The sequence below is a fragment of the Convolutriloba macropyga genome, chromosome 15 (genome assembly GCF_964194025.1).
Source record: "Convolutriloba macropyga chromosome 15, txConMacr16.3, whole genome shotgun sequence".
NCBI classification, from domain to species: Eukaryota; Metazoa; Xenacoelomorpha; order Acoela; family Convolutidae; genus Convolutriloba; species Convolutriloba macropyga.
In genome coordinates, this window is record NC_134482.1 from 15739089 (window position 1) to 15797224 (window position 58136).

General features: G+C 33.0%; 1 protein-coding gene across 1 annotated transcript; it reads left to right on the plus strand.

The window, feature by feature from the left end:
• Positions 1-2876: 2876 nt before the first annotated feature.
• Positions 2877-26570, plus strand: LOC142354265 (uncharacterized). The gene is made up of 2 exons (XM_075406524.1): positions 2877-3097; positions 26272-26570. Exons 1-2 carry the CDS (start codon positions 3025-3027, stop codon positions 26478-26480), a joined length of 282 nt encoding a protein of 93 aa, XP_075262639.1. The 5' UTR covers positions 2877-3024; the 3' UTR covers positions 26481-26570.
• Positions 26571-58136: the final 31566 nt, after the last annotated feature.

Consider the following 58136-nt stretch of genomic DNA (forward strand, 5'->3'; position numbering starts at 1 on the left):
GATAGATAGATAGATAGATAGATAGATAGATAGATAGATAGATAGATAGATAGATAGATAGATAGATAGATAGATAGATAGATAGATAGATAGATAGATAGATAGATAGATAGATAGATAGATAGATAGATAGATAGATAGATAGATAGATAGATAGATAGATAGATAGATAGATAGATAGATAGATAGATAGATAGATAGATAGATAGATAGATAGATAGATAGATAGATAGATAGATAGATAGATAGATAGATAGATAGATAGATAGATAGATAGATAGATAGATAGATAGATAGATAGATAGATAGATAGATAGATAGATAGATAGATAGATAGATAGATAGATAGATAGATAGATAGATAGATAGATAGATAGATAGATAGATAGATAGATAGATAGATAGATAGATAGATAGATAGATAGATAGATAGATAGATAGATAGATAGATAGATAGATAGATAGATAGATAGATAGATAGATAGATAGATAGATAGATAGATAGATAGATAGATAGATAGATAGATAGATAGATAGATAGATAGATAGATAGATAGATAGATAGATAGATAGATAGATAGATAGATAGATAGATAGATAGATAGATAGATAGATAGATAGATAGATAGATAGATAGATAGATAGATAGATAGATAGATAGATAGATAGATAGATAGATAGATAGATAGATAGATAGATAGATAGATAGATAGATAGATAGATAGATAGATAGATAGATAGATAGATAGATAGATAGATAGATAGATAGATAGATAGATAGATAGATAGATAGATAGATAGATAGATAGATAGATAGATAGATAGATAGATAGATAGATAGATAGATAGATAGATAGATAGATAGATAGATAGATAGATAGATAGATAGATAGATAGATAGATAGATAGATAGATAGATAGATAGATAGATAGATAGATAGATAGATAGATAGATAGATAGATAGATAGATAGATAGATAGATAGATAGATAGATAGATAGATAGATAGATAGATAGATAGATAGATAGATAGATAGATAGATAGATAGATAGATAGATAGATAGATAGATAGATAGATAGATAGATAGATAGATAGATAGATAGATAGATAGATAGATAGATAGATAGATAGATAGATAGATAGATAGATAGATAGATAGATAGATAGATAGATAGATAGATAGATAGATAGATAGATAGATAGATAGATAGATAGATAGATAGATAGATAGATAGATAGATAGATAGATAGATAGATAGATAGATAGATAGATAGATAGATAGATAGATAGATAGATAGATAGATAGATAGATAGATAGATAGATAGATAGATAGATAGATAGATAGATAGATAGATAGATAGATAGATAGATAGATAGATAGATAGATAGATAGATAGATAGATAGATAGATAGATAGATAGATAGATAGATAGATAGATAGATAGATAGATAGATAGATAGATAGATAGATAGATAGATAGATAGATAGATAGATAGATAGATAGATAGATAGATAGATAGATAGATAGATAGATAGATAGATAGATAGATAGATAGATAGATAGATAGATAGATAGATAGATAGATAGATAGATAGATAGATAGATAGATAGATAGATAGATAGATAGATAGATAGATAGATAGATAGATAGATAGATAGATAGATAGATAGATAGATAGATAGATAGATAGATAGATAGATAGATAGATAGATAGATAGATAGATAGATAGATAGATAGATAGATAGATAGATAGATAGATAGATAGATAGATAGAGAGGTATATAGATAGATAGATAGATAGATAGATAGATAGATAGATAGATAGATAGATAGATAGATAGATAGATAGATAGATAGATAGATAGATAGATAGATAGATAGATAGATAGATAGATAGATAGATAGATAGATAGATAGATAGATAGATAGATAGATAGATAGATAGATAGATAGATAGATAGATAGATAGATAGATAGATAGATAGATAGATAGATAGAAAGATAGATAGGTAGATAGCTTGGTAAAAAAAAGCACTTCATCAAAAAATTAAAAAAAACATCTCTATCTTTTTTATTAAAAAATGCCTTAACACTATAGTTTCTTAATAAATGTTATTCTCCAGGAAGAAAATCAAACGTTTTGCAGTAGTAAACATACGAAATTGCAACAGTTTCTGCAAGATGTTACAAGGAGAGGGAAAAAATAATTGTTATTAAGTGTAAAGGGCGTTAACATTCTTTTCATTTAGCAATTTTTTTAACCAAGAACCTGATATGTCACGCAAAACCTATCAATATCAGAAACTCTCAAATTGTTCTTCCAGAACATATTGTCATTTCTTGGTGCTTCGACCTCATGCCATATCCCTATAATGTAAATGGAAGATTCCTAATTTCCAATCAACCTTAATTTGTTTTTTTTTGTAGTTTTGGGTTCGCAGTTATGAACGTATCTGACAAGATAGCAATTTGAAATGCTTGTTTTTGTAAGTTAAACGCTCTTGTCCCGGATTGAAACTCAGATTGTTTTAATTGTTCCGAATAATAGAAAATGATACCAGAGGTTGACATTAAGGTTTGGACTGCTATCTCAAATTTTGACGGAACGAAAAAAATAAAGCTAAAGTTTTGAAGTGAACTCTCACCGGCAGCTGATCGTTTAAATTTAGGATCTTTTCCGTTTGTGCCCCCAGCTTAGTGGGTGCATATTATTTGCACCCCAAGACGCACGTGCAATATTTTTACTTAATGATTTACCATATAATGACACGTGCTCTGTAATTGGGAAAACATAACGTACTGGGGGCGGGAGGGCACAAGCGGAAAAGATCCTAAGATTAAAATACACTTGAGCTCTTTCTTTTTTTCAAAACCTTTGCCTTTTTAGATTATCACCGGCCCAGTGAAGCATGGAGCAATCTTTTTTCTCCTTATATGGAGTGTGAATGCAGAGTGGAGCCAGAGAGAGAAAGAAAACCAGGAAAAGAATCCCGACAACTGCTATAAGCCTCTCTTCATGTTGGGAGGGGCTGCCGTAGCTGTACTCGGGGCTCCGGTATTGCTGGGAGCAGCCGGCTTTACGACAGCAGGTTATAGTTTTAAGAATTTGTAGGATGTTTTCACTCGGACGGAGACCCATTGCAAGCATATGGCAGTAGTGCATATAACAAGGCTACCAGCCACCAGCCAACTTGGTCCATTTTCCCTCGTAAAAACTAGGGAAACGGACCAAGCCGTCTGCTAACTGGAATCCCCGTTTTATCCACTACTATATTCACCACTATATACACACAAACTCGCTCAATTTTGTGTACAAAAAAGGCATATAGCCTGTATAAAAATTTTGGTAATTATGCTTTTTGTTCTTCTCAATGAAAGTCTCTTTTAACTCTACGATTGCGTTGCGCCATTAAAAAAAATTTGTATGATCCTTGTATGACTACTAGGAGATCAAACAAATCATATATGACCTAGTATGGTTACAAGGAAAAAATTTTATTTTGTTCTTATAGAATGGCTGCAATGATCCAGTTTTTTTTGGTATCAGTTGTTTAGGACGTATTAAATTAAGCTTATTAGTGTAAAGTTTGATATTTTGTATGATCCTTGTATGACTACTAGGAAATCATACAAATCATATATGACCTAGTATGATTACTAGGAATCATATATGACCTAGAATGACTACTAGGAATTTTGTATGATGAGCAACCCGGGTTATGAATTTCATACACAAATATCCAAAAGTTTTCAAAGTTAATTTAAAGCCCAATTTCATATCTAATATACCAAACTATACTGAAACAAATCAGGCTAACCGACCGACCCCGCAAAGTTTTTTTCAATAGAAACGGATGAAATGAGAATCACTCAAAATTGCTTAGAATTGGATAATAAGAAACAAGTTTCTTTAAAAATTTGACTTTACCCTTGGAGACGATTGATCTATGATGTTTAACTGAGTGATTGTATGTACCAGGGTAATTTTTTTGAGCCGAGTCTTGATAGGTCTTGTAAAAAGGTTGACTCGCCTTTACCACGCAACTTCAGTACTGCTCGATCTTTCTTAATGGCTAACTGTGGGGGAGGGTGCAACTACAGAATGCTCGAACACTTCTAATTTTAACTATTAAGCTGACTGAACTCTTAATAAATATCTTTAACAAAAATAGCCGACACTACGAGCACATTACGTGTTCACTTTGCTCTGTCTCTAAACAGTTCAATAAATGATGAAAAGGAAAAGTGCGCGTCATGCTAAAAGGGCCACCTCCATTAACCGACCATCGCCATTAGCAGAATGATATCAAACGAGTGAAAATTTTGAAAATAAGACATCTTTAAATATTAGCTTGCAAGTTGAGTCTTTATTAGAATTTTTATTTAATTTTAAAGAAGATATACAGAGTAATTAATTTAATAGAAGGATTTAATTATTATTTTACTTTTAAAAAGGTAATTACTTTGAAAAGGATAACTAATTTTAAGTCAAAACTCATGTCCGAATGTTCTAGAAAATGATTGTTCTAGAATAATTCTCCGTGAGTGGACCTCCGTGAGTTTCACTTCCCTACAAAAACTAGCAAAAAATTTTAAACAATTTTCGTCGTTCGACGTGATTTTAATATTTTGAGCTTTATCAAGTACTTCTTTATCAGCAGAAAATCTAAACGAGTTGACTAATTTAACAACTCAAATGATAACATTTTGTAAGGAGAACAAATGCATACCCGACAACACCACTGAACATGAAAGTGAGACTGGAAAACGAACAAAAACAGAACTCTTCCAGTTATTCATCTCCAAGTTCAAGTAGGACCTACTGAAATACGAGCATCAGGAAACACTGGACAAGTTTGAAGTGAATATGCCAGAAAATTTAACTATTCGTGATAAACACAGGAATTCATTTAATGTTGGTGAATTTGACCACAGTCAATAACATGGAGGGAAAGTCTTATCTCACCACATTCAATAACATGGAGGGAAAGCTGAATCGTTTATATCTACTGAGAATTTCTGACAGAGGATACATATGGGGGAAAGTGAAACAAGATCATCAAGAGAACAATAAGGATATTCCCTGGAAACGACTGCTGAACGATAAAGTATATTCCTACTCTACTAACCAGAGTTACATAAACTTCTCTCAGGCATGTCAAAACTATCCAAGGATCCTAGTCTCAACATACTACTATTCGGAATGGAAAAAAAATTCGGACAATATTCTTCGCAGAAGTTCAGAAGGATAGCCAGCTACAGTCAAGGTGCATGACAGAATTACAATTTTCTTAAATGATAAACAAATGAGTGGTTTTTGAGAATTATTTTTATTATTAATATTGATAGCCTTACTTCTGATACATTAATATTGATCTCCTTACCACTGATACATTATTATTGGTATCCTTACTACTGATACATTAATATTAATATCCCCTATTATTATTGTTATCCGTCTACTGAATAAAATGTTTAGGCTCAAATTTTGTTAGTAACTCAATTTATAGGGAAGTTCTATTTCCAATAAATTGTAGCCCTATAATATGGCCAAGTTGCTGTAAAGTTTTAATCCCCTATGGTTAGCACTTGTTAAATGAGTGGTTTTGCAAGATTGAAAAATTAATAGCAATAATAAAATTTTTTCTAAATGTAAAATCGAAATTAAGCCTTATAACCCGCTCACTCCCGCAAAAATACAATAGATCTAAATCAAAGGGAACCTGCTTTGCCAATTGTGAAACATGGTGGAAGACCTATCAGGTTGAACCTGCTTCGCAGATATTATACTTATAAACATGCTCTCTAAACTAGTTTCTAGTATGGCCAAATCTATATCTGTTAAGATAGATGCACAATCTGAATCTTCCATTTCTAAAACTAAAGAAAGAAATATGCTTATAAATTTTACCCATATTGCACTCTAGATATTGATTTGGATTGGCATAATGGTCACCCAAATGTTTAATATAGTCTTTTACTTCAATTATATCTTTGCATATATAACAACAATATTCTACCTCTTTGCAATCATTACAACACTCTTTCCAATACTTATTTTTACACTTATCACATTTCTTTTTCACTTTCGAAAAATTATTTTTTCCAAAATTTTTCCCTAATAAAATGCACCATGTCTCACTCAACTAACAGTAATGAAAACTTGTGCGACGTCTGTGATTTATCCTTTGGAACAAGGAAAGGTTGATACAGACATCAATTATATGATTATAAACATAAAGAATTGTTAGAGAAAATGTTTGGCTCTGATGATGAAGCCCCAATTAATGCTAAGCCTAAAGCTGAAAAAATTATACCCCCATCACCCCAACCCATACCAGAAAATATGGAGAGAGTGTATGAACCAGAAGAAAAATTTTACTTCCTCCGACCTAAGCCCCAAACTGAGAGTATATCTAAAATTGTTAGTAAGCCTAAATCTGAGAGTAAGCCTAAAGATAACATCAAAATTATTATTGAAACTAAACCCACTACTAAAGCTAATCCTCCAACTAAACCAAAAAATAATATCTACAGCAGAATTAAGTATGAATGTAAAGAAGGTCATGCAGAACTTAAAAATAAAATAGCCCTAGCTACTCACTCATATAGTCATAATCGTAAGTATCTAGAAAACACAGGACATTTTGATATAAACTCCAGCCAGAACATGAAAGAATTTTAAATTACTGATAAAGCAGGAAATTACATTGAAGATATAGATGAAGCTATTTATAATTCTTTAGAAGAGAAAAGTTCAGAAAAGTTAAGAGTTATAAATATAAGATCACAGCCGAGTGTGAGTACAAGAAGAGAACCAAAGAAGAAGCTAAGATCACAAAAAAATTCTTCAACACTGACTCTATTATTAATAACGCAATATATGAAAATGAAGACTTCAAACAATGGCTAAACTTTGAAAAAGAAATATACGAAGGCTATGGCTATGACTTTGAGTTTCTCGGATTAAAGTATTCAGATCAATATTGAACCAACTAAAGCATCAATTGGTAGTTATATAGATTTACGCCGATCTCAAAACTCTAAATCAATATTAAATATACGAAATTCCTAATACAATTGGTTGCAACTAACTAATACTGCCATGGACAATGCAACACGTGAAAGCAAATACCAGAATAAACTAATTGCACCAAGACAACAACATGAAGATGACTTTGGCTATATACTAAGAATACAAAAATTATATAATATTAATATTTGGATATACACACCCTGTGGTGATGGTAAAGTAGAATTACTTAAACCAGTGGATGACTTTGAAAAAGATAGAAAATATGTTAGAATATTAGTTTGGGAAAAAGCCGGAGTGGAACACTGTGCTCTAATTAGAAACATAGAAACCCTGTTAGATCGTCCAAATTAAAATAACATTAAATATTATTATTGTGATGGATGTACATATTGGTTTAACTCTCAAATTAAATATGTCAATCATATATGTAGCCACTCTTTCAACCGAGAGATCGTTTGTCCCAAGAAAAAACATTACTTTTACAAATGAACATAAGCGCCAGAATACAAAAAAATATTATTACTGCTGATATAGAATGTTGCATTGTTGAAGTCACATCTAATGATTATAAGTATGTAATAGCTGAACACACACCAATAAGCATTGGCTACATCTGGCAAAGTAATTTCAAATACTACTTTGGTCTAGACTGCATCAAAAGATTTTCTAGAGATATATCAGAAATAGAAACAGGGAATAATTTCAAGTTGAACAAACCAATGATATTTAATAAAGAGGATGAATTATATCATGAAACCATTAACACTTGTCATAAATGCAGCAAAACATGCATTAATAAAGTAAGAGATCACTGTCATGAAACTGGTAAATATAGAGGACCAGCATGTAGAGTGTGTAATCTAAGACACAAACAACAAAACTTCATTCCCGTAATATTCCATAATGGCTCTAGTTATAATATCAATCTACTATATAGTGAACTCTTTAAACAGAATAATGATAAAAGAAAAGCAGATAACATTCCACTAGCTGCTGGTAAGTCTAAGATGTTTAGCATCGGTTGTCTTAAATTGTGTAAAACTAAAACATTATATTCATATGACTACTTTGGTTTGGTCTTATACCAAGAAGTTATAGTTAATCTAAATACAGAAGACTTCAAATGATCTCTATCTAATAAATTACCAACACAGGAAGAAGTCGATAACTTTAATAAAGACAACAGTCATAAAACTGGCAAAGATCTAACTATAGAGTATTTAGAGAATGATGTGGAAGTATTAGACTACTGCATGAATGAATATGTTAATTTAAGTATGAAAAATTTCGGGCTCAACCCTCTACACTATGTAAGTCTCCCGGGTTATTGTTTTGATTGTTGGCTAATGTCAAGTGGTGTTACGTAAGATTTATTACAAGATAAGCAAATGCTAGATGATTTTGTTGAAGCAAAGAGAGGTGGTATATGTGGACTAATGGGTGATAGATATATTAATAAAGCAAATGCTAATGCTAATGCTAATGCTAATGCTAATGCTAATGCTATTAGTAAAAACAAGTCTATATGGTACACAGACGCAAACAACCTATACGGCTATGCAATGATGCAGAAGCTACCTTATACGGACTTCAAGTACTCTGACACATCTATAGATGTTGTAATAAATACTCCAGATGATAGTGATCATGGTTACTATACAGTTTGTGATATTAATTAAACTAATAGTTGTAAAGAGAGGAAAGAACAGCTTGCACTAATGCCCAATAGAAGAAAAGATAAATGATAATAAGTTAGGCTATAGAGAAAGAGATGGAGGCAAGGAAAGATCAGAGATATTAATCTTAGATAAAAACAACAAAACAGAATATATGGTTCATTATAGGATGTTAAAGTTCTATGTTAAGATGGGTGTAAAAGTAACTAAAACTCATAGAGTAATTCAATTTAAACAAGATTACATATGTAGAGACTATATTCAAAACAATACTAATAAAAGAGCAACAGCTAAAACTGAAGCGGAAAAGGATGTAAGTAAACTAATGAACAACTCACTATATGGAAGAATGCGCATGAATCCTCTACACTTCCTTCAAATTAAGTTCTTACACGATGAAGAAAAGATAATGAAAAGTATAAGTAAACCAACATTTTAAGAATATAAGTAGATATAAGGATTATAGCCAAATTGAATATATGAAGAAAAAAATAGAATATGATTCTCCAGTATATGTAGGTGTTACTAAATTAGAATTAAGTAAATTACACATGTATGATGTATTCTATAATATTCTTCAACCATCTCTCAAAGATCTAAAACTCCATTATATGGATACTGATAGTTTTGTATTAAGCTTTAGCGAGGGTAATGTTGACAATGAACATATGGATCTGTCCATTCTAGATCCATCAATCAAAACTAACAATAAAGTTCCAGGTAAATTCAAACATGAATTGGGAAGTAGAATAATAGAAGAGTTTATAGCCCTGTCACCAAAGACATATAGCTTTAGAGATTACCCAAATAAAACTAAAGAGAAAGGAATAGGGAATTGTAACAATACTAAACATAAAGAGTATTATAATGCATTAATGTATAACACGCAGAGAACTGTAGATGAATGTAGACTAAAAAAAGTTGATGATAGAACAATAAAACGTATACTATTGGGAAAAGATGGTGTAACTGGTAGGGGTTTAAATAGCACTGACATTGGCCTTGGCATTGAACGAAATAATTTAGTAGAAATATTAGAATTACTTATACTAGAAACAAAAGCTGGTCATGCTGGATTAAAGAATGAAATGTTAAATATATCTAAACAACTATTATCTATGAATATTATTAAACAAGAACAACTAGATAATTTTGTGTTTAATTATGGTAAACAAATAATGGTGGAAAAACAACAAGACACAATTTAAACTAAACAACAACTACTAGCTAAAGAAGTATTTAGCTCCCAAATAACAAAGTTTAGAAGGGAAAGAATAATACCATTATATAAAGATGAAACATGGTCACAAATCATCTCTAAGTAATTACAATTATACTTATAAGTATATATTAACAGTTAGAGAAAAGTTCACAAAATATGCATGGGCTATTCCACTGAAGAATAGATCTGGTTTATCTATAACTAATGGATTTAAAATAGAATTAGGTGAACATAGAGAACCAGAAAAGTTATGGATAGATAGAGATAGTGAGTTTTACAATAAAACATTTAAATATTTACTTAAAGAATATGAGACGGAACTATATTCTACTTATAGTGATTTAAAGGCTGTATTTATAGAGAGATTTAATAGATTATTATTACACACAATTAATAAACCAATGTTCATCATTGGTGATGGTAATTGGGTAAATATATTAATTGATGCTGTTGTAGGATATAACAAAAACATTCTTTCAACGATCAAAAATATACACGTTGATGCTTCTAATAATCCCGATAAGGTTAAATACACTCTTAGTTTTAAAATACATCTAAAGTTAAAGTTGGTGATTATGTTAGAAATGCTGACAAACGTAACATTTTCTCTAAACGATACACTTCTAACTGGAATAGAGAATAGAAGATATTAATGGTGAGATCATAGAAGGTAAATACTATGAACAGGAACTATTAAAATCGGAGTTTGATTTTGAATCTAATAATAAGGTTTTGGAATCATTAGGTATATTTCTTACTGTAAACAAAAACAAAGATGACAAGAAATAGATTCAATCAGGCTAAACATCAATCAACATCAACATCAATGAACAACTTAACACTAAGTAAGGCTCATGGTCGATCCCTGCAAGATAATCATAATTTTGACATGAAAGATACTTATAAAATTGCAAATGTACACCCCCCCCATAGATCAAATAGATGTTGTTAATAAAGGGTATTGTTTCTCGGATTAAAGTATTCAGATCAATATTGAACCAACTAAAGCATCAATTGGTAGTTATATAGATTTACGCCGATCTCAAAACTCTAAATCAATATTAAATATACGAAATTCCTAATACAATTGGTTGCAACTAACTAATACTGCCATGGACAATGCAACACGTGAAAGCAAATACCAGAATAAACTAATTGCACCAAGACAACAACATGAAGATGACTTTGGCTATATACTAAGAATACAAAAATTATATAATATTAATATTTGGATATACACACCCTGTGGTGATGGTAAAGTAGAATTACTTAAACCAGTGGATGACTTTGAAAAAGATAGAAAATATGTTAGAATATTAGTTTGGGAAAAAGCCGGAGTGGAACACTGTGCTCTAATTAGAAACATAGAAACCCTGTTAGATCGTCCAAATTAAAATAACATTAAATATTATTATTGTGATGGATGTACATATTGGTTTAACTCTCAAATTAAATATGTCAATCATATATGTAGCCACTCTTTCAACCGAGAGATCGTTTGTCCCAAGAAAAAACATTACTTTTACAAATGAACATAAGCGCCAGAATACAAAAAAATATTATTACTGCTGATATAGAATGTTGCATTGTTGAAGTCACATCTAATGACTATAAGTATGTAATAGCTGAACACACACCAATAAGTATTGGCTACATCTGGCAAAGTAATTTCAAATACTACTTTGGTCTAGACTGCATCAAAAGATTTTCTAGAGATATATCAGAAATAGAAACAGGGAATAATTTCAAGTTGAACAAACCAATGATATTTAATAAAGAGGATGAATTATATCATGAAACCATTAACACTTGTCATAAATGCAGCAAAACATGCATTAATAAAGTAAGAGATCACTGTCATGAAACTGGTAAATATAGAGGACCAGCATGTAGAGTGTGTAATCTAAGACTCAAACAACAAAACTTCATTCCCGTAATATTCCATAATGGCTCTAGTTATAATATCAATCTACTATATAGTGAACTCTTTAAACAGAATAATGATAAAAGAAAAGCAGATAACATTCCACTAGCTGCTGGTAAGTCTAAGATGTTTAGCATCGGTTGTCTTAAATTGTGTAAAACTAAAACATTATATTCATATGACTACTTTGGTTTGGTCTTATACCAAGAAGTTATAGTTAATCTAAATATAGAAGACTTCAAATGATCTCTATCTAATAAATTACCAACACAGGAAGAAGTCGATAACTTTAATAAAGACAACAGTCATAAAACTGGCAAAGATCTAACTATAGAGTATTTAGAGAATGATGTGGAAGTATTAGACTACTGCATGAATGAATATGTTAATTTAAGTATGAAAAATTTCGGGCTCAACCCTCTACACTATGTAAGTCTCCCGGGTTATTGTTTTGATTGTTGGCTAATGTCAAGTGGTGTTACGTAAGATTTATTACAAGATAAGCAAATGCTAGATGATTTTGTTGAAGCAAAGAGAGGTGGTATATGTGGACTAATGGGTGATAGATATATTAATAAAGCAAATGCTAATGCTAATGCTAATGCTAATGCTAATGCTAATGCTATTAGTAAAAACAAGTCTATATGGTACACAGACGCAAACAACCTATACGGCTATGCAATGATGCAGAAGCTACCTTATACGGACTTCAAGTACTCTGACACATCTATAGATGTTGTAATAAATACTCCAGATGATAGTGATCATGGTTACTATACAGTTTGTGATATTAATTAAACTAATAGTTGTAAAGAGAGGAAAGAACAGCTTGCACTAATGCCCAATAGAAGAAAAGATAAATGATAATAAGTTAGGCTATAGAGAAAGAGATGGAGGCAAGGAAAGATCAGAGATATTAATCTTAGATAAAAACAACAAAACAGAATATATGGTTCATTATAGGATGTTAAAGTTCTATGTTAAGATGGGTGTAAAAGTAACTAAAACTCATAGAGTAATTCAATTTAAACAAGATTACATATGTAGAGACTATATTCAAAACAATACTAATAAAAGAGCAACAGCTAAAACTGAAGCGGAAAAGGATGTAAGTAAACTAATGAACAACTCACTATATGGAAGAATGCGCATGAATCCTCTACACTTCCTTCAAATTAAGTTCTTACACGATGAAGAAAAGATAATGAAAAGTATAAGTAAACCAACATTTTAAGAATATAAGTAGATATAAGGATTATAGCCAAATTGAATATATGAAGAAAAAAATAGAATATGATTCTCCAGTATATGTAGGTGTTACTAAATTAGAATTAAGTAAATTACACATGTATGATGTATTCTATAATATTCTTCAACCATCTCTCAAAGATCTAAAACTCCATTATATGGATACTGATAGTTTTGTATTAAGCTTTAGCGAGGGTAATGTTGACAATGAACATATGGATCTGTCCATTCTAGATCCATCAATCAAAACTAACAATAAAGTTCCAGGTAAATTCAAACATGAATTGGGAAGTAGAATAATAGAAGAGTTTATAGCCCTGTCACCAAAGACATATAGCTTTAGAGATTACCCAAATAAAACTAAAGAGAAAGGAATAGGGAATTGTAACAATACTAAACATAAAGAGTATTATAATGCATTAATGTATAACACGCAGAGAACTGTAGATGAATGTAGACTAAAAAAAGTTGATGATAGAACAATAAAACGTATACTATTGGGAAAAGATGGTGTAACTGGTAGGGGTTTAAATAGCACTGACATTGGCCTTGGCATTGAACGAAATAATTTAGTAGAAATATTAGAATTACTTATACTAGAAACAAAAGCTGGTCATGCTGGATTAAAGAATGAAATGTTAAATATATCTAAACAACTATTATCTATGAATATTATTAAACAAGAACAACTAGATAATTTTGTGTTTAATTATGGTAAACAAATAATGGTGGAAAAACAACAAGACACAATTTAAACTAAACAACAACTACTAGCTAAAGAAGTATTTAGCTCCCAAATAACAAAGTTTAGAAGGGAAAGAATAATACCATTATATAAAGATGAAACATGGTCACAAATCATCTCTAAGTAATTACAATTATACTTATAAGTATATATTAACAGTTAGAGAAAAGTTCACAAAATATGCATGGGCTATTCCACTGAAGAATAGATCTGGTTTATCTATAACTAATGGATTTAAAATAGAATTAGGTGAACATAGAGAACCAGAAAAGTTATGGATAGATAGAGATAGTGAGTTTTACAATAAAACATTTAAATATTTACTTAAAGAATATGAGACGGAACTATATTCTACTTATAGTGATTTAAAGGCTGTATTTATAGAGAGATTTAATAGATTATTATTACACACAATTAATAAACCAATGTTCATCATTGGTGATGGTAATTGGGTAAATATATTAATTGATGCTGTTGTAGGATATAACAAAAACATTCTTTCAACGATCAAAAATATACACGTTGATGCTTCTAATAATCCCGATAAGGTTAAATACACTCTTAGTTTTAAAATACATCTAAAGTTAAAGTTGGTGATTATGTTAGAAATGCTGACAAACGTAACATTTTCTCTAAACGATACACTTCTAACTGGAATAGAGAATAGAAGATATTAATGGTGAGGTCATAGAAGGTAAATACTATGAACAGGAACTATTAAAATCGGAGTTTGATTTTGAATCTAATAATAAGGTTTTGGAATCATTAGGTATATTTCTTACTGTAAACAAAAACAAAGATGACAAGAAATAGATTCAATCAGGCTAAACATCAATCAACATCAACATCAATGAACAACTTAACACTAAGTAAGGCTCATGGTCGATCCCTGCAAGATAATCATAATTTTGACATGAAAGATACTTATAAAATTGCAAATGTACACCCCCCCATAGATCAAATAGATGTTGTTAATAAAGGGTATTGTGACAATAACCTATCATCTAGTAATAAAATAGATATTTTAAGTAAAAAAATAACTGAACTAAGAAAAGATAAATTTGAAGAAGTTAGAATTGACCAACTAAATGCAAACATTATTGGTTTGCCATCATCTGCAACCAATGGAGACACTGTATAGATTGATGGTGATACAGTTTAACTAGTTGCCCTTAACTCATCTAATATATCCACATTAGCCAATAAGTTGAAACTAATATTGTTCATTTTGGCAACAAAGTTTCCGCAGATACCATTTCTAAATACAATGAATTAAAAGTGGAGTTTAATAACAATAAGTTTAGTCAGTCAATTACTAATATTCAATTAGGTGATGAATTTGTTGATAGATAGAGAGGTTTAAGTGAAAACCATATATTAATGATGAAGATAGTTATAAAATATATAAAGCTATATTAGTAGAAAATAAGCTAGTAGACAACAAAGAACAAGCAAGATTAGAGATGCATTATGATTTTAAACAAGAAGATATAATGAAGCATATTGAGAGTTATTTTACTACTGGAAATGAGTCAACCAACAGCACCGAGTGAAAGATTATTATATCCAGATCTCTCATCTGTATCAGAAAAATTGATAAATGAAAACATTCAAGCTAATAATAATTTAATAACAATATTAACATTATAAAAGATATTAGAAGTTATTATCAAACTGAAACTAATAACAATAATAAGAAGTTAAGTAGATTTAGGAATTACATTAACATTGCTGAGATAACAGAAATACTATTATCATCTATAGCAACAACTGTAACATAAACATATGTTGCAATAACAGGTATAGGATAACCTTATTATATACCCACAGCTTTTGCTGCAGCAACTGTTTGTGGTTCATTATCAAAAACAATTAATACTAAAATAAGAAATAAAATTATAAAGTATTCACAAATGCATATTTTAAGTAAACAGTTTAGTGGTTAGTTTAATAAACCATATACTAAATTAATAATGATAATAAGATAGATAATGACGAGTATAGTGGATTAGTCAAGGTATATGAAGAATATAAGAAGAATAAGAAAAAAAATGATTGTTTTTTAAACTAAAGTTCATAGTGTTTAGTTATAATAATGTATTTAGTAATAATAATATTAATATTATTATTATTTACCGTTAGATGTAGGTATAGCCATAGTCCTAGTAATAGTTAAAATCATAGTCGTAGACTTACACTTATGGTCATAGTCATAGTGATAGCCATAGACTTACACTTATAGTCATAGCTAAAGTTATAGTCATAGTCATAGTCATAGTCATTTGAGAAGCAGTTCCTGGTAGACAAAATTATTATTTAAACTCTAATATAATTAAACTATCTCTTCTTTGTACCTAAATATAACCCTCTACCTTTCTACTACTCTTATACCTTCACCAGTAGTTGCAAATTTAATTAAATCAGGTGTGGCTGCTAGAGCTGCTTTAGGGCTTCTAGTTGCAGCTGTACTTCCTATTTTACTTGCTATTTCTAATGCTCTTACTGGGTTATTACCAACGTTCTTTCCAAAGTTAACTGTTGCTTTACCTACACTCTTAAAGGAACCTTTCAATCCTTCTGCTTCTATTGTTTCATCAGATACTGTCATTGGTTCATTCCTTTTACATTTAGTACAATTACCCTTTAACATCTTAGTTCCTTTGGCTGAGAAAACCCCTCTTATATCATTAGTACCGCTATAATGCCTACCATCAACACAATAAGAATTAGTTTTAAACTTATTAAAGCTACACATATTTCTATATAAAAAATAATGGAAGTTAAAAAGTATAATCCCTTTGTTGTTAAGCCTAAGACTAAGACTAAGCCCAAGCCACTACCTAAGGTTAGCACTAAGCCAAAGCCCAAGACCAAACTTGAAGCTAGAGGTCTAACTCTAGAGAATAAAAAGAAACTAGATACTATTTACGCTAAAGGTTTTGTTAAGACTAGTAGGATATAGTTTGATTAAGATAACGACTAGAATAAAGACTAGAGCAATTACTAGAGATAACTCGCTATAAGTATAAGTATAAGTATATGGGTACGACAATGTATGAGTACAAGTATATAACTATAACTAAGTAACTATTACTATGCTATTATTATTAACTATAACTACAACTATAATATTATTATTAAATATAACATTGACTATAAATATAACTACGAGTTTATAGATCTTCGGTCATCTGCGAAGCAATTTCACTGATCCACGAAGTGGCTTTGCCAATCAGTTTCCTTAGGAAACTATATCAACCATCTTATTACCATCACCATTAACACTAATAACCTTTCTGGTCAATACCAATGCATGACATATAACATCATGACATAGCCCATTATAACCTTTATTAAAGCTAACAATCTCTTTAAAAGCCTCATTATAATTATTGGTTCCATAATTAATATTCATTCTATCCTCGGGATAAAACTCACTACCAATCTTACAATAACTTTCAGTAACATTCATTATATCAAATGTACTTGCATCATGAGTTTGTTCATTAACATTATTATTTTCAAAACCGACTTTATATATTGTGGTCTTTCCATACCACTTTCCATACCTATATAAAACAAGAAGTTAGTACCATTGGGTACATTCTTGTAAAATGTCTTTCTTTCATAATAAGTAAAATCAATATTGTTCTTTTTATTTAATCCTTTCTGTACAATAATTCTATTATCATTACTGGGATCAACACTAGGTATACACCATGATATATCTCTAATTTTTATATTCCATCTTTAGCCACCCGGCCAGGATCAGCATCAACTCTAAATAGAGCTTTATCATTATTATTTCTTTTTAAAATTAGTTTAAATCCTAATCCGTATATAATCTTTTCTGAGTCATTCACAAAACCAAATAGATCACTCATCTTAACCATCATATACATATGTCCTCTTTCTGCAGCAGCATGATCACCTTTGAGTTGACTATCTCTATAACCTTTATTTCTAACAAAACCACTCTCATATTCATCTCCAGTTCTAGTTAATAACTTATACATTAATAGATTAGGATGACAATGATCTATATATTCAATTGTCCTACCACCACTAGTTTCAAGCTTAATTGAACTATATAATGCCATCATACCATAAATAACTAATATGATATTAGCATTATTAGCAAATACACCACCAGCCTTATCTGATACATCAAACTATATCTCTAGATTTGAATCGTGTATATTTAAATGGTTCTCTTCTCTATTGAGTATGATATTCATATTGGTATTAACCGAATTCATTGCTTCTAGATTATTTGGTTTATAATTGATAACCTTACATTTGTGTATGTCATTATTAAATTCATAAGTTGTATTCAAATCAAAGTCCATTTTTATAAGTCAAAAAATGATGGACAATTAAATCTTATGGGAACTACAAAAGATACATAAAGCTTTACCTAAAACTAAAGAAGAACACACACTTAAATTTAGAAGGATAAAGCCAACAGAAAAGCTTAATTTTAGTGAACCTGTACTTAATACAAGAAAATTAGGTTTAATTAGATTATCTGTTTATAATTCGGTGTTTAATGCGAATAGAGGGAATACTCAATTTTTGTATAATGGTAACATTTTAGCTGTTACACCAGGTGCATATGATTAACTGAAAAACTGAAATAGCACAATTAAAAGAAAGAAACTATATGGTAACGTTATAATAGAACCCGATAAGAATACAATGAACTGTTTAATGGAAATAAAACAAGGTGCAATTAACCTTGATGTAGAAAACTCAGTAGCCTCATTACTAGGTATTAGAAAAGAAGTATACGATCAAGGTAAATATGCATCTCAAAAGATTATTGATATTATTGGTTCTAGTACTATTATTATTCATTGTAATCTTATATCTGGTGTTTAAGATAATGGCAAAAGCACAGTCATACTCTATACTTTTAGCCTAACAGAACCACCAGGTTACTTGATAAATATTACACGAATTAATGTCTTATATCGAAATGTAACAAAGGATAGAATAGAATATTTTGAATTTCATATTGATGACGAACATGGAAGACCAAACGATTTCAATGGTGATGTGTTGAGTTTTACTTTACATCTGATTTAGTTGTAAGCTTATACTTACACTTGGGCTTATACTTAGACTTATACTTAGACTCAGATTTATACTTAGACTTAGACTTAGACATAGATATAGTCTTATTCATGGTCATAGTCATAGCCATAGACTAAGACTTATACTTATACTTATACTTAATTATAAATATTATTAAACTATAAAACTCTCCAATCCCAATTAATTCTTAGTTTACCACAATCATATCTATTTTTGGATTTATCAATGACAATGTAATTATAAGGCCTGGACCACACCTTTTCACATATATTACTAAAATCACTATAACTAAGTTGAGATCCAGTAAAAAGATCATAATATATAGCAGTGATGGTTTTGCCCGTTTGTTCAAAGAAAATAAATTGATTACAGTTTTATCTAACATTCTGCCTATCTGCTGAGAATATATTTTGTTTAAGATATATCATATCACAATTCTCATGTCTAGCTCTACAAAAGTATTCATTAATAATTGGTTCCTTTGCTATAATATCATCAAGTATCATGAGTTTCTTTATTTCTTTTGGTAGTTATTTGGGGTGGGGTAATTCTTTTATATCCTTAATAAACACGATATCATTATAGTCTAAACCAATATTGATCACCAGTAGGACCAATGATATAAAATCTATCAAAATGTATGCCGGGTATAAATAGATTCTTTAATAAGACTGTCTTACCACACTCACTAGGACCTGCTATTATACATCTGAGGTTTTCTGGGAAGGGGGCATAGACCGTTATATAACTATCAGTTATCCATGATTGTAGACTTCCATTAACAGTGATAAATAAATTTCCTTTACTATTTACTGGTGCCGCAAGCCTTGATGCCTTTAGGGGAGGGGCCCCTCCACATCAACATTGTGAACAAGGCTTATCTCTTTGTTTGGAGGGGGAATCACGAGCCTTCGACCATACTATGTCATCTTCTTCTGATAAGGAGGATTCTTGTTTGTCATCTGCAAAGCATGTTCCCTGATTGTCATTGCCATTATCATTATCATTACCATTATCATTAACAATATCATCTGAGAAGCAGGTTCCCTGATTGTCATTAACTTCAATTTTACCTTTAACTTTACAACTAAAGCAAAAACACTTATCTTTCATCTTCGGACATTTAACTTGATTAACTAGAATATACAAAGCACCCTCTATTGTAAATCTTCTATCAATAAGATAGATCATATATAAACAATATGCACCACAATAAGATTCATCATATTCATGTATTCTTTCATGAGAGCCTAGATCAGCATAATCTTTTAAGAATAATGGTGGAGTCTCAACACCGAAACTGTCAAAGTAATAACTTTTCCGCCTCCCCTTCTTATAACTAAAACCCAGTGAGTGCCAACAGTTGGATTTAAATTAACAATAATGTTGAAGTTGGTTTCATAATTCATTTCTGGTTTCTCATCTCTCATTATTAATTCTATTGCGGTTAGACTTACATCTTTACCTATATCTTTTATTCTGAAATTACCCATTGGTTCATTTTCAATACCAAATTTATTATTGAATTCTTCAAAACTTAGGATAAGCATTTTTTATATAATTAATATTAATGTTTAATTAAAAGTCTAAGTCTAAGTCTAAGTCTAATTATAAATCTAAGTCTAATTATAAGACTATATTCAACATATAAAAATGGAGAACGGTCCCTTAATTTTTATTCTCGTGTTAGTAGCATTTGTTTGTTTTATAATGTATTATGACCTGCCAAGTAAATATACAAAACTAGAAGAAAACTTTGGTGGGTTTATGAATAGAAGATCAGTTAAATTTGAATTTGAAAAGTTACCATTACATATTATTGTTTATGGTGCTACTGGTACGGGAAAGACTTATTTTGTTAAACAATATTTAAAGTTATACTTAGATCAGAATCAAGATCGTAATCAAAATCAAGATCAGAATCAAAATCAAGATCAGAATCAAAATCAAGATCAGAATCAAAATCAAGTTCAGAATCAAAATCTAAATCAGAACCCAAATGAAGATCAAAAGTCTATGATGGGACAAGAGCCAAAGCAAATAATCATAGTATGTAAAGATGAAAAGGATTGGAATGATCCCAAGACTGGCGTTCCCTATGCTGGATTTGAAATGGGTGATATACATATGATCACAATGAAAAATATACACAAATTCCAAAATAGTGTAATTGTTCTCGATGATATGGGTGATAAGTTTAAAAAGGATATAATCAATTATTTTACAGAAGGAAGAAATAGAAATATTCAAATGATTGTAATGTGTCATAAACCAGCTCAGATAGATATTATGGCTAGAACGAATTGTGATACTATTTATATAACAACTTATAATGGAGCTGAGCTATTTAAGAATTCTAATAAAACATATAAATGTGGTCATGATTTCCATGGTATAATTCAAGAGTTAAATAAAAGTTATTATAATTGTACAAATGGAATAGATGATGCACTTCGTTATGGTATGATTAAATATAATTAGAAGGAGGGAACTTTTATTATTATTGATACAAATAGAACTATGATATATGACTCAAGAGTTGGTTTCCTAGACTTGAAAGCTCTTAGTTTAAAAGATAAATTAGAGAGCGATGAGATAGATAAACTTATAGCATATATGAAACCACTATTGATTAATGCTACAGATACCGCTGTCGTTAATACAGATAACTATCAGTTCTATTTTAATAAACTTCTTACTTTAAACAATATTAAAATTCAGAATGATGTTCTAACAAAAGAAAAGATTGCTGGTAATCGGACAAAGTACATGGGGGGTATATCGGGGGGTTTGAGTGCAAAATTTACGATATATAACTATTAAACCCGATACAACATTAAGAACTGCGGCACACGTGGCAGCACATGCAAGTCATGTGATAAGTAGAACAGGTGCATTATTGAGCTATGCTTGGGGCGAGGATGGGTTACCACCTTCATATCAAGAGTATGATCGAGAAAGAGCTTTTCTTTGTATAGTAATACCAATCAACAAGTAGAGCATATTGATGAAGAGATTGAAGTTCTAAACGAAAAAGTTAGAGATGATTTAAAAGATCTATATAAAAATAATCAAAAATTGAAGAGATGAGGTTATAAATTTCGTTGGAGATAAAACTGGGTTGGGTAATGAAAAAATTTTAGATAAAAGATATAAAAATAATACTCTTAATAAACTAGGCATGGAAGTTTTAGGTATGTTTGCCTTCTCTAAAGATAAATCTAGAAGTTTAATTGAATTTATAGCTGGTTATAAATAATTATAAAATAAAAAAATATAAAACTGTAAGGATAAAGTCTGATTAGTTTTAAGAGTTAATAAATAAATAAATATAAATGTAAATTTGTAAATATAATAAAAAATAATTAAATCAATAAATAATTATAAATAAATAATTACAAATATAAATATAAGCATAAATATAAATATAAATATAAGTATAATTATAACTATAAATAAATAAATAAAAAATTGAAACTATAAATAATATGAATTTTTTGATTACTTACAAATAATGGATATGAAATGTTTAGATTGTAATTATAGATGTGGAACCCCACACAATTTGCTTTTTCATTATAAAATAGAACATAAAGATAAATTTAGTAAGTGTGCATGTGGAAATCAAACAATAAGTGGTAATTGTGTCGAAGAAATTTCTTTTATGTTAAGGGGTACTACTTCAAAATGTTCCAGCTCTAGCTCTAGCTCTTGTTCTATCTTTAGCTCTAGCTCTAGCTCTAGCTCTAATCCTAATTCTAATTCTAATTCTGATTCTAATCTGCGAAGCCATGCCACTTACGGAGCCCGTTCACTAATAGTCATATAGAAACAAAATTTGATACAACAAATAAAATTTGTGTTATAACTTTTATAAGTTATTGTTCAATTGATATAGAGCAAATCAATTGAACAATGCAACCAATACACAAACAAAAGCATCTCAAAAAAACGAGAAACTGAAACAAACAAATTAAACAAAAATATGCTTATTGCTAAAACTCTTGAAGCTTTTACATCTAAGGCAAAAACTAATCCCATTAAATATACCTATTTCAAAAATGTGTTAAAATCCAATTTCTGTTTCTCAAATCGGTCCAGTATTAAATCGGTCCAGTACTATTTCAGCAAAACCTGAAAAAATCATTGGCCCTTAAAGATTGATTATCTCAAAATGAAATCAATTGCCAATTTTGAAATGTTGCTGAAAATCGTGATAGCAATATCTTCGGAATCATTTCTATGTCTCTAGAGGCTATCCAGTAACCCAATTCCAAGCCTTAAAAAATGCATTGGGCAAAGATCGATAGGCAATAATTTTTAGAAAAAATTTCAAATTTCAAAAAAAAAGAAATTCGTTCTATTAAAAAGTTGAAAACCATTCAATCACCCATAGCAACTATAAAAAGCGTTCTATCAAACCCTGGATGAGACTACCTGACTACTGAGGCAACAAAACTGAGTAAAACACAAATGTTTTGAAAAAAAATTGACGAAGATTGCAAATTTTATTTTAAAAAATTCTTAAAATTCGAAGGCTTAAATTGTTGCAAACAAATCAAATGAAACTAACAACCATGCAGTTACTTATTATCAGACCGAATAGATTTTCGGGCGCTTGAGAATGGTCAAATATCAAAAATTGACAAAAACTTTTGGAAACCTTCTAGAATTCGAGACAATGAAATGTTGAAAACCGATCCATTGTTACTAGAAACCACCGAGTGCCTATTATCAAACCTTAAAGAAGATTCCCTGACACCTGAAGCTGGAAAAACACAAAAAAGACAAAAATTTTCAAAAAAAAATTGAAAAAAATTGCGAAACATAGTATCATTTTGCGTGTTTGTGTTTGTAGTACCAAAACATATAGCTCTTAAAATAGCCATAACAAGTATTTTTGTCTCGCAAAAGACCTTCATCAACTTTTAAAAACTTCAACCTAAAAATAATCGAACAAAAAAACTCAACAAAATCACCAAAAAGCATAAAAAATTGCACCATTTTGAGCGCCGAAACTCCTAAAAATTACGTTTTAACCTTAAATTAAAGCCATCCCAGCAGCTGCACCACTCTAAACGTTTGAAGTACTACTACGGCCCAATTTCGGCCTCTAATGAAACCTAATGCCCGCTGGTCTTTACCTGTTTATCCCGTTTTGAAAGATCAAAGTCATTGAAAAATGAGTGAACACATCTTAAAAACATAGCCAGAAGAATTCCGGAAGCGACTCGAAGCGTAAAAACATCAGAAAAAAACCGTAACTGCAACTGAAGCCATTATTTTGTATCAAAACCATTAACACATTGCCTCCCCAGAACTGAAAAATTGGTCATATTTAAACCACTGTCACCAAGAGAAACAAAATGCAGCAAAATTTTATATTATTGAAAACGATTTCTAACGTTAAAAAAGTCCGAAATAATTAGGATGGTCAAAAAACTGATAGACTGAAAATGCTGACAGTGCTATCAATTGGCCTCAAATAATTCATGATTCTAATCTCAAATAAATATAAAAGTACAATAATAAAAGTGCAATAAATAGTAATAACTGGAAATTGTTGAAAAGGTTTTCTAGCAAACTCTCAGTACTGCCTTATAATGAATGAAATCAATTGCAAACCAACGAAATGACGAAAATCTAAAATCATTCAAATTTTTAACATCTGAAAAAATCAATATAACCTAAATAAATGTAGGTGCCAAGACAAAACTAGAATGATACAAACTAGAACGTGAAAAACACGGACATAATGTAAGGAACACCTTAACAAAGACTAATTTTTGATTTTTGAAATTTTAAAATTAAAATTAAAATCAAGAAAAACAAATACATTTCATTGTTCAGCATTCGGGACATAAAAAATACGACAAGTCATCTGAGGCGAAGATCCATCCTCCTGAAAAGAACACAAAAAGCAGAATTCAAAAATGCGCAAGATTGAAACATTTCGCAAAAAATTGTCAAAAACTGTATTTTTAAGACTGTATTTATGAAAAAATTTTAAGTGCTTTTCGAAAATCTAACGCTAGAAAATGATTGAATTTTTATTGAAACGAAAATAAAGTCCTCCCATTTTGCACGAATTTCTAGGAATTAAAACCAAAATACAAACAAAAAATTGAAAAAAATGGAAAAATCTACCAAAACCGGATTAGCATATGAACAATGCGAAATTGAAACACATTTTCAGGCTGTGGAAAACACAGTTATATCAGTTTCCGAGGTTCACATTTCAATATAGCATTGAATAAAAATTATTTCTACAAAAAATCAAATCACAAGCAGAAAAACTGCTAAACGGTTAAAAACTGCAACGGCTAAAAACGTTTATCTATATGTACCATTCAGTCAAAAACTGCTTTTCAAAGTCAAAAAATCATTCACTAAACGCAGCGCATGATCAAAAAAACTTCTCTCGCTCAGAAAGAATTAGTTCACAAGGCAGTTTTTCTCAATTTCGCTTTCTGGTCAAAGCAGCGTCTGAACGATTAATACTTCCGGTAAAAAAACCTTAAGCAAACCAATACTCCTCTTTGAGTCGTAAAAAAACTCAGGGCCCCAATACAATTCAAATTCTTTGAATTGTAAAAAAAATTAAGAGCGCAACAACAGCCGCCTGGAATTGCTCACGCGGCTATTAATAAATTTTAATGACCGATCGACACTGGAAAACACTTGAGCATTAGACTACGAGTTTATAACACTCTTTTATCGCCACTGTTACTAAGTAAAGAGTGGCGATAAAACAGTGGTGATAAACTCGTAGTCTAAATATGGAAACAGTTTGATTAACTTGTAGTCTAAAAAACAAACACGATTGCAACAGGTGTTGATTTAAAAATTTACCACACGGTTGTTATCGCCCTCGAAGTCATCATAACACCTCGGCTTCGCCTCGGAGTTTGGTAACTTCTCGGCGGCGATAACAACTGTGTGGTAATAATCATTCGAGAACACTTTCCTATCTCAAAATTCTTGATAACACGTTTCAACTTCAACCCTATGTTAACTAATTACCCGGAGTTACCGGTCATAGTAAAACAGATCGGTTCCAGTAACTTTGAATAAAGATTTGAGAACTAAATGACTGAAAACTGGTGTTTGAAAGAAAAGTTATCAGCCGGAGTTTGTGATTTACGTATTGAAGTGGTAAAATTGCGTTTCATGCGTTTTTATTATGGGCATGACATATTTTGTCATGAACCGAGCATGATGAAGTATAAATTTCCGAATTGGAAACTCATGTTTCTTTTCTGCGTTGCACTGATAGCTAGATCCGGGTAAGAAATGAATAAATTCTAAACTCCAGGAGTAGCGGCTGGTTCTTTGGCTGCCTGGATGCAAACAGCAACCACTGTGAGTGGGAGTGCGTTCTCTGTCTTACAATCAGTGGGTGCTGGAGGGGCTCTCACTGGATCCATGGCGAAGGCTGTCCTGGCAACCACCGGAGCCGGTGTTGGATATTTATTTGGTGAAAAACAATGCGGCAGTGCACAAAATGAACAAAGCTCTAACTAGGAGAAACCAAAATTGGGCACCAGACGAGGACTGTTTCTTATCAACGGCAGAATTTGGCCTCAAATTGTTTGATATTTATTTTGGAACTGTTTTATTTTCCCAACAGTTGATTGTGGCCACCCGTAATTGAGTAACTGAAATGGGGGGGGGGGGGGGGTTCAAATGGACGACAAATCAAATGTACGACACTGGTTTTTCGCTTCAAATGGACGACAATTTATTAAATAGTTGTCTTAAATCGTTGTCGTTTCTTATTATGCTCCCAATAATGTAGTCACTAAATTATCAGCGAATATCGAGAGTTCGCATGTTAATTATATTTATCGTCCACTTATACAAACGCGAGTCGAGGAATTTTACCAAATTTTATAAGCGGTAGCTATCGTTGACAAGCAAGAAAATTCATTGCAATTTTCTTTCATAATTTTGCAGTGAATGCGTTGAATTATGCGTTTCTAAGCGTAGATCTTACAGAAAATTGCGTTGAATTTAGCGTAGGTCTTTGAAAAAGTCAACGCTGAGAGCTCTGTATGAAAGAATCCATCCACTGACCTTCTGTGTGCTTGTCGCCTCTTCCTTCACTGCGCCACCGTACCTCGTGCGTCCTAAGAACCACATGCTTTAATAGTTATCTCAAATCAACGCTAAATCCAACGCGAAATTATGCAAGATCAACGCTAATTTCAACGCAAAATTGTTTAAGATCTAAGCTAAGATCAGCGCAAAATAGTGCAAGATCTACGCTAAATTCAACGCAAATTTATGTAAAATCGAGGCTAAAATCAACACCAAAATATGCAAGATCAAAGCTAAATGGAACAAAAAGTTATATGAGATCTACGGTTAAAAACGCAAATTTTTGTAAGATTTATGCTCACGCGTAGATCGTACATAAAATCAACGCATTCACCGCCAATTATACAAAAGTGTGCGTTTTTTAGCGTTGACGCCTCGGCCCGGGAAACTTTGTTGTCGCCCATTTGAAACGTTTCCGACATTTTGGCTAATTCCGATTGCAGCCCCCCGAAAAGTTTGTTGTTCTCCTAATGGCAGATTTATGGTAATGGGGGAGGGAGGGGGTATGGTATGCGGGTATGTGTTATATGACCATTAATCTGGACTATAATGGGAAAGACCAGCTGATTTGTAATTTTTATCGTAGTATCTATTAATGATAACCGATAGTCCCAGTTCTTGTTAGACTACACCAACTATTATTTAAACAAGATGTAAAGCAAATTATTTATTAAATTCAATTTTTCATTTGATTTCATTTTAGGAAAATTTTAATGAATGCTTCGGTGATTTGTAGATAATTTTACTTGGTTTCAGGTCTAACTTTTTGTCAATTTAGCTAATTTAATCTAATTTAATTGTTTCGAAAAAAATTTTACGGGAAAGGAGGGAATTAGTGCCCCCTATCTATTCCCCACCTTTGTAATTTACTTCAACGGCTAACGGCTCAGATCAGCTTTGTTCAGGTGGTAAAAACTAGTGCTTGAAAGAGACTTTGGTTACTCAGACTGGACTTTAAGAACAAATTGAGTGTAATAAACGCATCAACAATTTTCAATTTTTCAATTTAAAAATTTTGCGGTGTCCATCCAATTATCCAAATACTTAACCACCCCTCCCCCCTCACACCCACCCACCCACACACACACACACACACGCACACACACACACACACACACACACACACACACACACACACACACACACCACAAACACACAGACAGCAAATGCACTCACACATATGAGCACGCCACGCACACTTATATGGTATATAAAAATGACAATGAATAGTCCCACCTCTTACACTATGGTACCAAAAAGCTGTACACGTGAAGTTTTTTTTTTTAAAAAGCAATACAAACATCAAATAATATAACATTTTGAGTTCAAATTTGTTCTCCACTAAAGCGCCATTACACCTTTAGTCTTTTTTAACGTCTAGTAGACGGTTTGAATAGTTTTCATACATGTTTCTTGCGACGTCTGCGCCAATTTCATCCCAAATTTTATAAAATTTTTCTTCTTTTCATCGAGTTTTCCCAAAAAAGTGTTTTCGTAATCGTTGCTTCAAAATCTCCCACAAATTTTCATTAGGTTTCAGATCTGGACTGTATTCTGGCCATTCCAGTACATTCCACTTGTTTTCATGGAAAAATTGCCGATAATCTTCGATTTATGCACAGAGCCTTATCTTGTTGAAAAACAATGTCCATGAAATGCACTTTTTCTTCGTAACTTTTTAACATATCTAAAAAGCCGACAGCCTTTGGCTTGTTTGGACACTTAACAAGCAATTTCCGTCCAACTAATTGTATTGCACCCTAAAACATAAATGGTCGTTTGTCCGAACTCAAACTTTTTTTCATTTTCATTAAATCTTGTTCACTTTCTTCGAAAAACTCAGTAAAAACAACAATCGACAATAGAACGGCTTCTTGAGCATATTGATAGCCCGTTTTGAACGAAAAAACTTGCTTTTCTTCTTCAAACTGACTTTTTGCAGCATTTCTTAAGAAAAGGCCATATTTTTCGAGAATTCGTCTAACTGTACCTCTGGAAATTGTATCGTAGCAAGAGAAAGCGTTATGAACCGCTCTAATGGGCTCCATTGATGTTTTGGTATCTTTCTAAACATCGGTAACTATTTTTCATTTTGATTCTTTTTGGCAATTTTAGGGTCTTCCGCTCGATTTTTGGGCCTCGAAACTGTTATTTTTCAAGTTACGTTTGTATGCAGAATGTGCACTGGATCATGATTTCAAGTGGAGTTGCTTTTGTATTTTAGATCACGAAAATCCGACATCTCGTAGCGCAACAGCTTGACACACGGTGAAAGTACAAAGCGGTTTAACCATTTTTTCTGTTTAAGCGGAGAACTTAACAATCAAATTTCCCTTAAAATTTCTAAACTTCACACAGTTTCGCACACCTTGGCGTAAATCATGCTTATGAAGCGCGAATTATGACTTAAAATCACAAAACAAGCTGTACGTAGTTTTTTGGTACCATAGTGTATTAGACTGCCTGCACAAATTTTTATCAGTACAAAAGCAAGCTCATTTTTTTTCACACATCGCCGTGTGAACAAAAAGTTAAGAAGGATAAACTCAAACAAACTCGTTTTTTATAGTCTCACACGAGCGCATCTCTTTGAAAACGAGCGAGCTGAAATTTTCATTATAAGAAAACAACTTTATTAAATTAAGAGGAAACACTGATATAGAGTTGAAAAAAACCAAATAATTGCACTATTCTTCTCAAAAAGAAAAAAAACAAGGAATCAATGAGGGCTCGAAAAAGAAAAAAGTTTCGAATGTGCAACGCGCCCTGCAGCTGCGCGTCACAAAATTGGGAAGGCCAAAGGGCACCAGGATGAAATACTCATTTCAATCAAAAAGAGGGAAACAGAAAAAAGTACTGAAGAGGACCTTCAGGTGATAGAGTTCCACCAACACTCCCCAGTAAAAAGCACTAGCAGTAGTGGGAGAAAGTTTGCAAGCCCAATTTTTTTTCGGTTTCGGCTGAGCGAGCACCTCAAAAGCAAAACGCCATGGTTCCGTTAGTAAGCAGGGACATGATAAGGGAGTGTGTTTCTCGACAAGATATCTGGACGACAAGATACTATCAAGTTTTTTGTTGGTGAGGGAGGAAGATATCTGCCTGCGCCTCCAACAAAGAACTCGATAGTCGAGTGTGTCAGGAATGTGATTGACGACATAAACGCGTCCGTCGCATCACCAGCACTGATATAACAGGTTGATCAGTCAAGCCCGTGCAGCACGTCGTCGACATCAACTCAACATGAAATAAACGTTTCTGTACGCCCAATAAAATGTTTTAGACACGTCCGAATCAGTGTCCAATGAAAAGTTTTTTTTGGTATCGGAGAAAGACTTCGCTCTAGAAGGAACATATTACTAAATGTACAAGTAAACGCCAATCGATCGGACATGTTCCGAGTATTTGGCTAGCCACTTAACTAGTGCATTCGGGGTCAAGTACATTGGACAGGTTCGTGAAAACTATGTACGCGATCATTAAAACTCATGTCTTTAACTATTTAAATTTAAAGGAACACTGACGCCATTTAATCTGATATGTTCCGAATTATTGGTCAGCCGCTCAACTATTCAACTAGGAGCCAGTTACATCGGACATGTCAAATGCTGTGTATCTGCTATTCTTTGATTTATATAATCTCATAAGCTCATTGTATGCAACACATTAAAATACATCAGCCATTATATTAAATTTAAAATTTCGTGTAAGTTATTTAGTATGTATTACGTCATCCATAATTTTCATACAGTTGTACAAAATTTTACTCCATCGCTGTATTGAATCATAAGCCAACTTCTTCGAAACATAATGCCACTATTCTCCTCGAAAGTTCTGTAAATTGAGTAGTAAACCACTATGTCAAAACATAAGTTTTCAAAGAGGCATTAATTAGATTCATAGTCTGACTCTTTGTCTTAATGTCCGGCTGTGTGGTTCCATCGACCAATTCAGTTACGTTCAGTACCTGACTATCGCGTTACCGAATAGTTTGTCTATTTTTCCCGCCTATCAGGTTTACTCATAGTTGTTCATTTATATAATTTGAACGGCGAATATTTATTGTGGCCTCTAACGTTATATAACTTTGTGCTATACGTACTGTCTTTTGTCTGCCTACGTTCAACGTCGTCTGAAGTTGTTTCATTCATTTCTTACGTCTGAATAGAACAGTTGCAATTCAATTGTTGTTACTTTTACTTTTTTCTCCCTAGTTGTATCAAGATACATTTAGATGAATTCGACTATCGCGTATCGCTTCGAATAATTAGTTCTAAAAAAAATCGGCTTAAAGTTCAACATGTCGCCCTGATTGAATTCTGTAACTACGGCATAAAGTGTGGCCATGGGTCATAATTGGCAACCATTCTCAATTTCGCCATGTGTTCGCCTAACTGGACCAGGTTGGAGAACACAAACCTTAAAAATTGTCTATTTTTGAACGTGATTTTTCACTTTTTCCGTGGGTTGAGTCTGTTTAAGGAGTCTGTTTAAGCTCTGCGGCTTAAGTCTTGCGTACCAAGACGATTTTTCAACAGTATTTTAAATTCTAAATTTCCACCCATGGTAGCCAGTTAAGCTCTGTATATAAATTACAATTCGCGTTATGTGCACACAAGTGCAGGTTAAAAAGGGAAATCCCTTGCTATAAATAACACTGCAAGTGTAGGTCAATCAATTCTGATTTCTTCAAAAAAATTGTACATCAATGAAAATGGTTTGGGTGAATGGAAATCAGTTAAAAAAGTTACGAGTTACAAAAATGAAAGGGTTTGGGGGGTGGGCGGAAACGAATTTGGGGGACAAAAAGTATAATTGAACTTGGCTCCGTTGTAGAGTCCTTATGTAGCTCCAAGTTTTAGTAAAGCAACTTTTTTCTGTATCTAAAGGCCAGTTTTCAAGCGCATTGAGAAATCTTTATTCGTCTGTCATCAGAACTTTTAATTCAAGAAGTGAGTGTTAGAAGCGCCATATTTGGAATGATATATACTGGAATCTTTTAGCTGATCCTCGTCCAGTTGACTCGATTAATAAATGAAAAGAATAATTATTAATAGCCGCGAAGCGATAGCGGCCATTATTGGGGACGTCGTGGTTTTTTACAATTCAAAGAATTTGAATTGTATTGGAGCGCTGCCTTTTTTCTAAGATCTGTTCACACATTTTCATGATTTTTGAAGTCAAATTGGAGAAGTGATTTTGGTCACGCCGAAACAAGAAATTGATTGAAAAAGCGAGTGGTTTTGCGGAGTGATATTTTTTCGCTCTATTTTTAAAGTAGAGTGAGAAAACGGTGTTTGAACAAAAATTCGCTTTCTCGCAAGTGGTTTTTTGTTCACATGCGGCAATTTCACTTTGGTTTTTAATGTTTTTTCAATTTTTTGGATCTATTTTTTTTCTAAATGGTTTTCTCAATTCATCCATGGTTCATTCTAGGCCTAGTTTTTGTTAGAAACAAATTTGCATTTCTCGCTTGTGGTTTTTTGTTCCCGCTAGAGGCATTTTGACATTGATTTTCTGTTTTTTTTGTTTTTTATCTGATTTTTTTTTAGAATTGGTTTTTCCAATTCACTCATAGTCCGGTCTAGATCTAGTTTTTTCTGGGTCTGTTCAATGAAAATTCTTTGAATTGCATGACAGGAATTGTCCTGCTATGTTTTTTAAATTCGCCGTCTCCATCGATGATTCTTACGACCTGACTTCTTGGAATTGACTTCTTGGAATTGACTTCAGTGACTTCTATTGCTTTGCGGTTAAAATTAGTGTACGTGACGTCATTTCTGCTTTTAGGTCAATTGCGTGACTTACCTCACTCAAAAAATTACTACTGACCTCACTTATGGAACTTTAATTTTTTATGACGATTTACTAATTGATAGTGTGCATCTAATTAGTGCCAAACTTATATGCCCTAATTCGTGATTATTAGTCTTGAGTTTATGATTTCAAATATCAATTTTGAAATAGCTCTTTAAGGGCTTTTTCCTTATAGAACGTATGTGTCAAAAATTGACAGTCCGATTCTAACCCAAAAAGTCTAGTGCTCTATTAAAGGACTGGTGGTCGATCTGTGTATCTTATTTCTTTAGGTGTTTAAATTCATGGAAAGCCACGAGCGTCTATCGCAGCTATTTTCCGGCAATCTGCCGGCTATGTTATAATATTAATTAACAAATTTAATACTAAATAATGTATAATGAAAAGATAAAAAACATTATTTATCTTTTTACATTTTTTAGTGTAAACTGTGTTTTAAATTTTAATTTAACTTAATAATTGGTGTAAAAGTTAAGGTACTCTTGCGGTAAAACTTTAAGGCAGTCCACTCTTAACGTATGAGGTAATTTTGAGATAATTCTCAGCAAAGCTAAGATGGGGCAAAATAACCTTAAAGTTTCAAGTAACTTATGGTGATTTTTCGGGTTAATTTACCTTTATATAATTTAGTGTATTAGTGTAATTTAGTGTAGATCTATTTCATTAAGGTATAGAACACATCCGAAATGTTTATTCAGTGGGTGTACTCAAATTAACAGTAAAGAAGAGCCTCGATGCATGCAAAATGATTTGAACAATTAAAATTGGTTGAGTAGAGCGAAACAGCATCAATCAATTAAACATCACTAGAAAACATAAACAAAGGCAACAACAAAAGCACATCATGCTAGACGCGCTCAATCTTTCGTTTTCTCCAGCCAACAAAACTGGTCTTGTAATCTGAAAAATGGCAGACAGCCCCTCATGCATCGCCTATTTTACCAATATTTTCACTTTTTAAAAATTCTCCTGAGACAAATTTTATGATGGGAAATTTTAAAAATGTTCAAGCTCCCTCTAGTGTAACCCAAATTCATAGCAACTTTGAGTTCATTCAAGATTCTTGTTAACTTTCTTAAGTTTCTTTAGAAAATCATTTTTTGTCAAAAATTGATTTTCCTTGACGAGCTTTCGGAAACCAGTAGGGAACGTAGTTTAGCCTCCCGGACCCTCGTTTCAGAGCATTTCAGTACTGGTTCATTAATATCAAATGGTAAAACGTTAAATCAGCACTCAATCATGGAAACCAAAGGGTAAAGTTACCTAGCCTTATGCCCAGACACATCGCAGAATCAAATTTTTCAATAAATTTTTTCTGTTTAATATGATTTTGTTGTTTTTTGTTTGTCATACTGTTAATAAAAAAAACTCATTTTAAACAACAATTTTGAAATTTCAAGTGATGGATCCCTGAGCGTGATATAGCCCTCTCTCACACACTCAAAATGGTTCAGGTAAATTTACCTGAAAAAACACCTGAATCTACTTGAACAGTTCAGGTAGATTTATCTCACCTGAACCCTACCTGAACACACTTGAAATTTACCTAAAAAATTCAGGTATCACTGCCTGAACTTTTACCTGAACTTACCTGAAATTTACCTGAAAAAAACACCTGAACTGTTCAGGTAATTTTTACAGTTCAGTTAATTTTACCTGAATTTTACCTGAATTTTCAGGCAATTTCTGCCTAAAAATTCAGGTAAAATTCAGGTATAATTACCTGAACTGTAAAAATTACCTGAACAGTTCAGGTGTTTTTTTCAGGTAAATTTCAGGTAAGTTCAGGTAAAAGTTCAGGCAGTGATACCTGAATTTTTCAGGTAAATTTCAGGTAAATTTCAGGTGTGTTCAGGTAGGGTTCAGGTGAGATAAATCTACCTGAACTGTTCAGGTAGATTCAGGTGTTTTTTCAGATAAATTTTTCAAAACCTTTTTTACAGTTCAGGTACTGGTTCAGGCAAAAATCGGGTGCCTGTAGCTCTATTCAGGTAACCAAGTTACCGACAAGACAAAAAATAAGTGTAATAAAACCATTGTAAACTGTCGGAAAAGTTTTCTCGAGTCAATTTATCAACCGACTATTGAAAAAACAATCCAGTATGTTGTATTTTTAAAGTGAATCTCAGCTCAGTATGTACAGAGTACACACCTTATACAGGACCGCCAGCGAGAAAGCGTCCACTAAGGTCCCAAACTATTGGAGTGCCATAGAAGGATACGCGGTAAAGCCGGATCCTTAGAGGCTCTCACTAAAACAAACGAACAAGCAAAAACAAGACAGCACAAGACACAACAAGACAAAAAACAAATTTATTAAAAACATTGTAGACTGTCGGAAAAGTTTTCTCGAGTCAATTTATCAACCAACTATTGAGAAAACAATCCAGTATGTTGTTTTTTTAAAGTGAATCTCAGCTCAGTATGTACAGAGTACACAACTTATACAGGACCGCCAGCGAGAAGGCGTCCACTAAGGTCCCAAACTATTGAAGTGCCATAGAAGGATACGCGGTAAAGCCGGATCCTTAGAGGCTCTCACTAAAACAAACGAACAGGCAAAAGCAAGACAGCACAAGACACAACAAGACAAAAAACAAATGTATTAAAAACATTGTAGACTGTCGGAAAAGTTTTTTCGATTCAATATATCAACCGACTATTGAGAAAACAATCCAGTATGTTGTATTTTTAAAGTGATTCTCAGCTCAGTATGTACAGAGTACACACCTTATACAGGACCGCCAGCGAAGAGGCGTCCACTAAGGTCCCAAACTATTGGAGTGCCATAGAAGGATACGCGGTAAAGCCGGATTCTTGGAGGTTCTCACTAAAACAAACGAACAAGCAAAAACAAGACAGCACAAGACACAACAAGACAAAAAACAAATGTATTAAAAACATTGAAGACTGTCGGAAAAGTTTTCTCGAGTCAATTTATCAACCGACTATTGAGAAAACAATCCAGTATGTTGTATTTTTTAAGTGAATCTCAGCTCAGTATGTACAGAGTACACACCTTATACAGGACCGCCAGGGAGAAGGCGTCCACTAAGGTCCCAAACTATTGGAGTGCCATAGAAGGATACGCGGTAAAGCGGGATCCTTGGAGGCTCTCACTAAAACAAACGAACAAGCAAAAACAAGACAGCACAAGACACAACAAGACAAAAGCAAATGTATTAAAAACATTGTAGACTGTCAGAAAAGTTTTCTCGAGTCAATTTATCAACCGACTATTGAGAAAACAATCCAGTATGTTGTATTTTTAAAGTGAATCTCAGCTCAGTATGTACAGAGTACACAGCTTATACAGGACCGCCAAGGGGAAGGCGTCCACTAAGGTCCCAAACTACTTGAGTGCTATAGAAATATACGCGGTAAAGCCGGATCTTTGGAGGCTCTCACTAAAACAAACGAACAAGCAAAAACAAGACAGCACAAGACACAACAAGACAAAAAACAAATGTATTAAAAACATTGAAGACTGTCGGAGAAGTTTTTTCGAGTCAATTTATCAACCGACTATTGAGAAAACAATCCAGCATATGGTATTTTTAAAGTGAATCTTAGCTATTTGAATGATCAGAAAGCAACCAGAAAAGTCGAATGCGATCAAAATGGCTACAGCGCAACAAAAACAGAGAAAAATCAAAGGTCGTAACAATTTGAAGCTTAAAACAGAGGAAAGACAATACAGAAAAAATATAAAAGACAAGTGTGCCAAAAAACAGCAGAAGAAGAGAAAGTCTTGATTTTAATTCTGCCTCTAAACTAAACTTTCGTCAGCTTCAGTAAAAAAATCGTACAACCGAAAACAATGGTTTGAAAAGAGATCAAAGAGAAAAAAAACACGCATCATTGCAAAACAAAAAACCGCACTAGCAAAATGTTCTTAGAACAACCAAGACCCCAAAAATATGAAAATTTCGTTATCATTGAAACTCATTCTTGAAATTTAGACACAAAACCATAGGAAAAAATCAAAAAATTTCTGACACGACGTGAACAGAGTTCCCAGAAAACAAAGATGACCTAACAAAGATACGATATGACCAAACAAAGGTTGACGATATGGCATCGAAAGGAAATACAGAACAGTCCGAATTAAAAACCAAAAAGAACAAACGTTCTCCAAAGACGAACAAAAAGAAAAACTGACCCAAGACAACCCTTTAAACAGCTGAAGCAGTAAACAGAAACATTAGCGCTGGAAAACCAGGCAATAGAAAATCGAAAGTGGATATTAAATATAACAAACGAGCAACAACGGAGCAACTGAAAGAAACAAATAAAAGCTCATCCCAAATCTGAAGAGAACCCAAAAACCGTTATCAAAACATTGCAAAGATGAAATCTGGAAGAACTAGAGGTTAACAGAAGGTACTAACTCAACAAAGGTTGAAGAGATGACAACAAAATCAAATCCACAAGCAGCAGCAAGTAGAAAAAAAACACTAAAATATACAAAATAAAAACAGAGAAGACCTAAAGAACCAAAAAGAAAAACAAAAAAATTGAGAAACAACAATCCAGAGCAAAAACAGCGAAAAATAACAAAAGCTTTGCAAAAATGTAAAATATTTGCAAACTCAAGGGAACTCTTTAACAAGCTGAGGCAGTAAGGAAAAAAAATAGCGCTAGAAAATTACAGACAGAAACTCCAAAACAAAAAATTTGATTGAATAATAATCAACAAGGAAGAAGAAGCAACCGAAAAACCAACAGATTCAATAATCCGCCATCTACAAAAAGCCGAACCCAAAAGGCAACAAGAAAACCGCAAAGATGAAATTTAAAAGCGCTAGAAAATATCAAACTAATTCAAACAGGCGGGAGGAGAAACGAACGTCAAAAACAAATGCTCATTAAAAACTTTCTAGAGGGAAATGCAAATTTTGTGCATTATTTAAAAAGATCTGAACCAATTAGTGAAAAAACAAGACACAATCAAACGACTAAATACATTAACAAAATACAAAAACGCAAATAAAAATAACCAAAAAAACCACAACAAGAAAACATTAGAAAAAGGTACACCACGCTTGAATGACAAAATCAAAAACACAAAAATTTTAGGAAATCCCTTGACTAAAATAAATGTACAACCAAAATCAAAAACAGCTAATTAAAAACATTTGAAGACCAAAAGCAAGAGGATTTAAAAACCGCATTGCTTAACAAGGATCGCACCCTAAACAATGAAAATTGACAGTAATCCAAAACAGAAAAGAACCCTAGCAACACCATAAAAACCTCAACAAAATAAAAAAGGCGACAAAAAGGAAAAAATAAGAGAAAAACACCGCCGTAACCATTATTCGACTTAATTCATCACGTTGCTTTCTGACCCGAGACGGGAAAAAAATTTATTTCAATTCAATACATGGTACAAACTTTTTTCTGTGTCTGAAGACCAGTCTTTTGAAATTTTGACAAAAATGTGAAGCACAATAGATTATTAAAGATAAGGTACATAAAAAGTTGATCGCGTGTTCAGAAGTTTTTAAAAAAGTAAACATGACTAAAGCCAAAAAATGACAGTGAATATCATCAAATAGGAAAATGCAGTGATGAATAACCTCTAAACACGCGAACTTTGGAACTCAATTAAGGATAGAACTAAGTGAAACATTAAAATTGAAGATAATGAAATAAAGAACGATTACAAATTTAAGATATCTGATAAGATAAAATTTCACAAGAAAAAATGTCAGTCCATTGGCTGAAAAAGTGCTCTTCTTATTCTACAAAACTTGAAATTTGAAAATCCGGATACGCACGGAGTAACTTTTACTAAATTTTTGACACAATTCAGCCAAAAAATGAAATTGATTCCATCGAAAGCAGTCTTAATATCAAATGCAGCTCTTTTGTTCATACGATAAAAAGTGATACAGCTAAATAACACATGAAAATATAGCTTTTAAGTGAAACAAATATCATGAAAGGGTGAAATCTATGCTTGATTTTGAGTTTAGTTAGGAATGTTTAAACTATTTGATGAGATTAAAAAAAGCAGCTGAAGGTCGTAAAACCTAACAGCCGAAAACAAAACAAACAACTGAAGGCCGTGCAGCCTACCAGTCCTAAGTCTTAGATGAAATTAGACATAACTAAAATCAAAATGAAGCATAGGATTGTACAATCAATTTGATAGTTTTGGGTTTTGTGTCTGCGGACCAACTTTCCATATTTTTAAATTACAAATAAATTTCGAAAAAGTTATCACCATCAGCGAACAGAAATTTTGTTTGCGTGTTTATAATTAACTGATAAACAAACAAAGACTACGCTTGAAAAATGACAGTGCATATCATAAACTGGGATATAATTAGCAAACATGGTTTAGGGAAGATAAACACGCGAACTAGGTAGAAATTGTTGAAAACTTCAGTACTAGGTGCAAACAGATTGAACATTGAAAATAGCAAAAATGATAAGTGGAGTAGAAGCAATTAGCTGCAAGTAGAACAGAAATTGACATAGGCATCATATGAAACAATGAGACAACTAATTGGATTAAAAGAGTTGATTTAGAGCTCACAAGTCCGATTACTAATGAGTGCCAAAATTATTGAAACAACGTCAGTGCTTCGGCTAGAATAATTAATCTTCTAGATCAACAATTTTTTGACAAAGGAGCAAAAAATGCATAGTAATTACCAAATAAAATGTTTAGGACCTTAGCCGAAGACACTGAAAATGATTCACCTAAACAGCACTTTTTAAACAAATGCAAATTTGTCAAATAATTTAATGAACAAAATTTTAGAATTGGTTAAACAGAAATAATAAACGAAACACCTACGCTTTGTTTTGATTTTAAATATTAACAAACAAATTGATTCTAAGAATTAAAAGGGCAGAACATTGTGAAATCCAGGAGCCACATTCAAAAATAAATAGGAGATAGGCTGTAAAATTTTAATCATAGATGATATTGCATCTGATAAAAGTCAAAACGAAGCGTCAGTTTAAATTAACGCTAACGCTGTTTTTTTTGTTTTTTTTGTTTGACAAGCAAATTTTTCTCTTTTTTTGCGGATTTAATAAAGTATAGATAGTGGTATGCACAACTAGAGTCCGATTACAAATGAGAGTTAACATGAAATAGGCATCATATGAAACCAATTGGATTAAAAGTTGATTTAAAGTTGACATGTCCGATTATTAACGAGTGCCAAAATTACTGATTCAACTCCAGTGCTTCGGCTGGAATAGTAACTTCTCTAGATCAGCAAATTTTGCAAACCAAAAAGCGGGAAACGCTGTAGTTAACACCTAAATTGTGTGCGGAACCTCAACCGAACACACTGGAGATGATTCAATTAAAAAGCACTTTCTAAACAGATGCAGTTATTATAATCAAATTATTGAACGTATGACAGTTGGTTAAACACAAACATAAAATCTAACACCTATGCTTTGTTTTGATTTCAGTTAGCAAATTTCAAACTAAGTCAAAAATAACTCAAAAATAAACCACGCTTTAAAATCTTTATCTTAAAAGAGATTGGAACTAATCCAAATCAAAACGAAGCATAAGTTTATATTAACCTGAACGCTATAATGCTATTTTTTGTTTTTTTTGTCTGACAAGCAAACTTTTATTTTTTTTGGTGAAATAAATACAGATATGGATATGCACAACTAAAGTTTCATGTTATGAAAATTAAAGAGAAGGTTATTAGCTATTTTTGACATAGTTACAATCAACTTGCGCTGACCCAACTCATAAAGATAACATTTATCATGAGGGCTGAAATGACAGGGATGAATAAATTTATTTCCGTAAAATTTACTGCCAAGCTTATTTTTCATTTTTAAATTAAAAGCTTCAAGTCTGGTGTGTTTAAAGCACCTATTTCCATTTTGATCATCATAATATTCTGCATGGTCCATCCTAGGTAGCAACTCGAGAAACAGAATTTGATGTTCATAGGGGAGATGTTCTACTAAATCTGTATAGTATTTTAGCTTTGAACACAAAACAGAGAACTTCGAACAGGACAAAAAACAAGGACCAAAGAACTCAAATAATTGTTACAAGATCCAAAAAAATTACCAGCAGATCCAAATAAATTGCTAAAAGACCAAAAAACAATTTACTCGACAGGAATACAACTGTCATAAGCAGTTTATTACAAAAAACAAAAGAACGCAAAAATATTCGAGGAAAATTAAAGAAAATTAAAATTGGATGCATAGTTATTGTACTTTAGAGTGTGCCTCAGCACAAAGTGTTCGTAAAAACAATCAAATACCGCGCATTTATGCAATGACAATGGATGAAAATCAAAGCGATCATCAAACGCAACCAGAACAAGTCCTGCTTGATAATTTATTGAAACAAAATAAGAACGCGATTTCTCTTGGTATTTAACTGTTTTTAACTCGAAGCAAGAAAAAAAACTCTGGGCTCGCAAAACAAGACTTTTTGAATGAGAACAAATTTTGGATATGAATTTTCATGGTCAACATCTAAAATAAGAACATCATTCAAACCATATCTAGTTCCCATTATAACAGCATTGCTCGAATGTAAACACTCAGGTTCAGAAAAACAACTACGTTATTTTTCATTTGTAGAAATTAAAGAATCAGACACAAAACCTTGTTTGCAACAAGGAAAAATATTTTGTTTGATGGGGATATCGTCCTTCCAATTAAAATACTCGTTAACCTGATGACGTATCGCCAGACTTTTACAGATATTTTTGAAATTACAAATGTTATGTGTCAACCGTTTAAAAAATTGATGTTTGCGTTCATACCTTAAGACACTTTGATAGAGCAATGGTCCCGATGATTTCAGCACTCTCGGGTAATGAATCAACTTATGTTGCCTAAATCTAACCGATTCTGAGGGGAAAAGTTGAACCAAGGTCTCCAAGTGTTCATCTGAAACAACAGAAAAGACACAGACGACTTTGAGATGAACAAACAAAATCAGTTGTAATAACTTACGAAATAAAACACCCAACAGTTGATAGTCGGACTCCACAAACGTCGGGCTAAGCAAAGAAGCAATAAGGTCAAAAAAATCAACCAAAAAGTTCCAAATTTCGTTAAAGGGAACAGCGTCATATATCATTAGTGGTAGAAAAGGGTAGAGTGTAAACATTTGATCGTACTTCTGTTTGAAGTGTCCATGCGACTTATCTTTGATCCTCTCAAAATCAATTTCTGACGGTTTACCACCAATATCACGACCATAAGCAAAATTATTTATTCTTAAATTAAGACTATCAAGGCTCAAATAGTCAGGTTTTAATTCGTTAAGAACTATGCGTAGTATATTCATCAGACTTTCTTGGAAAATGTCGTGATATAGATCAGCAGTGAAGTTCTCGTAAGGATCAAAGTAGAAAGTTTCTAGAACGCAAAGGTGCTTGATACCAATCCGTTTGTTCACTGCGTCTTCTCTACAAGACTGAGAACTTCTAAGATCCTGTAAACGTTCTTCAAAAACTGATTTAAAGGATGACTGCGGCACCGTACATTTTTCACAACAAAACCTCCAGAAAAACTTTTAATGAAACCAAAAACAGCATGGTAAGCCAAATTGTCTGCGACGAAATTTAACCGTCTCAAAGCAACAGATAAAGTTTTACCGGTTCTTGTTTTAACTTCTATACCACTTTCTAAACCAACCAAATCGCCTTTGATTGCAGTTAAAACCTCCTTAAAGCCGTATGTTTCAATATCTAGGTACGGAACCAGAGCTACAAGATGTGTCGTCCGCATATCCGAGAGGTACCAAGGAGGGAGATTTTTCAGGCACCAATAAAAACATCCTATCTTATGAATTGAGGCTCGACTTGCAATAGGATTTACAGGTTCAATTTCATCAAAATACAATTGTAAACTCAAGTTTGTTATGTCTTCAGAACCACTCTGCTGTATAACGAAATCTACATCACTAAGAGACGTACTTTTACTCGAGGTATACGGAAAACTTAATTTTCCGACAGTCTGCATGCCATCTAATATAAATCCAACTTTGCTTAAACCTTCCAGGAGACGACTATATGTCCCCATAACAGCAAAAATTTCATCGTGATAAAAAATTTTGTTTTGTAAAACTTTTGATATTGATACAAACTGACCGGTTATTTCAATCTGTTTAAAAACAGATTGACCCTTAACGGATATTATTTCAAGTTCAACCCCAAATACTAAATTGCAAGGCATCACAAACTGCCTTTTCTGCTTCAACAGTTTAAGAACTTGATGCTCATTTTCAGCCGAACAGAAGGTAAATTCTCCAGAAGCCTTCAACAGACTGCGGAAGCAATGACGTGCGAGAACATCTGGACATTCCGACGAATGAGTCCTAAACAGAGATTAACAGTTTTCATTACATCTTCAGTGATGTTCTTAGTAGCCCCAAAATAACGGAACGCTTGACTCCACGTTGCTGATGTGTCACCTAACATACTAAGTAAAACATTCTGACCAGCAGAACCATCGATTAACCTAGAAATCCGTTCGATTAGGTCCGATTCTTCCATTTTTTCAATAGCTTTAGGAGAGATTAAAACATTTGCTAGGTAGTCAGTTGAGTAACTATTATTATCATCCACAAAAATTTCGTTTTTGCATTGCGTTTTTCTATGATCTTTCCTCGCATGCTTATTCAAAAATTTTAACGAACAAAATTCTCTAGGACAGAAAGGATATACAAAGGAAGACACTGCACCATGAGAGTTACTGAGGTGGGAAGTGTAATTACTGAGAGTTAGTTCTTTCATATCGCAACCTTTGAACTTACAAGAAAACGCACCGTTACTTTTTTCACCTTCTCTATACTTATCCTGACACCAACTGTAGACCTTTTGCTGTGTGCCTAAAAAAGAGGAAGAAATTATTCCCGCTACATTTGGTGTGCAATCACGCGTATCAGAAGCCCCTGACTCGCTATCACAAGAACTATCAGCAGAAACGGCAGTACTACAAGATTGACTATTTAGATAAATATCAACATCGTTTCCTCTTGAAACGGACAATTCAAGTTCATATTTTTGAACATGATTAACAAAACTGTTAAAGCCCGAAAACAGTCGAAAAAAATAATACATTTAAACTCAGCTTCTAGACGATGATTTCTTCTAATGTGGTCCAGAAAATCGTGGTTAGTTAATATGACCCGCTTTTTGCAAAACTCACATTCCGCTCGATAAAGCAAACTGCTTTCATCAGTATTTTCATTTTCAATCACTCTCTGGTTTCTACGCGAAAACCTTTCTGAACCTAGATCACTACTTTTTGACGGTTCTAAGTTCTCTTCATTACAAGAGCTGCCCGTTACCTGCACTGACATTTCTCTTTCTATGGGTTCCAATACGCCTAAAATGTTGTCAATCATATCCTGAGCAAGCTCTTTGTGGTCTATCAGAGAACTGCTCACATTATTAGAATCAGTGGATTCTGTTAACACAACGCATTTAGAAAAAGATTTACCAGAACGCGTACCTTTTAATGGCGCACATGGCAAGGCGCTTATTGCTTTCGATTGATGATCTTCTTTAAAGGGGCACAAACAAAATACTTTGTTGGAACCAAAATAGCTTTTCTCATACGAAACTGTGATCTTCTCGCCTTCATTAACATCTCTTAAAGTTCTTATTGAAACAAAACCATCTTTACCTCTGATCGTTTCATACCTGCATTTAGGGCGACATGAATGATTAACAAAAGAAAGGGGACCTTGAAGTAAATAAAATTCAGAATTAAGGTAAAACACGGAGAAATTTAGTTCGGGAGTGCTATCGATATCACTTGGACATTCTGTTACTAAACCTGAGAGGCCTAAAATTAGTTTATTAGCAGCAAATTTAATCTTGGCTATTACCTTAATTCCGAGATAAGCACGACTGCGATCCTCCTGATAAGCAGTTTCCGGTTCGTAACTAACCACCAGACTAGAAGTTTCGTACAAATTGCGCATATATTTCAACACCAACGAGGTAACTTGATCACTTGATCACTAATTGAAAGCCTAAAATCATATAACTCTTGTTTTCTGCACTATTTTTCAAGTTGCTTTTGAATTGCTCTGAATGAAGAGTGTTTTGTCTTTTTTAAAAAAATTTCCCAAAAAAATTTGAAAACTGCCTTTAATGTGAAAACTTGGTGTAGTTTTTCTTCATTCAATGCGTTTTCTGCCTACCAAAAAAGACTTAAATGGCCATTTGCACCCTCAAGGGGTACATGAATTTGATCATTATCCGGGGCGCGAACCATTTTTCAATCAATCTCGTTAGTAAATTCCCTTTTTTAGACTATATCGAAATTAATGTTAAACAGCTGAAAACAAAAAACGGATTTTACTTTTAAATGCGATTAAATTATTGAGTTTTACTAAGAAACCGATAACAATTTAACTGCAATTTGATTTTCAATTTTAATATTTCTAACATTTCAACTTTAAAGCACTACGAGATTTGGAAAGTATTCCAACTAATTTTGATGAGAATTGGATCATATTGAACAAAAAATGAGTAATATTTCTTGTTTTTCATTTTTTTTATCACTCATCCTCAATTTAACTTCAACTCAGTCTTTTTACCCGACATAAGGCTGTAACTAGGAGCGCTACGGTGTGCTTAACAAAGTTTCGAAAATCCCCGGGAAAATTGACCGGAATACAGAATCATTCCGACAAAAACTAAATGTCTTAAACGCAAAAGAGATTTAAACACAGGTTCAAAATATTTTGTTGAACTCTCAAGGAAAATCGATCTTTTGAACTACAGAAGGATAAGTTTTTGACAGCACTCAAAACATGTGTTTACTTTCTTAGAGTTGAGAATTTAGAATCATTTTTGACGACGAATGCATTACTTAAAAAACGCTTATAACCGGAAAAAGGGGATTACAAACGAGACGTCACTGAGTAAGTTTTGATCAATAAAGCAACTTGAAAAATTAGGACATTTTTTCAGATAGAGCTCGATCTTTTTGTAGTTATGACTCACTTGAGCCAAATGGAAGATTATTGAACTTTTTTGGCCGTTAGTTTACATCAAATATCAACGCATGAAAGCGATACATTAACTCAAGTTTTTACGGAGCGACTTACTATTAAAGCAAGCATCCGCAATTTAAGTGTTTTGGACATATATCAATGAAATAAAAGTAGATGAGGCAAAAAACAAATTTTGTTTTTACAGTGACTAAATATTTAGATTTTGGAAAACGATAGCCAGTTAGATAGAACCTTAAACCTTCTTGTCAACTTCATATCATCATTAAAAAGTCGACTATGTTAGATTTTCAAGGCAAAGTGGATTAATTTAAACAATTCATTTTTATTGGGTTGTTGTGATTTGTTAGCGTAACAAATTAATTTGTGACAGCACTGATGTAATTATGCGCCATAACAGACAACTGTTTGAACCAGAATTTAATTGCCATATGAACTCAAACGACATCTCTTCAAAGGTTAATGATATTTTGATGAACCTACGAGAAAATCACATCGATGGAACTACAGAACCATAATTTTAATTTGACCGCACTCAAAAACTAACTGAATTTTCAGCTGCTTGACGTTGAATTTTTACGACAAATGCATTTCTTAAAAGATTTAAATCTGGAATTTTTTTCAAATGAGGTCAAGGTTTTAATATTGATGACATGACAGCTTGAAGAACTATGACATCAGTATTTTGCCACATTTCTACAAATTGTCAAAACAGCTGGCTGTCTTTGCAACACCATGACCCATTTGAACTGGATGATATGATTGTTATTCAACTCAAAATTATTGCACATAGTTTGACACAAATATGAATGATTGAGAGCGTAATATTAGGTGATAGTTTTACGGTGCAATTTTATGAGAAGGCAAGTATCCATATTTCTAGGGTCTCGGCAAAGATGGTATAAAAAGGAGATCTCATAAACAGATCTCATAAACAGCTGGCTGTCTTTGCAACACCATGACCCATTTGAACTGGATGATATGATTGTTATTCAACTCAAAATTGTTGCAGATAATTTGACACAAATATGAATGATTGAGAGCGTAATATTAGGTGATAGTTTTACGGTGCAATTTTATGAGAAGACAAGTATCCATATTTCTAGGGTCTCGGCAAAGATGGTATAAAAAGGAGATCTCATAAACAGATCTCATAAACAGCTGGCTGTCTTTGCAACACCATGACCCATTTGAACTGGATGATATGATTGTTATTCAACTCAAAATTGTTGCAGATAATTTGACACAAATATGAATGATTGAGAGCGTAATATTAGGTGATAGTTTTACGGTGAAATTTTATGAGAAGGCAAGCATCCATATTTCTAGGGTCTCGGCAAAGATGGTATAAAAAGGAGATCTCATAAACAGATCTCATAAACAGCTGGCTGTCTTTGCAACACCATGACCCATTTGAACTGGATGATATGATTGTTATTCAACTCAAAATTGTTGCAGATAATTTGACACAAATATGAATGATTGAGAGCGTAATATTAGGTGATAGTTTTACGGTGCAATTTTATGAGAAGACAAGTATCCATATTTCTAGGGTCTCGGCAAAGATGGTATAAAAAGGAGATCTCATAAACAGATCTCATAAACAGCTGGCTGTCTTTGCAACACCATGACCCATTTGAACTGGATGATATGATTGTTATTCAACTCAAAATTGTTGCAGATAATTTGACACAAATATGAATGATTGAGAGCGTAATATTAGGTGATAGTTTTACGGTGCAATTTTATGAGAAGGCAAGTATCCATATTTCCTGGGTCTCGGCAAAGATGGTATAAAAAGGAGATTTTTCCCCCTTATTATCTCGATTAACATTCTTCAAGTTATATGAACTGTTTTTTAGAGTCAAATTTCTTCTTAAAATGCGTTTTTCGGACTACCATCAAAATCTAAGGACTAATTGTGCCACCTACCTAGTGTTTGCATTTTGTTGCAACTACCTAGATTACAAGTCAGTTTTATCATTTAACCTCGAGATTGAATTCCAAACCTCTTTATACCATCTCGCGTAAATGAAAGTGCAACAACGGAAAAACAGATTTTGTTTCTCTAAAACAGCAACTATTTAGTTTTTAGAAAACCATAGATAGATAGATACAACTTATATCATGATTTCAATTTTCTAACATCAGTATCAATAGAAAATCATCTAAGTAAGAGTTTGAATGCGAAATCGACCACATTAACCAAATCACTTTACTTGGGAGCGTTATAATTTTGTCAGTGTGATAATGGAGTTTGCAAGAGCACTGGGGCACATGCAATGATATAAACAAAACATTCGAACAAAAATGTCATGATCCGATTCGATATCTCAGCACAGGTTAAAAAAATTCTTATGAGCTAACGAGAAAGTCAGATCTATGGAACCACTGTGCGATTAATTTTTTTACCGCACTCAAAACATGTGTTCACTTTCTTAGAATTGAAATGGTAATATCATTTTTTAAGACTAATGTATTCCTTCAAAATATGTTTAAAACTGTAAAAAGGAGCTTTTACAAAAGAAACGACTGGTTAAACTTTGATCGTAAAACAAATTGAAGAATTAGGGCATCAGTATTTTTCAGATAGAGCTCGCGATTTGGTAGTTTTGACTCACTTGAACTAAACGGAAGATTTTTTTCCAACTGAGTATTTTTGTTGTTAGTTTAACTCAAATATCAAAAACCAATATCAACCATATATTGAGTGAAATTTTCACAGTGTGACATACTGCTAAAGCAAGTATCCGCAATCTAAAAGTTTTAGCATTGATGGTATAATTAAGATTTTTTTTCGTTTAGTATAACGACTAAAAATGTTTTAGCTGTCAACAAATTTCCTAAGCAGTTTTTCGTCAGTATATTCGTTTTTCCGCCTACCAAAATGTTTTTTTTTACTTTCTGCGCCTCCTGACCAATGGGTACAAATTTTTCTTCCTACCTAACTTACCAGTCACTTTCGCCGTTCATCTTGTGGTTAAATTCTAGCCCCGTTTAGACCATCTCATTGCAACAACATAAAACAGCCTTTAATTTTAACAGCAAAAAACATTCTGTTCTTAAGAAGTTTTTAGTCAGCAGATAAAACTTTAATCTGTCTTTTTGATTCTATATCATCAGTATCAAAAGAAAAAAAAATTAAGCTAGAGTTTCAAAGTGGATTAAAATAACCAAATCATTTTAATTGGGTCTTAGAGAGTTATTAGTGTGACAAATGAATTTCTGAAAGCACTAAGGTACACGCACAAACATACAGAATCGGCCGACAAGATTTTAAGATACAAATAAATCAAATCTATGGAACCACGGAACAATAAACTTTCTTTGTCAGCACCCAAAACATGAAAATATGAGACATTAGCTTCTTATAAATGAGAAACCAACTTTTACGGCAAATGTGTTACGTCTAACAAGGTTTAATGCTGGAAATAATGAAGTTTTCAAATCAGATTAAAGTTTTACGTTTGATGACATGGCAGCTTGAAGAACTATGACATCCGTTTGCTCTTTTTGTAGTTTTAACTCACTTAATAAAAACGAAAAAATTGTTTTCCAACTCAAATTTATTGCAGTTATTTAGTTTATTGCAGTATTTATTTAAATCGAATATCAACGAATATATTAACTGAAAATTGTTCCGTCTGAATTTTTGAGAAAGTAAATATCCGCAATTCTGGAGTTTAAGCATCAATGGTATAAATACGAGTTTTTTTTCCCTTATCATACATTTTAGTTATGAAATGGTTTAGTTATCTCTAATTACATCGGAACAAAATTAATCATTGAAATTTACTTCTGAATTTCATTGATAACAGAACGAAGAATACGACAAATGATGCCTCTGCTCAAAGTACATTTGCATTCATTCTAATTTACACTAAAATACATTTTGATTTGGATTTTGGCCAAAAAATTTCTGTCTCAAAGATAATATTAACGAAAGAAGTCTGGTAAACGTTTTTTTTTCAGAACTTTTTTGTGTCTATTGCGTTTAGTTTGATTGTTAAATCTTCACTTAAAAATGGTATTGAACATCGCATCTACGTAAAAAGCAAACAGCAGAGGAGCAGCAAATCTAGCATTTTTTGCATGAACTTTCTAGTGTGAAGGCAGTTTAGGAAACTCTCAAAAATCATACGCATAGCGCGCATTTAGAACGGAAATCTCAGACATTTTTCATTTAATATTCACAAAAGTTTTATATGTAAACACAAGAGTCCAGAAGTTCGGTACTCATAAGTACTTTCTATTGATATATTCTGCATAGCTGAACATTATTAAAAAAGTTAGTGATCATTCTCAATCACATATGATTTTTGGTAATCGTAGTAACTCAGATATAAATCTAAGGAATTTTGACGAAAAAAACTATGATCATACATGGTTTCTTAGTCAACAGAAGAGGATCATCAAAAATTTGTAGGAACATTAAAAATGTGAAATCAATTTTCTGGGCCTAAAAATTTAAATTATGTTTACATTTTTTGCAGTCCTATATGAAAAATTTGTGTAAGCATAGTAATATCATATATAATTTTTTTAAAACATACAAGGTTCATATATACTTCTTACTATCCATAAAAGATCAAATATGATTTTTAATAATCATTGCAGGATCACAGAAAAATTTCCATGTCATTTTTAGAACCATATAAGTTGTTTGTATGATAACCATGAAAACTCATCCCTGGTTATATTCATTCCGTTTCCATTTACTCGTTAATTTTTTGTCAACTCAAAACGGTACTCTGACGAACGAAAAAACGTAAAACTGATCATTTTCGCAGTTGATGGTTTTTAATTAACTGTAGTTCCACCTTAAGCAAGATTATCGAGATGATGGTGTTAAACTGATTTGTTTCTCGCAAATGCTAGTAATACAAACAAAAAGGACCAGAAAAAATATTTTGCTCATCAAAAAATAACGGACAGAATTTTGCTTGATTGCACTTGCAGGAGATTGTACTGAAGGTAATAGACCACACACTAAATAATATATATGTAAATTTACCTGAACAGTGTGCAGGTATGGCCTTGTGCAGGTAAAATTTACCTGCACATTTTTCCCCGAAATTGCTTACCTGCACATTATTCAAGTAAAGTACCTTCAATTTTTTTGTGATTTTGATGCAAAAATTTTCCAGGATGTAATTTTCAGGTGTCGCTGCCGGTTCTGCTGCAGCTTCAATGCAAACGGCTTCTACAGTCAGAGGAGGATTGTTCTCAATTGCACAGTCAATAGGGGCCGGAGGAACACTCACGAGCACCGTTGCCAATTTCGGACTGATGGGGTCTGGTGATACGGCTGGAGCTTTGGTAGCCTCCATTTGTGGGGGCAACGCGTAAGAACAAAAATAGCAGGATCCATTTGACTATGAGTTACCCGCCACAAAAGCAACCTGACCTATTCTAAATGGCCTATTCAGCAATTCAATTAGGTTATGAAATCCCCCCCCCCTTGATTGTGTTTACGATAGAAGCATTCCTACTATTTTCCCACATCTTGCGGCAATATTGTAACACCATTCTAATGTTGTAAGATGTTGGAAGATTTTATTTAGGTTATGATTTTTGGTACAAAATCAAGATTCTTTTTGTTTGGGGGAACAGTTTCTATTCTTTTAGTTGATTTCATATTGCACAGAATTTTGTTTTCTTTGGATATTCTAGTTGGCGCGTCTTGTATTTCAGACTGAATATAATTCTTGTAATTCTTAATCTCGTAATTGATTTCATATTGTGCACTTCATTCTATGAATTTTACTTAAACTTTGCCCAAACTTGATTAATAGTAAATATGAAGAAAATGTTTTCCTGATTTCCTTGTTCACATCCCCAGCGAAGGTGTTTAAATAAATGCATGAGTGAAAACTGGACAGCTGTAAAAATGTAAGGGGTTTGATTCAGGCGGAGTTTTGATGACGGGAAGAAATTTTTGCCTACATTGGGAGTAAATTCCCGGGTCGAGGTGTCACCGCTAAAAATCGCTAAAAGATGTAAGATTTGCGGTGAATTTAAGTAAAAGTGTAAGATTTGCGTTCAATGCGATGAATGCGGTGAAAAAAAACTTTTAAGCGGTGAAAAATTTTTATTCAAAGCTTAAGCGGTGAAAGAAAATTTTTCACCGCTACCATTAGGATGCGGTGAAAAAAAATTTTTCAGCGCTACCAGCAGAATGCGGTGAAAAAAAATTTTTCACCGCTACCAGCAGAATGCGGTGAAAAAAAAAATTTTTACCGCTAAAATCTTATATCTTACAAATATTCACCGCGCTATTTTCAACGCTTATCTTATATTCACAGGAAATATCATTTAAGTAAGTGACAGATGGATTACACAGTGGATTACGATGCTGATGACACGCAGTAGGTAGAGGTTCGAATCCTTGTACGGCAGTTGCTGTTTTGTAAGAATTCCGGTGAATGCGGTGAAAAAAATTTTTCACCGCTAAAACCGCAAAAATTCGGCGCTAATCTTACAAAAATTCACCGCTATGTACGCATTCAGCGCTAAAAGATGCGGGCGCTTTGCGGTGATAAAAGTTTTTTTCACCGCTATTCACCGCTAATCTTACATTATTTTTTGGCCAAACCTCGACCCGGGTTAACGTCAAAGCTGTTTATGAAATCAGGCCAACGCTTGCTCAACAGCCATAAAACGGTTCTTGAGAATCCTGGCGTCAACAAATAATTTTATGGTTCTCTAAAAATGTGTATACACCCGGACCTTGGTCGCAGTGAGTTTCATTACTGTACCATTGGCTTTCAATTTTAACCAGTACTAAAACAGGCAAATAGAAGTATAAAACCATTTGTCAGTCTTCCCAGACTTCATTAAGAAACATCCCCTCTGTCCCTCTTCTTCGCCGCCTCAATTACCAAACTTAGTATGGAGTATCCCCTGTGTACCTAAAATCTAAAACAAAAAGAATTGTTGCTATAGCTTGTCTAGGAAAAAAGTTAGGTTTTCATACGGAATTTTGCGAATATTTCGAACATTTAATTTTTAAATATAGTATTTTTCATCGGGTCAAGGAGCTGTTCAAATCAAACCGTACTTAGTATGGAGTATCCCCATTGTAGTTAGAATGTAAAGCACAAAGAGTTTTTGCTATAGCTAGTCTAAGGAAAAAGTTAGTTTTTCATACGGGAACTTAAGAATTTCGCGATTAGCGATTTTTAACAATAGTTATTTCTCATTGGGCCTAGAAGTTGTCCAAATTGAACCAAACTTCGTATGGAGTATCCCTTGTTTAAAAAAAGTGTAAAAGAAAAAACTTTTGCTATAGCTTGCCAAGCAAAAAAGTTAGTATTTCAAACGGAAATTTGCGAATTTCCGGATTAGCGAGTTTTAACTATAGTTATTTTTGATTGGGTCAATAAATTGTCCAAACTGAACCAAATGTGGTATGGAGTGTCCTCTGTATAGGTAAAGTGTAAAAGAAAAAGAATCTTTGCTATAGCTTGCCTAGCAATAAAATTAGTATTTCATACGGAAATTTTCGAATTTCACGATTAGCGAATTTTAACTATAGTTATTTTTGATTGGGTTAAGGAGCTGTTCAAATCAAACCAAACGTCGTATGGAGTTTCCCCTGTGTGCAACTAAAATCTAAAACCAAAAAAATCTTGCTATAGCATGTCTAGGAAAAAAGTTTGGTCTGCATACGGAATTTTGGCGATTTTTTCGAATATTTAGTTTTTAAAAACAGTATTTTTCATTGGGTTAGGGAGTTGTTTAAATCGAACCAAACTCGGTATGAAGTATCACCCGTGTAGCTAGGATGTACAGCAAAAAGAATTTTTGCTACAGCTTGTCTAGGAAAAAGGTTAATTTTTCATACGGAAAATTGCGAATTTTGCGATTAGCGAATTTTAACTATAGTTATTTTTGATTGGCTCAAGAAATTGTCCAAATTGAACCAAATTTGGTATTGAGTATCCCCTGTCTAGATAGAGTGTAAAAAAATTTGCTATACCTTGCCTAGCAAAAAATTTAGTATTTCGTACGGAAATTTCTTATTGTTTCTGAATAGTTTTCAATAAGTAATTTTATTAATGTTTTATTAGTATGTATTAATAATGTTATAATTTTATTTTGTTTTGTGTTGTTTTGTTTGTTTGATTTTGCTCGGAGCGAGTCTTAAAGCGCGGATTTTTACCGTTTGCTCGGACTCAATTCTCCTATAGTTGTTTGTTTGCAACTCCGCCGTAGCCCGTCCCCAGCCCGGATGAGGAAGGAGGACGGAAACACACCCAGAACATACTGGAAAATCTAAAAAGTTGGTTTTTCCTATCAAATTGAGATAACTTTCCGACAGTACTGCTATAAAAAGATGTTTAAAATGTTTATTTGGCTTATTAACAGACCCTTGCTCGACCTATGAGAAGACCGTGCTCGATTTTATTTGTCTTATGAACAGACCCTTGCTCGACCCATGAAATGACCGTGCTCGACATTATTAGTCAATAAAAAGACTTTACCTGGACTTTAACTAAGTGCTGGACTGTGTATTTATAGTCAATAAAGACCCCCCAACTAGAATTACAAAGTCTTTTCATAAGTCGAGGTCTAAACCGGGGTAAAATTATGTATAAAATGTTTCAAAAACTCAGCATATTAAGCAAAAAATTATTATGATTTATTCGGCTGAATTTCTTTGCTGCGGATGTCAACGCTTTTCAAACATAAATTTTGAGGAAACTTTAACCCGGGACGCAATGTTCGGTAGATTTGTAAATCGTGCTGTTCGAGTTTTTTTCGAGAAGTAAAACAAGCAAATAAACAATTGTTTTGAAACCCATTACAAAACTTGTAAAATATAATCACTTTTGATACATGTTCCCCTGAAATCAATTATTAAAATATTATTTGCGCTTACTCTCCATTAGAATTTGCGGTACATTTCATAATTAGGTCTAATTAGGCAAAAATCAATTTAAGCTCTTGCTCATTCCAGTCAGATCTAGCTCGATTCAGAGCAATTCGTTTCGTATGCGCGAGGATTGTCCTGTTATCCCAACGCCAATCATAATATTCAAATAACCATTGGTCTGTATTTGTGGTAGTCGATATACGGGTCCAATTATAGCCAGCGTTGGTGCACAATTGGCTATGTTCATTTTTGGTTTCAAACTCATATTTGGTGAGAGAATAACAAAAGCCGCGTTTCAAAACATCTTCAACAAAATTCGGTTTTCGGCGTGTGTCATAGTTACCATGAAGTGCGCATCGCGGCTTTGGAAAAGTCATTTCTTTAGTCACTCCGCTTATCTTTTCAAAATGGCTGTCAGTCGCAGAAGACGCTTCTAAATGCCAGTTGTATTCGTCATTCTTAAGTTTCCATAATTGTTGATGCATTGAGTTAAATTGGCTATACGTTCTTAATCTCAATTCACTAAAGAAATCGTCAAAATTTTTAAATTCCGGGTGAAGTTTCAATATTCTTGAGCGAATATCTTTCAGGTGAGAAGTTTTCACGACTACGGGAAAATGACTCATAGTTCGCATGACTTCTATACTTGAGTTATCTGTCCAGCGGGTTCTTTCCATTACCCTTCTCCAAAACCCGTCTCTGTTTCTGTTGGATCTTCCCCAAACATGAGGTCTGTCTTTTTCGTCAAAAATGTCCTCAAGTAAAACATGGTTTGTTATCAAAGTGTCATCGTCAAGGAATCCAACATATTCCGCGTTTGTAAAGTTATCAGCCCAAAACATAATTAGTTGCTGTCTATCATGGCCCCGATTGCCAAATATATTGCTCGGAATAAAGTTAAACTTAACTTGGACAGACTGGGCGCTTTGTTCCATTGACTTTTTGAGTCGTTCTGCGAAAGGGTCTCTAATCTCAGGCGGTAATTCTTCGTCAACTAAAAATAGCAGTTTCAAAACATGTTTGGGCCAGAAAAACTTGAGAGTTCGAAGTAGCTTCTTGTTCAGTTCAGCCTCTCCGCCGGGGAAAACTGGCAAGAACAATTGCAAATCTGGCCATTTGGATTCCGGGTAATTTTGTTTTTCCAATCGTGGAAACTTGTAACCATAATCCAGTAACGATGTGATCCATGTTTGAAAGTGGTCAACGTCCCCAATTTTTATGTAGTCATGCTCGTACAGACTAATGACGAGGGATTCAAATTGACATTCCAATGAGTATGTACAGTTTGAAGTAAAATTGTACTTCAAATATTCGACTAATTTTCCACTTTTCAGGTAAAGGTCACTTTCGGAGTCAAAATCGGCCAGGTAGTTGTGTACATTTCGATATTGGACAACTTGGGCGTGTGTGAAAACTATTTTGTAACCCAAATTCTTTAATAATTTTTGTCCCAAATATGATCGCCATATATCGGATACTCTACCGTGAACAGTGACTGGTAAAAATAACATGAAGAAAGCTTCATAAGTGAAGAGAGTAGCTTGTGCATTGAAGGGGGCAAAAGCACTATCGGGCACAAGAAGGGACTGTTTGCTTTGAACAGGGTCAAAATCAAAAGGTAAGCTCTGGGTAAGACGAAAAATAGCATCAACGTCTGGATCGTGATTGGCAAGAGATTGGTAAACAGCTATTTCATTTTTCCCAACAGTGGTACTTTCCAATTTGTATGTACTCGCCTGACATTCGCTTGCTTTTATGTCGACTAAGGGGAGCCCTCTGGGCCACGAACTCACTTGCCCAGCTCCCATTAGGGGCATGGGGTTGAATGAGTTGCAGGCCAATTTATCATTTTTGCTGACAGCTTTCAAAATTGTTGTATCAGTAACTGAGCCATCTGAATTTGGTTCCAAGATTTGGGCAGGAGTAGACAGCAAAGAATTATCGTCGTCAAAATCCCAGATTAGTTGAGCCCCGCTGGCAATTGCGTACAAATAACCCAAGTTTTTTCGACCAAAGTGGTCCCAGGGGAGTTCTGCGCTCAATTTGACACCTTCAGCTGTCAGTTGTTGCTGATCTTGGGAATTGAGATATATGACGCGTCCTGTTTTTCCCTGATTTACTGTATAGTTTTCCGGACCTTTCCTGTCACCCACAATAACCATGCACCACTCGGGGGGCAAAGTCATTTGGACTTTGACAGCGTGTGACACTTCAAATATTGTGGTTGTTACACTCCATTTCTTGCATTCTAATCTTTGGTGAGCCCACTTGGGTCTATTTGTCGGCACTATTTTTGGCATCAGTATAGGCTATACAAAGTACAATCTTGTCAGTACCCAACAAGACTCAACACTGCACTATTTCACCAAATTTTGAAAGAAATTACTATATATTAACTAGACTTATCTGTAAAAATTAAAAAAAATGTTTTATTTCGAACGTTTGAGAACGGTTGCATACCCAATCTTTCGTCTTTACTTCATCAACGAGCAGAAAATTATTGTTAAGTATTTTAACATTGTAACATACGTAAATAAAACTGACTTAAAGATTACAAAAGAGTAAATTTTCTCTTTAACCTTCTAGAAGACGTTACATCTCTGACTGATAACTTAATATTGTTCTGATAAAATACATAAAGCACCCCTTACAAAACACCCCTTCAACATTCTGATTTATCTTATTTTTTGTGACAAGTTTTGCTATTTTTTTGTTTAAGCCTTTCCCACGACCGCAAGTTATTCATTATCATTAAATGGTGGACAACTTCTCCACGCAGTTGTCTATTAGCGCTACATCAGGTGTGATTAATTCAAACTTTCAACAGCAAATCGACGAGAATAAAAATCTCAGGTTTGAGTTTGACTCCAGAAAAACTTTTTCAAAAAAAAACAAAGAACAGAAACAACTTGAAAAACAACGAGATGGAACGAAAGAGAAGTTACGTGCGCAAGAGCGTTACACAAGACACGATTGTGTAGTGCAACCCCCCCCCCCTCATTCGACCTGATGGAATATATGTTTTCAAAAACACTTTGAAGTCTACATTTGATTATTTTGGAGCTAAAATATATGAAGATAAAATCAAAGCTTGCCATGTTCTGTCTAGAAACAAGGGCACAGAATTGCTTGCTGGGGCTATTTTCATATTTTTTTCTTTTCAGATGAAAAACATTGGGGTAATAGTTTTCGACGAAAACTGAAACAAAAGAAAGAATCACTTTGATGGTACAAACAATTTCATCAATGAAGGGTTGCCTAAATATGACGCAAAAATGAAAGCGGAATGGCTGAGAAAAAGATTCAATACTCCATTGAAGATCTGTAGTTTGTCACGCTCCTCGAAGAAATTATTTTCGAACATAATTTTTGATGTGTTAACTACATCCAAAAGCTT

What these genes read in the sequence shown, in the direction of transcription:
- LOC142354265 (XM_075406524.1), top strand. Translation starts at nt 3,025, where the DNA reads ATGTTGGGAGGGGCTGCCGTAGCTGTACTCGGGGCTCCGGTATTGCTG. An exon ending in AGCCGGCTTTACGACAGCAG is followed by an intron (nt 3,098 to 26,271) that starts GTTATAGTTTTA and finishes TCTAAACTCCAG; the next exon opens with GAGTAGCGGCTGGTTCTTTG.